The 61,487-nt window shown below is 38.8% G+C and overlaps 5 protein-coding genes across 9 annotated transcripts; 3 read left to right on the top strand and 2 right to left on the bottom strand.

Moving 5' to 3' along the window:
• Window positions 1-15,622: 15,622 nt before the first annotated feature.
• LOC116193885 (ethylene-responsive transcription factor CRF1-like) lies at window positions 15,623-17,629 on the top strand. Its single transcript, XM_031522633.1, has one exon. It carries the CDS (start codon window positions 16,406-16,408, stop codon window positions 17,363-17,365), a length of 960 nt encoding a protein of 319 aa, XP_031378493.1. The 5' UTR covers window positions 15,623-16,405; the 3' UTR covers window positions 17,366-17,629.
• Window positions 17,630-23,531: 5,902 nt separating this feature from the next.
• On the bottom strand, window positions 23,532-24,402 carry LOC116192339 (mavicyanin-like). The gene is made up of 2 exons (XM_031520874.1): window positions 24,128-24,402; window positions 23,532-23,992 (listed from the first exon to the last, which is right to left on the bottom strand). The coding sequence occupies exons 1-2, from the start codon at window positions 24,309-24,311 to the stop codon at window positions 23,613-23,615; spliced, it is 564 nt and encodes a 187-aa protein (XP_031376734.1). The 5' UTR covers window positions 24,312-24,402; the 3' UTR covers window positions 23,532-23,612.
• Window positions 24,403-31,922: 7,520 nt separating this feature from the next.
• LOC116207352 lies at window positions 31,923-39,084 on the top strand. The gene is made up of 12 exons (XM_031540262.1): window positions 31,923-34,061; window positions 34,139-34,481; window positions 34,831-35,294; window positions 35,567-35,914; window positions 35,997-36,172; window positions 36,324-36,476; window positions 36,641-36,890; window positions 37,115-37,737; window positions 37,838-37,997; window positions 38,078-38,167; window positions 38,252-38,535; window positions 38,660-39,084. Exons 1-12 carry the CDS (start codon window positions 32,525-32,527, stop codon window positions 38,873-38,875), a joined length of 4,644 nt encoding a protein of 1,547 aa, XP_031396122.1. The 5' UTR covers window positions 31,923-32,524; the 3' UTR covers window positions 38,876-39,084.
• A 12,091-nt stretch (window positions 39,085-51,175) lies between these two features.
• LOC116196755 (mitogen-activated protein kinase kinase kinase 7-like) lies at window positions 51,176-54,796 on the top strand. Of its 5 annotated transcripts, none has more exons than XM_031526635.1 (5): window positions 51,176-51,472; window positions 51,618-51,723; window positions 51,814-53,873; window positions 54,081-54,194; window positions 54,275-54,796. In XM_031526635.1, the coding sequence occupies exons 3-5, from the start codon at window positions 51,938-51,940 to the stop codon at window positions 54,424-54,426; spliced, it is 2,202 nt and encodes a 733-aa protein (XP_031382495.1). In that variant the 5' UTR covers window positions 51,176-51,472; window positions 51,618-51,723; window positions 51,814-51,937; the 3' UTR covers window positions 54,427-54,796. The 5 variants fall into 5 exon arrangements, with proteins under 5 accessions (XP_031382495.1, XP_031382502.1, XP_031382518.1 ...); XM_031526642.1 differs by having other exon boundaries at window positions 51,618-51,717; XM_031526658.1 differs by having other exon boundaries at window positions 51,176-51,450; window positions 51,543-51,723.
• Window positions 54,797-54,887: 91 nt separating this feature from the next.
• LOC116196746 (protein SPA1-RELATED 2) lies at window positions 54,888-60,637 on the bottom strand. Its single transcript, XM_031526624.1, has 7 exons — window positions 59,156-60,637; window positions 58,394-58,551; window positions 57,081-57,897; window positions 56,746-56,892; window positions 56,340-56,657; window positions 56,182-56,241; window positions 54,888-55,613 (listed from the first exon to the last, which is right to left on the bottom strand). Exons 1-7 carry the CDS (start codon window positions 60,635-60,637, stop codon window positions 55,422-55,424), a joined length of 3,174 nt encoding a protein of 1,057 aa, XP_031382484.1. The 3' UTR covers window positions 54,888-55,421.
• Between the last annotated feature and the right edge of the window lie 850 nt (window positions 60,638-61,487).

Raw genomic sequence — 61,487 nt, forward strand, 5'->3', positions numbered from 1 at the left:
AAGAGGGTTAGTGTCCAATCAATGGCCTTTTTTGGGCTAAAATAAATGAAACATTTTGACCTTAATGATATTGGTTTTGTTCCCCATGCAAAGCTAGTTAGTGGACATAGGAGCTGTACTTAGTGTACGTATACATGTATATAAATAATGTAATATATTATTAGTTACTTAATTATCAGAAAGACATAATTATAATATCTCAGTTTCAATTATGTGCCATATACTACGGGCAGTGTGTTCCCTATCCTTTTATGGCTGGCAAATTGCATTTGGCAGAACATACTGAATTTCTCTTTAATTAACTTATTCAAACAATAAAGATTCTCATAATTTTCAATGGGTAGAAGTACATCAGTATTATTACCAATTATTGAATGTGCAATCGGAAAAAGAAGACAAGCACTTGCGTTGGTTTTTCTCACAATATACATAGATATACGTGTGCCTTCCCGGCCGGGAATATATAACTTCCTGCAAACGTATATTTGAATTGGTTTCTATATATGATATGTGCCTATCCCATAATTATGTACTGCAGTTACTCACTCTCGACTAGAAATCGAGAGATTTTAAGTTCGATGCTCTTTGCGAAATTACCGGTGCCCTTTATTTAACTTTTCATTTCATTATATAATGCCTAAGAGGCTCCTTTTCAGTGACCAATACTTGTTAGTCAAATAATTATTGGCACAATTACTGGAAGTAAGCGTTGAAGCAGCTCTTGCCCATATAAACTTAGTTTCTAATTTCGGTGAGTTGAAGGAACACAGAATCACAAAAGAGTTGGTTGAGACTGTAAGAGTTTACGTATGAGTCCTTGAGATCTCAAGTTTAAATCTTATTAGAAGGTCAAGGGATGTGATTCCCCTAAAAGCACTACGTATGATGTAGCCGCCCTGTTTTTTGGACCAATCTAAAGAGGGATTAGGCTTGAGTTGAGCCCACAAGAACCCGATCGTCGCACATGATACCGAATTTGTCTCATATACCTAGCCTATATATTCAGTTGTCTCTCGATAGATTACAAGCTCAGGAACCCTGATGAAAATTGGATTTCTCTTGTTTTTTAGGTCTAATGACTGAGCAAATATTAAGGAAAAGATATCAATCCAACAAGGTGAAAAGAGAAAAGCAGTCGCCCGACAGTGGAATCGGGCACACGAGTTGGAAAGTAGAAGCAGTCCCCGAAAATCAGCCCAGCCCCCATCTATCTAATTAATTAACTAAACCTAATTTAATTTCTGATAGGCTGATTGAATTTAATTAGTAAGAACCCTAATTTAATATCACAACCCACGCACCATTAAATGTCCTGACACTTAACTAGTCTATACTGAAGACAAGATCAAACCACTCACACTCGGAAAAATATCATACTGCTAATTAAGTTAACAACTACTTAATTAATGTAATATATATACAATGAACCCTTTTTCGTATAGTTCATCGGGTCGCCACACCACATGAAGCACCTCACGAGAAAAAGTGCCCAAACTCAAAAGCACCTCACGAGAAAAAAAAAGTACATATTAATTTAATTTCGTATTTTCACCTTCTATCTTAACAAATACATATCTTAACATACGATTTATGTAAATTGAAAAGTCATGTCATGCCTGAAATTGACCGACATGCATGTATCGGATATGGTTGATGCAACTTTTTTGTAATGAGCGTGATTGGAATGACATGTGTACTGGGATCTTATTCGAGACCATATGGATCCACGATTAATGTGACTTTTATGTATTGGATGACTAGAATGTGTTGTACCTTGTTCGAGACTGCTGGGAGATATGATTAGGACCACACAAAATAATTGCGTAATCATTCCTTAGTCTCAAGCTAATCATGCATTAGTTTAAATAATAGTGTAATCATTTCTTAATTAGTTGCAAGCGTAAACCACATATCATTTGCTGATAATTGCAGAGCATATTGTGGGCCTGACCCCATCAACGACAACGTGATATTGTACCTTTGGGCTGCATGTTCTATGAAATATAATTTCCACTTTCGTCGAGAAAAATAATGCTTTATTAGATTTATTTAGTCGACATGGAATGTTTATTTATAAAAAAAATATCGGGCTTTGAGAAAGGAAATATGATGCAGTGTCACAAGTCGCCGTACGGAATCATGAGATCGAGTTCGATCGTAATCAGTGAGACTTCTGCGTCCATTTATTTAGTTTTGCTTATTAGACCATAGACGTCTTTTATTAAAAAAAAATTATCTGGCTTTGCGGAAAAGTTTAATGCAATGAGTTCTGTCTGTCAAACTATTACTGAAAATTATTATAATTAACTAATAATATTATTAGTTGCTACAACGAGCCCTAACCAAATGCAATATTAATTAAAAAATAATTAAATAAAGATGCAATAAAACTTAACCACAATGTAAGGTGCAATTGACAATTTGATTACTAATAAAAAGATTTTACATGTAGCAAAAAGATTCGACGCTCACTGAAAGTGCGATTAGTTCTAACTTCTAAGAGGAATTAATTTCACCGAAAAAAGAAACGGAATACAACATCTATTTTACGCTCTCTCATCTTGGGGCCAGGGTCAGGGGCTCCTCAGATTGGGGCCTTGGTCAGAGAGATTGAAATTCTACTGGGGAGGAATTGGTGCATCCAGAGCCATCATATGCATCTTGAGGGGATTACTTGTGCCGATTGGATGGCGAAACGAGCATTGAGCCTTCTCCTTGGCTCTCATTTTTACGACCAGCCTCCAGTGGGAATAGAACCACTCCTTATGGGTGATGTTATTGGGATCTCCATGCCCCCGCTATTGCATTCATTAGTTGTTCTTAAATTTGTATTACAGGCTTTGGCCTCCTAGGCTACAAAAATATATATGCCGATGAACAAGAGCTTAATTATAGCGATCCGGCTACCGTGAGTCAAGGCCAACGCCACACGCATTCGCCTGCATTAGATGTGAGTGAGTCCTGTGTTGCACTATACATTCAATGGTAAGGTGGACTTGTGTCACCAGGTGATGTTAGAAATTCCTAGATTTGTTCTGTTCTGGCTTCGACATTAAAGGCTTAATAGAATATCGAGGAGAAAGGGAGAATAGATGGAAATGAAATAATTGCAGAGATGTTAACAACAAAATAGGAAGTGGCGATAGGAAGAAGAAAAGAAAGTGGGTGAAGACTGAGAAACATACCAAACACCATCCGTTGTTCAAACAGGACCATCATGTTCAGCTTCAGTTGCAGCAGTACTTTTTTTTTTTTTGCATTTTCTCTTTTTTGCATGAGATTTCAATCAAACCTAAAATAGTATAGAGATAGCATTATGTCTCCATATATTTGATTTTGAATAGTTTCGATTTAATTACTTTATTAATCAGTTTTCTTGAGTTATAAGGGAAGTTCATAAGCCTAATACGATAAAATAAAAATCGGTTAAGAATATTATCACAACGAGTATCGAACTTGGACCTCTTGGTTAATAGAAAAAAGCATGCATCACTGCTCTACAGTCAAATTTTTTTCCCTTATAAGTCTACCAATTGGTCTTAACACAATTAAAAAATCGTTAATCTAATATCATTGTTGGTTGGTTCATGTGGTTAAATACATGTTTTCTTCAAGTAAGATCTCGGATTCAAGTCTTATGAATAAAGAAAAGTTCATGACTGGATGAGTTTTACTCCTTAATGACTGCTCCTACTCGAATTAGGTGTAACTGGTTTAGGATATAAGATAGTGCATGTTGAAAAGCAAAAAAAAAAAAAAGGAGAAAAAAGTGTTAATCTAATACAGCGTTTTAATGGTACCATTCGGCTTGAAGCTACATTTGCTAAAACTAGTGCAATTACATTACATGTACATGAGGCACTAGTGCCGTAATCGGATGTTGTGCTAAACATGTTCATTGTGGCGCGATTTATAGGCTTCTTTTTCATTGCATCATTACAATGACGAAAGAAGAAGACGTGAAAAGTAATCTTACAACCTAGGTTTATATATTTAGGTGTGCTTCTGTCCTTGGCTCAATGAGTGATCAAACAAATTAAGTTGTTGATCCCATGAAGGCCGCACGATCCGTATCCATCTTCTTCTTGATATAGTTGAGATGCCCGACGTCAATACTCAACGGGTAGATGTCCGTTCTTAGTTCTCGGGCAAAGGCTTGGATGCATTTTGATTCTCTAAAGCACCATCAAATTTATATACATCTATACATGATGCATATGCAAATATATATATATATATATTTTAATTGAAAGCATAAATATATAAACCTGGAAACTGCATGAAGCACGCATCAGAAGAGAGTCCAATGATATAAAATTTTCTGTGAGTTCAAAAATTTTGCTAGTCCTTTGGACTCTGCAAGGCTTTTCCTTTTTCTTATTTTCTTTTCAAAATCATTGGTCAAATCATAAATTAACTGTCAGTAAGATTTAAAAAAAAACGAAAAAAATATGTGCAGTGCAACCCTAAACAAAAAATAAAAAAATTTATTGCAAATAATTTAATTTAATCAGTTCACCCGAAAGAACTAACAAGGGATTAAAAAAAACCAGTCTGGATACCGAGGGCGACGTCACTAGCAAATACGATGGATTCAGTTCTCACTCGGAATTGAAGAAATTATACTCAAAGTGGCTATATTATATCCGATATGAGTTGATTTAAGTGATTCGGTACTTGTTTCTCTTAAATATAATTTTAAATTTGAGTCTTGTGAGTAAAAAAATTCACATTATGAGATATTTAATTCTTTAAGTATGACGACTCAGCTATAACGGAATTGATCAAGACTCATTTAGCTTATGGATACTAGAATAAACACACACAAAAAAAAAGTTTTAGATTTGAATTTTCTGAAATGAAGAAATTTGCAATTGAAAAATTTTTACCCATAAGCTGACTTGATACAAGTTTGAATAAATTGAAATTTATATCCGATTTTAAATATCAGGTTTCTGGTCGATACTGCCCGGCGCAGTTGATGGGATTAATTATAAAAGTTTCTTATCGTCGAGGAGGGCCCACAGGGCTGGGTCACGCCGTCCGCTGCCTCCGTGTCCAAGACAGTACCTCCGTACCATTGCCTATTAATTTCATTTTTGTTTGGGTAGTATTATTAATTTCAATTGTTTTCCTGTATATAATCCTTCTTTTTTTAAAAGTTATATAATCCTTCTTTCAATAAAAATAGGGTAAATTATACCAATGGTCCAAAAATTTTTACAAATGTTTCAATATGGTATAAAAATTTTTTTTGCTACTTGATGGTACAAAATATTTCAAAGTTGTTTCAATATAGTACAAACCGTCATCTCGCCATTGACGCCGTCAAACCAACGCTGATGGTGCACAATCGATTTTTGTGGGACGTTACATGATGGTGTAAAATATTTTGAAATTATAACTTAATAGTACAAAATGTTTTACGCAAGTTACATGATAGTGCAAAATTTACAGTCTTATAAAGGACGGCTTGACGGCGTCAATGACGAGATGACGGTTTGTACTATACTGAAACAACTTTGAAACATTTTGCACTATCAAGTAGCAAAAAAAACTTTTTATACCATATTGAAACATTTGTAAAACTTTTTGGACCACTAATGCAATTTACTCATGAAAATAATATGATCAAACCGAAAAGATAAAAATAATATGGATATACACTTTAGCTGACGTCAAAATGATTCCAAAAAATAAACAACAATACAATTACAAAAAATTGAGTAATGTTGACAACTTTAACTGTAATTAAATATTATCTGAACTGAAGAATTATAGCTTATGTTTGGTTTTAAAGTAAAATAGCAATTCTACTCTACTTAACTTTTTGAAATAAGAAAAGACTAAAATACAGTCATTCCAAGTATTGACAAATATATGAATGTGTAAGAATATATATATCTATTATAGATGTGAAAATAGATGAAAAATTTATTATTAAAAAATTAATTATAAAAATGGTCATGAAAAAGTATGCATAAAAAATTATTATTAAAAGAAAAAAAAAGACAATAGTAATGATATATTATTAAATTTGAAGAAGAATACAGTTGAATTGAGTAGAATAAAATCTTTATTTGAAAATGAATTGCAGCCATACGGATTGGCTTGGTGGTCTTGCACTCCATGATCCTATACTTGATCTTCTTCCTTGTTCAAAAGCACCAATTTCATACATTTTAGAAGATGCGATACCCAAAATATAGCATATAATAATTTTATAATTGATTAAAAGAGAATTCAGATTCAACTTTCTTCTACTAAAATGAAGAAATTGGTATCATAAACATGTACATTTTATCATCATCATCATCAGGTCCTAGACAAATGCCTTGAGCCACAAAACCTAGAGAATGAAGAGGCCTCATTATTCATCAATTGGTTTTGTCACTTACAGAGGACAGGAGCCATTTCTAGTTTATTAATAAGGTAACAAGTACATCCCATCAAAAGACAAGTCAACGACCAGAAAGGCCAGCGCGCATGCCCATGCTTTGGTTAGGGAATCATAATCATTTGATAATAATTAGTCGTTTTCTTAAGAGATCCCATACAACCTTATACCTTATATAAATTACAAACGGAAAATTTTTAATAATTTCCATGTATACCTCCTCTTATCTGGCATTTGATTTCTTTCTATCTAAAAAAAGAATTATGAGTTTCGTACATAAAGAAACAAAAAAATCTAACAAAATAGAATAAATAATCCAACAGTAAGAAACGAATTTAAAATTTCTAGATTACCATATGAGAAATTATGCTACCATAATACATTTATGTAATTCTTTAGGTGACTTACAGGACAAGTGCCCAGAAAAAAAAAAGAACGGAAAACTAAAAGAATGACAAAGATAGAGTATGGAGGCTCCAGCAATACACTTCTGTAATTTTTTAAATATCTGACTATCCTAAGGGAAGAAATATGTGGCTCATCAGGGAGGAATGTTGGGCAAGTTATCCCGTCCATTATATTAATAAAAGAAATCGAGTCATTTTCGTTTAACATTCGGAACAAGTAATTTGATTAAATAATTTACGAATGATCCAAAAAGGTTCTTTAAGAAGCACTTGGCATTGCCCATTGAACGGTCACCCCCTCCCATAAATGGTTCACGAGGGGTCCATAACGAAAAACGCGCGTGCTATACAATATTTAATAAGTGGCCATGCATGTGTACTTACTCATGCAAATCCAAGGTTCTCAATGTTCACTTTCTTTTTTAATTTTGGACCTACTTATGTTGTCATATATTTCCACTTAGATATGCTCAAAGTCGTGGCAGCACGTCGTGATTAGCAACAATTTGACAGTGTCTCTTTTCCTTAAATTATTATTGTTCTTCTTGTCTATAGCTTTTTCTTTTCCGAGCTTCCAATCATTATTTATTAGTTACATAGATTATTAATAGAATTAACGCTCAGCATCACGTGAGCTCCTAAGATGAATTGATATCTATTCTAATGCCACTAAGCCACTTGGAAACATACATATATGGTACATCAGTTGCTTCTCTTATATACATGTTGGTTGGGGATTTTATGGTGGAATGGATAAAAATAGTTGTACCATACAATTAAGTAAATTTCTATAAGTTTAAGCAAAAATCAAGTACATTTTACTACGAAGTTAAGTAAAACTCATCGAAATATGTTTAAGTTACTTCAAAATTTGTATAGTTTACTTTGAACTTTGTGTAATTTACTTCAAATTTTGTGTAACTTACTCTAAACTTTTCATTGAAATATGTTAAGTAATTTTTTATAAATTGAACTAATTTACATTTTTTTTGGATGAAAAGTTCATTTCATTCGTTCTAATTAATAGAGAGGATACATAGGCACCACAATACAAACAAAAGAAACCCCCACCAGAAACAAACATAGACGACACATAAAACATAATACTAAGAAGTCTGTAAATCCATACACCAACAACAGATCTACTAGCATACACACAGTTAAGACTGTGGGCTGCGAATTCCGAGACATATAAATCAGTGAAGGGGAAGCATTAATGCAGACTATAAGAGTGTGTTTGGAAAATGAAAGATGTTCAACTCTGTTTACTACTCAACAATTGAAGGGGAGAATTTTACCTTTCTGTGGGATCCAGCTGCAGCACATGGGCACAGTCAAATCCGATTGAAGCTTATTTCAACAAACACACCCATGCGAGACTACTAGTCAAACACACCCATGGGGACCCACCGCTCTTCAAATGTTGCGGCCAGTTTTGTCTTATAGCAAGTTGAACAGAGCAGAGTTGAACATTTTTCATTTTCCAAACACACCCTACCGCGCTTGCTGTTACTTGAGCCTCCATCCAGCTTGCTGCCGATGCCTTTTTTGGACATGTTGACAAGCAACTAGCCTAGACCGGATTTAGTCAAGCCACAAACAACGAAACCTCACCCCAACAAATCAATAACAGCCCGACCGTGCACCCCTTAGATCCATCCCTTAGCCCCAACTACCCACTGACCTGCACCTAGACCTGAGACTTGCACGAGGAGGACATCGGCTCCACCTCTTCGTGGACTAGCTCTAGCCTCTAGCTCCTCTCCAAACTAGACGATGACAAGGGAGATCAGCCAAGTCTGCTACTTATTGGCCTATTTGAGCTCATCCCACTAAGATCTGGGACATCAAATCAAGCTTTAGGCTAGATCCAAGAGGCTAACCGATGCAACAACTACCAACCTGCCGGGGAAGACGATTTCTGCTCGTGGCAGAATACGAGAGGGAGGAGCACAATCGTAGGGGAGAAAGAGGCCGGAGCAACACCACATGCGCTCGACAAAGAGCGGACGCACAGATGGCAAGGAAACTTTTAGAAAACGAAGTTTCTAGATAGGAAGAGAGAAAGACGGAGAGAGAGTAAAAGTAATATACCCTTTTTCGTTGCTAAAGAGGTTATTGGTTTAGTATAAGGAAATGAAAATGAAGGTTAAAAAAAGCATAGGTAATCCTACTTATGGAAAATCGAATATATGGGATCTCTAGATTCCACATGTTACGGCATAAGGGCGTATACCACTGCATTATACCATTTTATTTTTGGATAGGCCACTACAACCATTTCTTTGAACATATTTACTTTTTTTATGTGGTTACAAAAGATGTTCGTAGATCTACTGAAGGTATTTACTTTGATTATATGGTGAAATCACTGTTAAGTTATTGCACCATAAACATTCCCATACATCTCATATCAATATATTTAATTCAGCAAAAAACCTTATACCAATATGTTTAAACAAGTAATTTTCCGGTCCAAGAGGGTTTACGCATAATAATGCGAAACTAGTTATATTTTACGACTCTTAATTACTCTTAAGGTCCTAAATTTAGTTCTGGCCCGAGACTTCTTGTACTTGCCCCATCGTCCTTGTACCCTTCTAAGTTACATAATCAGCCGTCGTCGAAGAAAACAAAAATGAACTTTTGGTCATTTTTGAAATATAAATTATAATGGATTTAATTCTTATGAATTGAGCTTCTCTTATTATTCTTTCAATTCTTTTCACAATTCCTTTATTACGTCCACAAGTTGCTCTTGTAACTCAAAATTTTTTTTCGAGTGGAAGACGGTCTTTCTTCCATATAGTTGAGAGGACATTGAGGGGACGCCCAATATATGGACAAATGACTTGTTGAAGTCCTGTCTTTGGTTTTGGAGCACCGAAAGGACTCGACGGACGGTCCCAAAACTTTTCACGGGGGGTCACTAAACTGCCATAGCCAAAGGCAATTGCATGGCTTCGCAGCAACCAATCATTAGACAGCTAAAGCCAAATTAATCCAGCTGTAGCTCGGCTTATGTACGTCCGAGCATAACACTATATTCTATGCGTTGAAATGACTTCTCATTAAATTCCACAAAATTTATAAGTAAATTTAAAAGAAAATGCACTTATTTTCATTCAAAACCTAATTTAAATTATCAGATGGGGTGCATTTGGATTTAGAATTAAAGTAACTTTAATTTTGATTGTGGAAAATGATAAATGAATTGAGATTATAAATTTGACTTGAAAAATGTGTGTTTTTGTTGTGTAGTATGTTGAGTTAAAGTTAAAGTTAAAATTTTTAACTTGAGAAATGTGTATTTTTATTATGTAATGTGTTGAGTTAAAGTTAAAGTTAAAATTAAAGTGATTTTGATTGTGAAAACAAAAAGGCCCTAGGTGATTAAACCCAGTCCACTTGTATTCACATATCTTCTTTGTGCATTTTCAATGTGGCAGATCTACACAAGGAAGTTTTTAGTAGAAAATAATATGGAAACTTATATATTTTTGGAATTCGAATTGTATTTATGTACTTGCTGGTGATAAAAGTTGATTCAACCAATGTAAGTTGATCGTTTGTTTTCCTTAAGTAAGGTCTCTGGTTCGAGTCTTGTGAAGGGAGAAAAATCAACGTCGAAAGAGATTTACCCCTTAGTGGGTTGACCTGGCTTGGACTGAATTAGTCGCCCGTTGGGCTTCCGAGTACATTGAAAAAGAAAAGTCGATAAAAATTTTTGGTCGGAAAAGTCGGTTCTATCTCATGGTCATGTAAATGAATTCAAGCTACGGATCAGAGAATCAAACACAGATATGACGATCAACAAGCTGAGAAAAAGTTCCTCTATATATCAGACGCGTAGACATGCATTATCAAGAACAATTAATTAGTATAAGATCATATCTTTGAGACAGTGACTTGTCGATGGAACAGTGCAAGTTGCGGCATCTAAACCTGAATTTTAACATATTATTTTTTGTAGTTTTATATCTAGGCAGACGTATCCATATGTAGCACCATCGGGGCTGCCCTCCAATAAAAAGGTGAAAGGAACGAAATAAGGACTAGATATTTGTCCGATATTATTTTTATTATTATAGCTCCCTTAGCTTATGAGATATTTTATAAGTTATGGTTGAGTATTTTATTTTAGACTTGTATAAGAGATATTTTTGGGTCTGAATATATATCTATACTATATATAAAAGTATGATAAGTTTCTCTAATTTTTAATATTTAAAAAATACCCTTATACCATCATCACTTTTCCCGATACTTTTTCGGCTCGTGACTTTTGATTGCATATTTTCACTATATATATATATATATATATATATATATATATATATATATATATATATATATAAATTGTCTCTTTTTATTCATTAATCATTTTCGAAACTTTATTACTCCGCATTTCTCTCAACCGAATTAGCTATTCATCACATGTGTATTTGTTCTATTATTATTTCATAACAATTTATCGTTTCAAAATTTTGTTATATCATATGTTCATTTTCAACGTCTATTGTCCTAACAGATTCATAAATTTTTTGTCTCATCGCTATGAAGTACATTATCGTTTTTAAAATTTCATATTTTTCCAATTTTTGTCCATATCTTTCGTAAATTTCTACATTTCTTTTCATACCCTTTGTTCTCACACTTTTGGTGTGCTTTGTTAGTATGACTTTTTCTCACACACTTCCAACTCCCTATTCATCGCTCATTCTCAACATTCGTTGCCTTACATGTTCTATCATATATTGCATCGGCCGAGTTAAACTTTATTGATCTCTTCTAAAGTACGACCCTTCTCCATGTATTTCTCCATTTTTTCCTTTTTGCCCCTTGTAAATTAATAAAATTACTATTTTACCATTTAGTCAAATAATATGAATGCTATTAAATATCACATCTTTTCAATAGTATGTCATCTTTTTATTCGTTTAAAAGAAAAATTAATTTTTACACATTCTTTCTCACGACCTTTCGACTTCAAGGCACCCTTGCATAGTTATTCACTATAAAAATTACTGTGCATGTTCTTTCTCACAATTATTCACTCTGACGAATGCATCAAACATAAATAACTTCTCCATTTAACGCTTATAGTTCCTCTCTCCCCTTCCTATTTACTTTTGTCTAATATAAACTATCCAACTTTTTTCCTTTTTCAACCAGTGTGGGACATTCTTTGTCATCTCATATATCCAATTAACTCCAACAGTTTCCTTTAATAATTTTTATTTTTTATTTAATATTTGAATACTTATGGGGTTCACTTGGTGGATTTTCATGTGCCATGTCTACATTGTTAGTGTCACGTTGGAAAAATCCGTTAAAATTGACAGAAAAGTGATGGCATATTGGATGTGATAAGAAACTCATTATTTGTAATTTTTTTCAATTAAAAAATTCATTCTAGAAATAATAAAAACGCTAAATTTTTACGTGGGTCATCAACCCTCATTGAATATTATTAACTATTTTTTATTTTATATATTTATAAATTAAAGTGAGAATATATTTTTGGTCAGAAATGGTCACAAATCCATTCAAAGAAGATACGAGTAATTTACTTATAATTTATATATATATTTATTTAAAAAGTTTTTTTATATATTGTCATTCGAGTATTATATATTTTGACCTTATCAAGAAAGGTTTCACGCAACACACGTGTTAATTCACTAGTGAGTATATGTGTGCATACAAATATATTAAAAGAGGCCAAAAGTAGAAAGAAAACAAAAAAACGGATGTTCATGTAGTGAGAAAAAGTTGAATGGAGGGAGGGAGGGCACAGACGGGACGGTCTTCTCTCTGCGACACGGCGTACGAGGAATGTTTGGACCACCCTACATGTAGCTGTAGCCCATGCAATCCAGCTTTTTTTATTTATTTATTTTCCAACAGTAATAAAAACAAAATGTAATTTTGAATATGCAAAATTAAACAAAAAAGGCAAAGAAAATTAAATTTAAATAAAAAGGGGAAATCGGCAAAGGTGGGCTGGCCCGGGGAGGAGGAATGGATTTAACAGTGTTGTTACATAGCCCGAGGAAAAGAAAGGTGTATCTGCATAGCTAGGAATTGGGAAAGTCACAGCTTGAAGATCTGGTTTGGTGCAATATTTTGTGATGATCGAGAGAGAGTTGCAGTTTCCTAATTTAGGCAGGAAAAGTGGTACATATGTCATGCAAAGTGCTGAGGGACATAAATGTGCTTGTCAGCCTCTCCTTGGTTGTTTTGTAGAACATATGAGCCTAAATTTAGTAAAAACATTTACTGACCCCATGCCCCAAATCTGTTAATAGGATCCAATTCGATAAAGCCCTTGTCTTGTTAGGTCATTATAGGATGCGAAATTGCCATTTTCTTATAAGGACTTCAAGTCAGCCTAGTTAGGAAGGCGACTGTGACTTATGATGATTTCAAGACCTTAATACTCATTTTGGAAGGAAAGTTCCGAGTTGCAATTTCTTGGCCGTCAGAAACGATCTGAGAAAAAATATCTGAACATATAATTCAGTTTGGTGTTCTGAATCTGAAAGGTCCATTGAACCTAGTCTCTCTAGGAAGAAATTTCCACCTGCAAGTCTTTCACCATGATAAGGCGCCCTGCCCTGAATCTGTGGATGAACCGATACAATCTACACCCTGACATCAAATATATTTATCACCCATAATCAACAATTCCTTGTGATCGTATAACATTATCATATCGATGTTGATAAAAGCTGATTCAATTTGCAACCTAGAAAGGAATATATTATTTATCACTAAGAATTAACATATAGTAGTCATCAAATGACATTTTGATATTATTACTTGCATGTTAGCGGGTTTTTCATTGTTTTTGGGAAACTCTAGCTAGTGATGCTCTTAATATGACGATTATGGAGTAATTGCATGTATAAGAATCTACACCCATATAATTATATATTCTGATTAAAAGGCTAGTCTAGTCAGTGAACGTAAGCTAGTTTAGGCAGTTGAACGCATATTTCTTTAAAAAAAATCGTATTCCGATTTTATAAATGAAAATATTAAAAAATTCACGATCAATAGAGGTTTACTTCTTAATGTGTCGACCTGACCTGAATCATGATTAATTGGGATCATTAAACTTATAAATATTAGATGATCTACATCGGAAAGGGAAAAAAAAAAGAGACTAATCTAGTATTTGGAGTCCACAATGATTTTCTTTTTTGTTTTTTTTTTGGCCTGTCCACAAAGATAATTAGCAAAGCAGTAATGGTGATCAATGAATCAAAAATTTCCTTGTTGGTTTGCATGCCACCGCCACGAACGTTTACGGCCGGCAGTAAAACTTCAGAAATTAACCGCGGATTATTGGAGGAATTAGAAGATTGACACGTGGCACTCATTCTGTGATAGGAGATAAAAATGACTTTTTTTTTCAAAAAATTTCCGGTCAAACCAAAAAAAAAAAACTGAACCAATTCATTTTTATTTTTTAAATTTTGCGGCTCGAAAATCACGTGACCTGACTCACCGGTTCCAAGGAGAGTCCTCTTTGCCGAGTCAGCAGCTGCCAGCGCCGTCCCTTTACTACTGGGATGTCACTTTAAGTTCCCTGTCCCTACTTTGCCACGTGTCAACGCCCCCTCATGCCCATATTATGCGGCGCCTTGAGAAACATCAGGCACTGAATTCGCCGAAATTCCCATTTCGACCCCCAAACTTCATCGGAGATGCAGATATACCCCCGCGCTGACCAAACGAGTGAGTATGAATCAACTATGTAATGACGAATTGCCCGTTCTTACAGAAACTGTGGTCGAAATCGGTCATAAGTTATCTCTCAATTGTGCTGGATTGATTCTCGAGTAGGCGGATATCGATTATGCTCGATCAGTAATACAATTCTGTTCATTCAATAATAATAAAATAAAAAAGAATGTATAAATCCCATCTGTTTCGATGCGTGAAACTGAACGAACAAATTGAGCTCCAGCACTGTTCACGCACCAGACGATTGTGTCGCCCCGAGGATGCTGAAGGGAAGGGGTTTTTTGGAGCCGTGGTCCAGCAGATGTAATGGAAGGATGTGGAGTCACTTTTTGTTCTTTTATCCTTCCCCTCACTACGAATTCGATAGATGTATTGGAAACAAATTGCTTTCGACTTCAATCGATGCCTGGGGAAGTTCTTCTGGCAATTCACTGTACTGGTTCACAGGATGTCATGGCTCTTTTTCGAACATCTTGGGGAGCTCATCAAAGCTTGCTTTTCTCTGATAGCCATGTTGCATGAGGGAAGGCTCCATTAGTTTCGGAAAGCAGTTTGTTAATTTGCTGCAAAGTCCTGATAAATATAATCCTCAAAGGGATTAACTTAGAAGAACTTACTGAGTTGGATTTGCTCTGCGCCAAAGCCGAAAAACTCTCCCCTTCCTAACTTTCCATTTTTCTCTACATATTGAGAGGATTTATGCATAAAAAAAAATAGCCTACGCGCTCGATGATGATGAATCGTTCTTTTGTTCCAACGAAACCAATTCGCTGCACTTTAGCTTTGCGTTATTCTTTTAGATATAAAAGCAAAATATACCCTCGTGATTTACTTTTACATGATTGCTTCAAAAGCCGGTTTAGTTTCTATATATGAATGATTTCATACTTCGGATCTCCCATAAGGCAACCACAAAATTAAAGATTTCATCAAATTGAAATAACGTGCTTCATGTGAGAATACAGAAGAGTAATGCAAAAAAGTTAAAAAAAAAAATGGCGGTCGAAGTCGAACCGGGTTGGGCCGTTTGGCCAGCCTATAAAGCAGGGACCATGGCCACGCTCGTCTCCCCTCTCCACCTGCAACTGTTTCATCTTCTCCCCCTCACCTCTCTGTGCCCTCTCCCCCCACTCTTTCCCCGGAAACAGAAAGTAGCTCCGGCGAGCTCCGATCTGGTTGACCCGGCCACTGACTCAGTGAGTGGGTACAGCAACAGAGGTCTTCATCTTTCCTTTCCCCATTTCTTTTTCCGGCAAAAGCTACCGTTTCTCGGGCCTTTGCTTTACCCTTTTCCTTTCCCTTTATCGCCTTTCAGAAGGGAAAAGAAGGACAGACCTCATCCCACCTCTCTGCCTTTTCTTCTTCTTCTTTATCTTCTCCGGCCATCTCTGTTCTGGTTCTTCCTTCCTTCACCCTCTGCTGCCTTTTCGTACACTCCCTTCACGCTCGGCTCATTGCGGCTCTGTTTCTCCCAACACAGCACAACAAACCCACCCCCCCCCCGCTCCTCCTCTGCTTTTCCCCTTTTTCTTTCTCTGCTCGAAATCACCTCTCCCTTTCAAGAACTTTATCCCGACTCACTTTGGTGGTTGATTTCATCCCTCAGCTTGAAGTTTCTCCGCAACTTGACCACCGGACCTTCCTTTTTCTTTTCAACCCACCCCCACCATCTTTAATTATTCCCCCTCGTGTACTGTCCAGTAACAGAAGAATCTCGTTTCCTCCCTTTTCTTCCCCCCTTTTGGCCCTCTATTTCAACCCCACCTTGTTCTGGCCTTCAAGCGGTAATGGTGAGGGCTTAATCTGGTCGGAGAAGGAAATCCAAGTCGAAAGCATTAATTCCGCCATGGAAACGAGATCTTTACCTTCAGGAGTTAAGTTCTCCGAGCACCGTACCCACAGTAAAATGACTGTACTCGGGTCCTCCGAGGACACGAACACAAGTTACCGACCCGAAATCAGGCCCCGGGTAGTGCGGGTGTCCTTCACGGACCCCGACGCCACCGACTCCTCCAGCGACGAGGAGGCGGACACCACCCCACGCCGGAGGCTGAAGAAATACGTCCACGAGATCGCCATCGAGCCCTGCTCGAGCAAGCCTGCCATGGCTCGGCCGCCGAGGAAGAGGGCCAACGGTAAATCGAACATCTCGGCGAGCAGGCTGGAGATGAAGGCTGCCCCTGGGCGGAAGTTCCGCGGCGTGAGGCAGCGTCCTTGGGGGAAATGGGCAGCGGAGATCAGGGACCCGTTGAGACGCGTGCGGCTGTGGCTGGGCACTTACGAAACGGCGGAGGAGGCCGCCTTGGTGTACGACCATGCCGCCATCCAGCTACGGGGGCCCGATGCGCTCACCAACTTTACCAGTCCACCGCAGAAGGCCGCCGAAAAGGGCCCCGTCAGCTCTCCCACATCCGTCCTGCGGCCTCTCTCACCGGAGCCGACCGAGTCTCAGTCCCACAGTACGAACGACACTCCCAAGGAGGCCCGCGAAAGCTCCTGCTCTTCGGAGAACAATATCTCCAATTACTCCTGCTCGTCGGAGAACTTCTCGGACTACTCCTCCCTCGACAGCCTGGTGCCGCCGGCCGACATCTTCGATTTCCATTTTGAGGACTCCTTCCCTAGCCTGTTCGAGGACTCCGGCTTCGGGGAGAGCTTCCTCGGAGACAACCTCGGCGACCTGTTCATGAACCCGGCCGAGGATTTCGGGTTCGGTTTTGGGCTCGGATCATCGGGGTGGAACATGGACGATCATTTCCCGGACATCGGGGATATATTCGGGTCGGACCCGCTCCTAGCAGTATAATAATGCGTGTCAGTAAAGGCCGGTTTCTCTTCGGCCGGAAAATTTTGTAGCTACGGCGGCAATGTTACCGTCCCGTCTAATTATTTTTTGTCTTCACTTATTTATTTATTTATTTATTGCTGATAAATATTGTAAACCGTGAGAGTAATGAATCATCTCCGTCACGGTAACGGCGACGGACGAGTCCGTTTGAGCAAATTGTTCGTCTTAGTAACGCACGTGCTTGAGCACGTGAGAGTATAATATTTTGACTTTTTGAGACCCTTTTTGACTGATCTGTTAAATATAGTGGCAGCGCCAAAACCGAAAACATGCAACGGTAAGTGCAGGGGGCATTCTTGGGTTTTGAGTCATTTCTCGAGTTCGGGATCGGGATAGCCAGCAGGCAAACTCAAACCGATCGACGATGTCGATGGAAACAATCGAGTAAGCTTGACCCATGTGGTAGGATATCCAAGATGTTCTGGTTGACCTATCTCCGGGACAAAATCGAGATCACCCAGAAAGAGAAGGTTTCGATCCTCCATAACACGTATATAGAGAGCATCTGGTCGGGGTCCACCAGAGATTTCTATTTTGTCAGGTGAATGAGAATAGTAATGTGTCTAGTGAAGCAGGGGACAATTATGTTAATATTAGGAGGGGCCAAACTGACGCGAAGGGGCCCTTTTGAGGTGGATGCTCCAACGTCCAATTTTTTCCACATTGATGTATTCTCGAAAGCTTCCCTGGACCCTTAATGCACTTTTCTCCAGCTGGATGTGCCCCCGATTGGTCGCGATATGCGCACGTACATGTACTTCCAAATTTGATACACACAACATAGGATCTGAATCCGCAGTTGGGATCAAGACAACGTGAAAGTTCATACACATGTGACCTGGCCTGTGAGTTCACGTAGAGCCGCCATATCTGTGTTCGGGTTTTTTGAAGTAATGACTAACACCACTAACCATTCATATTCGTATTCGTATTCGTATTCGTATGATAAAGTTCAAGTTCTTAGACTAGTGTCCAAATCTTTAAAAAAAAATGAAAGGGGTCCCGTCAGCCTTACTCATTAAATCCTTTGTCAAATTCTATGCTAAGGTTACAAACAATAAAAAAAAATAAAAACTTTTAATATAATCTTTTTTTATAAGTGTTGATTCCATCGTTTCACCAAAATCAATATTTACGACTGGCATGTCCAACACTCATTCACAGGCCAAATAAAATGGATAGGAAACAAAATCCCTCATTGAGCACGCAGTCGCTCCGTTTGATTTCGCAGTTAAAATCACAAAAATTTTAACTTTAACTTTAACTCAACACACTATACAATAAAAATACACATTTTTCAAGTCAAAAATTTTAACTTTAACTTTAACTCAACACACTACATAATCATTTGTCTTTTTCCACAATCAAAATCAAAGTTACTTTAACTCTGAAACCAAACGCACCATAAAAAATCGTAGCCAAAACAGACTTAGGGATTTTATATTGAGTATTCGGTAAAACCTCAAACTGAGTCTAACACCTTTTTTACCACCTGCAAGACAGAAAGATATTCATTTTTAAAAACTGTGGAATTTCTCTCTAACCAGATAATGAAAATTATGGAGTTTCAGTGTGATTATTTTTTACCAAGCATGCAATTATAAATTAAATTTTCATATAAGTAAATTCGTTCTCATAACGTGTATTATAGAATCACAGACTGCATATATACTGTAAGCCCACTAGTAAGAATAAGACGATGAATCTGAAAATATCAGTGCGGGATAGGATATACGTGCTCGGTATATATCAGAAAAAATCTACGGCTCGTAATGCAATGAATTTGATTTGGATGATCCCAGACGAGTGGTCCATATATTAGCTGGAGGAATCATATGCGTCCAGATTTTGGGCACATTATTGCTTGGTCTGTGCTTCCTGCAGCACCAGAATGTTTCCTTTCTTCTGCTCTTTATACAGTGTATTTATTTACGTCCATAAGTATGTATATATACGTACATACATATATAGCTCACCTTGTATACGTTGAATCGATTTTGGCACATGCGTGACTCCATGCAAAAAAGAAAATCCACGCAGCGTAGCTTCTCCAGGTCCATGAGTTCATTCACTCTAGCAAGTTTTGAACGATTTTCCAAAGTTCCTAGGCAGAAATATCGAATTAATAGAAGTAACTTTTTACTAATTTAGGACTTTCAGAATTAGGTATTCTTCGAGAAAGTAATATAGACTACAGCACCAAGACTATCCCAACGAGTCATATGGATTGTTGAAACCTAGCTATAATAATTCGCTTTCGATGTTCTACAAAAAGTAAACTCGGGAGTAACTTGCCTGGACCTTGTGCATAATAAAGTCGAGAAGAGATATGCTCTCCGCAGCAGCATCCATAATTCATAGGCCGATCCTTTTGTAATCAGACCGACAGGATTTATGAACTTCTCCAAGGACATCCTGAAACTCCGATGGCCGGCCTTATTATTGGTCAGTCCACTCCTGTGACCGGCTACAACGCGCAGACCTATAGTAAATACTCGACAGACATTTTACATATGTTCGAAATAATTAAATGACCGTCAACTAGCTCGATCATCACTGACACGTCCCTGTCCGAGGTGATCTTTCCTTGCTGGTGGCATGATAACTTAACTTGTGTGTTGGGCATGTTTGGGGCTGCTGCTGCTTTAATTTCACCAGGCTTTATCGCACCGTGAAAGGTTGAAATTGAATAATAGGACGTAGGCCCCCCTTACCATTTGTAGTTTCTTTAGTATACGGCCTGGCTGGCTATAACTGCGATGCGATTTTGTCTTACTCCATCAGATGAGATCTACCCCAGAATTGATCTACCATGTACTCAGCGAGAAGGGAACACGTTCCCGATCTCTCAGAGAAAATATTTCTTGTCTAAACTTGGAGAAGGTATCGGGTGTTACGTATATACCACGTGACCATGCGTGTAATTGTTCTTACTTCTTCGTATAGTAAACTTAAAAGAGTTCTCTACGGTCCTTTTTTAGGCTAGTATTATATTCTTGTGGGTTCAGATAAGATCGAGATATATACATGGAAGTTGTTCGTATCATGACCCAGAGATACATACATGGTATGATAGGCACTCAACACACTTTTGAATTCATATATCGAACTACCAGATATAGTGAACTTGGTGCGACGAGCACATCTATGAAAATTTGTTTACATACATAGTCTTAGATGTATCACTGGTATTATAACAATGCACTGCGATCGTAGATGAAAAGTCACATCTGATTATTAGCCAATATAAATTTCATGGCAAAATATTGATCAGATAATTTTTTAGGGAAAAGTACCAAAACGGCCATTCCGTTTGAATATTTTCCTCTTTAAGGCCATAACATTTATGCGTTTGTGAATAAGGCCATTAGGCTATATAAATTTCTTAAAAAGGCATTCTCTTGTTCTTTTTTTAGAGTTTATTTGAATTTCAGAAATTTCTTCTTCTTAATAAGGAGAGTTTAATTCTTTAGTGGACTGATCCGTCCAGAACTAGACTAGTCGACATCCGTTGGGTTTCCTAATACAAGGATATGCACCGGAAAAAATAAGAAGAAAATGGCTTATTTAGAAAATTTACGTAACGTAATGGCCTAATTCAGAAAAAGATAAACGTTATAACAGGAAAAAAAGAACAAACCCAGTGGCCCATTTTAATTCTTTTCCGTAATTTCTACATAAAAGCAAAGAGCCAACAGCATATATCTATGTACAATAATCTCGTGTTGTGATGGGGTCCTACATTAATCCCTTGGCCTCAAGGATTGACCGACGGGGGATTAAGCGGGACAATTGCCCCCTAAAATCACGACGTTATAAGAAAATTAACATATGATTTCTCAAATTTTGATGAAATTCTTTATTATTTGTCCCATAAATCGGAAAGAATATCTTCGTATTCGCACTTTAAGGACCTCGCCTAAATACCTTCCTATTCTCACCTTTAACGACCTCGCCTCTGCTTAGTGTGGACCATGTGCGTCCATCCCTGCTCGGTCTCCACATGGTTGTGTGTGGCTATTATTTGCAAGCTATCACAATTCGCTATCTGTTTTTGATACCTTCCCAAGAAATGGACTAATTTTTTTTTTTCGGTGTGTATCATGGTATTTAGAAGCCCAATGGGTTTTGACTAATCCAGTCGGAAGATCGAGCATTAAAGGTTATTCGCCTTCCCAACAAGTGCGCTTCTCGGAGTTCGAACTTATGTTTTCCTCCTTACAGAGGTGAGCTGCTTACCACTCAACCAACACTTTTTTTTGGTCGAAATGGACTAGTTACCTCATTGAATCAACTGTTCTTTATCTACATCCCCACAATGGTCTGGAGTAACTAGAGACTATTATACAAAATCAGAGAAGATATCAAAATATCGGGAAATTATCCGGTAACTCGAAGCAGCAACGTACAGCTCTTTATTTCTACATATACTTGCTATTTCAAGTTTTTGTGATGTACGTCTTCGTATTATAATATGATCCAACAGTTACAAAAGGCCGGGATAATATGATCCAACAGTTACAGAAGGCCGAAATAGGTCTTAAAGGAAGCGGGGATGCTACCGGCCTTCCTTTGACTCTACTTGTCTATTTTGGGTCGCTCTTTGTCCGCGGTCCCCAGTCCGCACAACTAAGATTTGGTTTGTCCCCATTTAAACCAACTAGGACCCCGAAGAAATTATTGTCTGCACTCGTATTGCCACTCTGGATCGATATCCCTTGCTAAGCATTAAAGTAAAGTGGGATTCGTCAATCTTTTGAATGTATGCATTTATTCTGAATTATAATTTACTCGATCGGGTATCATTACTTATACTTGATTAAGCATGGATAATGACCGAAAACTTTGTACATACAGCACAAAACAACATGTAACAGAACATGTTCCTCGTTAATCTCATGCAGCATCAGTTGGAACGACACCGTATCTCCTGGTTCGGAAACTAGTGTGCAACTAGACTTAGCCGCACCTGCCCGTGGTCCCCCACCCTCCCCACTGCAAGATCCAGCTCACCAACTGTCGCTGTTGCGAATCCACGGCCCAGATTCGGTCCCACTCGTCTGATCATCTGCGATCAGGACCCTCCGTTGTGGATGTGTGCGAAATTTTCTCCTTGCACTGCAGCTGATGGGGAGGTTAGAATATTCACTTGTCGCCGTCCGCAGCGGCTCCTGGCCCACACCGCATCCTGGGCTCCGTGCTTATGGGCCCAATGGGCCTACTCTTGTCGGGACCGACTCTCGGCATTTTATAAATGACATCAAACAACACGATGGAAGATTTTCACCTCATGCCATAAGGGCTCCTATGCAGGGCAGATTTTAAAATTTATTTCTCCCCGGCTAAAAGTTTATTGTTCATGAGATGGGGGCCAACACAACTCAACGGATATGATGTTCCAGCAGATGTGGTATTAGTAGTTGAAAAATAACATTCTATCAACTCTTTTACAGATAGATTCATATTTGATTCACTACGCCTTTTATATTGTGTTTGGTTTTAAAGTTGAGTTAAGTTGAGTTTTGATTTTAATTGGTTTGTAATAATTGTGTTGTTAAATTATGAGAAAAAGTGTGAAAAAGTAATGAATAGTTGAGAGAATTTAGTATTAAAAATTGAATTAAATTGTTAAAAAAGGAAAAAGTAATAATTGTGTTGTTGAATTGAAAATAAGTGGAGTAAAGTTAAAAGTAGAGTTAAAATTGGTTTGCTTGAATTGAATTTGGTGTTAACGGATCTTAATAATGGGGCGAATAGTATAAATGGAAGATCCATGTCAGTTTTAAACCAAATAGTACTGTTGATACCAATACATAGGTTCGATTTTGTCCATGATTTCTCCGCCGACATGTTGCATAGTTTGTGAAGTGAGCCGACGAATTCTGTCATAATGGGTAAGAAATTCTAGCAAGGAGAAAAATAGGTCTTGTTGATGACCCAACCATTAAGCCCATGTAGCGCTGTTTTGGGCCTAATTGAGCCAATCTTTTGGGCCTATTATGGATCATATCATTCACGTGATTCTTTATATATATATATATATATTGTCGGTGGGAGATTTTTGTTTAATCTCGAAATGTTATAACTAACGAAGAAAGGAATTTTAAAGAGATGCACATCGAGATTAGCGTATAAAATTATTGTCAATTGATTTCATGACTGTGGTACATGTGACGCCCGCGCAACGCGACACGACCCATCCAAGTTACATCAACAATGAAACAAAGGAGGCCACAATTCCGGAGACTACGGCGGTAGCTCCAATCGTGGCTGCGGCGGCGGCGGAAGGGCTCGGGGCAGGAGCGTTGACAGGGGATGATGTGGCAAGGAGGTGGCGGGCAGGCTTAGATGGGTGGGGGTGGCCGGATGTGGAGCCCTTGCCGTCACAGACTATGATGTGGAGCCTCTGGCCGTAGTCGCAGTGCTTGCCGAAGGAGGAGATGTAGAAGTAGTCTCCGGGGCGGGTGATGTTAATGATGGTTGGGCCCAAGTAGTAGGTCTCAATGGGGCAGTTCTGGGTGCAATGGTCGTATTCCTCCTTTTTCACGACCAGGAGGTTGTTGGACCCCGGGCTATACGGGAAAACTGTGCAAGGAAACACGAAAAAATTGTCGAATGATCAGCATCGACCAGTTGCTACATACGTAATTGCCGAGCGGCATCTGACTTTTGTAATGAAAGAATAACACATCGATGGTCAATAGCAGCTGTATGTCTTACTGAGTTTGTCTCCAACGGTAACCTTCTTCCTCGAGGCCCATTTCTCGTAGAAATCGCTCGTCTCAGGGACCTGCCAGCCGTAGGAGCCCCCAACCACATGAGTGATTGCACGGGCGGAGCCCATCATCATTGCCAGGGTGCATCCCAACAACAAAAGACCAGCAAGGCTAGATGTTCTCGCCATTGTATTCGATCAACTGTCGTGAATTCCCCTTCCTTAACCCGGGAGATACTCTTTGTAGATGATCTTATGGGTGAGTGGATTATTAATACTAAATTGCTTCTTAATGATTTGGAGAAGAAGAGAGTCATCCTTTTCAACTATTAGCCTTTTCGGGCGGCTCATAACGGACTGTTTATTTATGGAATGAAATGGTTGGTGTCCAGAGACAATCCAATGCTTTTTGAGTCTTCCCCACCTATATATGGAATGGAATTTGCACTTGTTCTGAAATAGGTAAATTTTGTTACGTGGAGTTTTTTGTTTCATGTAACAACCGTGAAAAGAAAGATTATTTTACCAAAGTGGCTTGATTCGAGCGGTTCGGCGCTTGTTCTACTTAAGCAAAGTCTCGGATTCAAGTTCTTGTGAATGCAGAAAATTCACGCTGGGAGAACTTTACCCCTTAATGGGCCAATTCGACTCGACTGGATTAGTCGGGACGCAATTGGTCTTCCGAATACCAAGATTCATGCCGAACAAAAAAAAAAAAGATCATTTGCTCAAAAGCAGCTTTCAAACTAACCATCTTATTGCCCCCAGTTCACCCAAAAACTAACCATATTATGTAACCGGAAAAAAAAAATTACCCAAAAAGACTAAGCATATAAAGTTCACAAAAGAAAATCATATAAACAATATTGATTGGTTCAATCGATTCGGTACTTACTACTGATCTTAAATGAGATTTTATGATCGAATCTTGTGAATAAAGAAAATTCATATTAAGAGAGTTTTACTTCTTAATTGACTAATGAACCATGACTAATCTAGTTCGAATTAGCTCGGTGGACTAAGAAATAAAGGTTTCACAATCAATGACTTTATCGATTTACAAGACTGTAACCTAAGACCCTACTTAAGGCAAATAAGTATTGAACCGCTTGAACCATATTAATTTAGTATACATCTATATCTATATTTATTATATATATTTATTATATATAGTCATAATAGATAGGATAGTTTCACGGTGCAATTTCCCACCCTTTTGGTGCTATTTCCCACCCTTTTCCCGCGGGTGGGAAATTGCACCCACCTCGCCCTAATATAGCGGATAGGGACCTGTAATCGCTGTTGTATAAATATATCAATATTTTTATCTATTTTTCCATCTTGAGGTGAGAGGTTGTTCAATGTTTACATATGTTAAGATGCTGGAATCGATGGGATCATCATGTTTTTTTTTGGGTGAAAATGGATCTTCATTATTATTTATATGGTGGTACGGGAGACATATAAATCTAACAAAGCATATGGAAGGAGGAAGAGGAGAAAGCATACATGCTCCAAGATGGAATCGAAATCTGAACTTCGTGGTGATGAAATGAAATAAAATGCCATATATACTGTACCTCATTCCTAAATTATAACAGGGTTTAATGACATATCTTCAATGACCAGTAGCACATATGTGTTAAGCTTCAAGTTTGTTGGAGAGGAGCACACGCTCAAACGCCATCTTCTTGGGGTTTTTCGATTATTTAAAATATTTCAGTTTTTCAAAAAAGTATTTAATTATATATTGTTGATCGAGGTGCCTCGCATTCGACCTTGGAGACTTGGAGATTCGTGAGTCTTGGGAGGCTCAACGAATGACAAAGAAATCGATGAAGATGATGGGGAGGGATTAGAGGAGCTGAACAGTAGTTTAAGTAATCCTCTGCCCATGGCCATGCGGTAGTACCGTCATTGCTTGAAGAAAAATTTATGGTTTTGTGTTAGAGTCACGACATCACAGCACATGTTGCAGCATCGTCTGAGAGCTCAGCTAAAATCTGGGCGAGCTCAACTCGCGACCCTACTTGGTTTTCTTTATTTTTTTCCCACTCAAATTGACTAGGGTTCACCTTCTTTGACCCAGTTTAGGACCCCTTTATATCTCTTTGGCTTTCTCTTGTAAACAAAACGATAAAAAGACCACATTTATGCATCTTTGAGAGAGAGAAGAGGAAGAGAGGGTCAGGGTTCCTACAATTTGGAATTTTTGGGTTCTTTGAGTGATCAAAAGTGTGTACACTTGTAATCTCCTGATCTTCTTGCGGAATTCTCCGTGCTCTAGCGCCGTGGATGTTTCTTGCTTCGGGTTTTACCACGTAAATCTCGGTCTCTTGATTCTCCTCCATCTCTAATTTACTTTGTTGCTTTGAGTTATTGTTTGGCTTGCTCGTGCTTGAGATTCTCGATTATGGGTTGTTTCCGCATTATTGTCGCTACAATTGCTATCAGAGCTTAGGTTTAAAGTCAAGAGGTTTGATGGGTCGAATGATTTTAGGTTCTAGAGGATTAAGATGAGAGCTTTGCTCATTCAATACAGGCTTGATGGAGAGCTTGATGGAAAATTACCGGCTAGTGTGAAGGATGACGAGAATAGTATGTACATGGGAAAAGCCCTAAGTGGGATTCAATCGAGTTTGTCGAACAAGGTGCTTTGGGAGGTGTGTGACATGAAGTTGGCTCCGGAGTTGTGGAAGAAACTTGAATCATTGTATTTGAAGAAGTCATTGCCAAATAGACTATATTTGAAGTAGCGGTTGTATAGATTCCGGATGACTTCGGGCACCGTGGACTTGTTCAACCAAATTGTTGAAGTTGAGGTTGACAATGAAGACCAAGCTCTACTTTTGTTATGCTCGCTACTGGAGTGGTATGAGAATCTTGTTGATACGATGTTATGCAGTAGGATGAAGCTTGCTCTCGAAGATGTGAAGTCGTCGTTACTCTCTAAGAAGTTCATGAGGAAAGTGGTCGAGACTCAATCGGGCGATAGTGATGGTCTCTTTGTACAGGGTCGGGGGAATGAAAGGAATCCTCAAGGCCAAAGGAAGTCGAAGAGCAAGTCAAGAGGGAAAAAGTGATGTGTTGGAATTGCAAGGAGCAAGGGCACCTTGACCGAAGATGAATGGGAAAGGTAAGAGTGTTGGTCCTTAAGCCATCGTCGGAGCAGTCGAGAGGGATTCGAATGAATGGGAGCTTATTCTTACTGCAACTGAAGTCACTAAAGCCTATGAGGATGTGAGTTGTGATATGCTCGCTACCATATTAGATAGCTTGGAGACTAGATGGATCTTGGACTCGGGATGCTCCTACCATATGTATCCCAACCGAGAGCTCTTCACCTCGTATGAGAAGATTGGAGGTGGTAAGGTTCTCATGGGTAACAACGCCTGTAGGGTGATTGATATTGGTACGGTACGGGTGAAGATGTTTGATGGGATGACTAGAACATTGTCTAATGTCGGGTATGTCCCGAGTTGAAGAAGAATCCGATTAGTTTGGATACTCTTGATAGCCTCGGATATGAGTACAAGGGGAAATATGGAGTGTTGAAGGTGTCGAGAGGCGCCCTTGTGGTCATGAAGGGTGCAAAGCACAATGGCTTATATATATTGTGGGGAAGCACCATTACGGGAACTTCAACCGTGAGTTCAGCGGATCAAGATGCAATCACCATAAAGCTTTTGCACGTGAGGCTCGGGCATATAAGTGAGAGGGGTTTGACTAAGTTGAGCAAGAGAGGATTACTTTGCAGTCATAAGATAAGGAAGCTGGATCTCTGTGAGTATTGTATTCTCAGGAAACAACACAAGGTGAAAATTCAGCATCATAGTTCATCGAACCAAGGGCATTCTAGACTATGTTCACTTAGATCTGTGGGGTCCTTCTCAGGTACCGTCCAAGAGCGGGTGCATGTATGTGCTAATCTTTATTGATGACTATTCAAGGAAGGTTTGGGTATACTTTATTAAGCATGAGAGTGATTTATTCTTGAAATTTAAGTGTTGGAAGGATCTTGTTAAGAAGCAAACTAGGAAATCAGTCAAGCTGTTGAGAATTGATAATGACTTGGAGTTTTGTAGTGATGAATTTAATAGGTTTTGTAGTGAGCAAGGGATCGCGAAATACTGAACAGTTTCGAGAACGCCACAACAAAACGGTATGGCCGAGCGGGTGAACAGGACAATCATTGAGAGAGCCCGAAGTATGCTCTTATGTGCAGGTCTCGGGAAGGAGTTTTAGGCAGAAGCTTGGAATACAACTGCCTACCTGATTAATAGGTTTTTGTCGCCCGCCATAGAGTGCATAACCTCAAATGAAAAGTGGACAGGGTCGACTGCCAATTACGCTGACTTGAAGGTTTTTGAGTGTCTAGCTTATGCTCATGTCGGAGAGGGGAAGCTAGACCCGAGAGCCAAAAAGTGCATCTTCCTAGGCTATGCAAATGGGGTGAAAGGGTACAAGTTATGGTATCCAGATGGTTCGAAATTTGATTGCATAAGCATTTTTTTGCTTATGATTATGGTTAACATAAGGGATGATGTAACACCATGTAAATCCTTAAAATGTTGAAGATTAAATTCAACTTGTTGTGATTGAAATTTTCTTTATAATTTTCATACAAAATCTTGACAGTATTAGATTTTTCGAGACTTACATTGAGCTCTCTTCTTTTATAAAATTAAATTATCATTAGTCTTATATATGTAATAATATATTATTATTGATTGTATCTATAACTTTTTGTAACACATATTTTATATAAAATTAGAAAAGAAAAAGATCACGTTATATCCAGTGCAATGCATGGACTCCACGACTAGTATATAAAAAGCAAGAACATTGTAGGACCAATCAAATGGCCTCAGTAAACTCTATTGTTGAATGAAATAGTATCGGTTTTTCGAATTACTTTAATATTTATAATAATTTTTTAATACAAGTTTTTTAAAAAAATTAATAAGTATTTTATTATAAGATGTGAGTAAAATGAAAAATAGATACCGTTAGTTACAAAATATTTAATAAATCACACATTTTTAAAATTTTAAATTTATATAGTATATTGAATATTAAAGATTAACGTATTGAAATTTTATGAATTTTTTAATATTGATTACTAAATAGAGTTTTCTCAGTTTTTAATATTTCTAATTTTTGTAATAATTTTTAACAAAAATGGATTCTTTTAATTTTTAAAACATACTATATGATAAGCTCTGAATAAAACGCCAGTTATATACATCAAATATAATATATTTTTATTGATTATAAGTTATGACCTATAACAGTTTAAAACACGCATATGATATATAATAAATTGACAAATAAGAAAAACAATGCATCACATTCCAGGCCGTGTAATGCATGGGCTCCATGACTAGTATATTTGAAAGTATAAACATGATGTGTCCGGTCTGATGGCCTCAAGACGTCTGATTAATGAATGAAATTTTCTTGGATTTTGAGATTTTTATTTTAAAAAATTTAATGAATTACAAATTGTGAGATTGGTTATTCATTTTTCAATTAAATATACTATATTTGCTTTTCAAAAAAAGTAAATTAGATCATATTTTCTCATAGATAGTAAAATACCTAAGATCATATTTCCTTTTTAAAAAATAAATTAGATCATTTCTTGCTACTGATAAGCATCATATTTGCTTCTCAAAAAGCAAATTAGATCATCTATTTTATAAATATGAAAATATTTGCTTTTTCAAAAGCAAATTAAATAATTTTTTAAAGAAATTATATATGATACGTTATAATTAAGAAGTGTCACTCATATATTGCGATTGATTCAGCTCTTGAAAATAATAACCACTACAAGCTCTCAAAACATACTCTATTAGAAGTGAAGGTGAGTTCAATTGTTTTTCCCTCTTCTTTTCACTTCTGGCTCTAGATCTCAAATATAAAAATTGAAACCTACCATTTCAATTGTTTTCATCTTTTTTCACTAATTCGTGAGTTCTCTGTGGAAATTAATCTCTTTGTATTCCAGTTGCTATTGGGTGTCAATAGTTGATCACTGATGGTTATTACAGATAAGTTGCCTAAGTTATAATCTAACTATTAATTAGTAGTTTCCCTAATCTTATATTGCCTTCACGCATAGTTTCATGTTCTATCCCGTGCAATGCAATAACTCCATGACTAGTTAGTTTAAGTTTTTGGATTAGACGTCCAATTACTTGTAAGAGAGCTTAAATTCTTGTAAACCTAGTGAGGTATCTGTTTAAAATTTTTATTGGACATGGGCCCAATCACTCATAGGTTTGGTGTATAGCTCAACCACCTGTAGACCCAGTAAAATTTAAAGATGATATTAAAGTTGGGCTTGGGCCCCATGCTAGTGCGTTGCTTATGTTTTCTTCATGTCTGCATAGGTCCAGTCCAGCAGCCCATCTCACGCTCACGCTTGAGGGCAAATACTAAGGGTCACTCATTTGAAATATAAGAAGAAACTAGATGAAGGCCCGCGCGTTGCGCGGACAATTATTGAAAACTTTAAAGATAGACATCTTAAAATCAAAACGTATTCGTATTGTTAAATAATGTAAAATTTGATATATATATATATATATAATTATTGAGTTTTGTGTAAAATTAGATATTGATAAAAAATAATCAAAAACCGTAGAAATTAATTTAGTGTCGTTGTTATGACTACTCAAGTAGAACTTTATAAAAACAAATAAATTAATTAAAACATCGAATGCAAAGTTGATGCAAGAAAGATCTCAATTGAATTTTAAAATAAGAATAAAAAAGAAATATTGAAGGATTTTAATTACTAAAGCAACAAATCAAAACTTATTCTACAAGTAAATCAAAATTTGTATTAAAAAATTTATTCTACAAATCAAAATTCAGCCAATGAATAAGAATAAATAAATAAAACTACTGAACTTGAAATTCATGAAGAAAAGATTTCCATTAAATTATCAAATAAAAATAAAAACAAATAACCAAAGTATATAAATTAGAAAAATCTTATAGTTACTGAAGCGACACCTATAATAGAGATTTTGTCCAAACAATCAATACTGAAAAATAAATTTTGAGTTTGCATAAAAAATGCATTCAACAAATCAAAGTCCAACCAAGTAAAAAGAAAAATTTGGAGAAGCTTATTTAAACAATAAATATCGAGGCAATTAGTTTGAAATTTGCATTGAAAAATTCATTTTACAAATCAAAACTCAATCAACGAATAACAATAAATAAATAAAGCTACCAAACTTGAAGTTTACTGGGAAATAATTTTCATTAAATTATGAAATAAGAATAAAAAAATATTCAAGGGATAGAAAATCAGAAAAATGGCTTACCGTTACTAAAGCAACACTCATAATAGATTTGGAATAGAAATCTTGCCGAAACAATCAAATATCAAAACAATCTATTTCACATTTGCATATCAATTGCTCTGTTTGTTTTTTTTTTCCCCGTGGGGGTAAATTACAAGCCAAAGCCCTAATTCAGTTAAAATTTTTTGATTGGATATAAATTCAACGACCTGAAATGTCAGGAGAAATTTTAATAAATTTTATTCTAGGCCAACTGGAACTTTTAGCCATAGTAGGAGAAATGTTACGAGTGACCTAACCTTCTAAGGATACGCGCATCGGAGGAACGCTGTTTTCCTAGACCAAACCCCGCACGTACTTGATATAATTCTTGATAATTTTCCATCTTTCTTTTGCAGGGTCCATATAATGTGCATGTTATGTCATATTCATTGTGATAATGGTAGCAGTCGTCTACTGCCTAAAGTCTTTCTTCATAAATCCCCTCTCTCCTTCTCACCCTTTCCTCCTTGCCAACGACCTTTTTCAGTTATCACAGGTAAGTAACCTTTCTCTCTCTCTCTCTCTCTCTCTCTCTGATTCCTGAGTTTTCTCCTCTTCACTTGTGACAGGGAAAATGAATTGAGCTTTTGTTAGATGCGTTATTGAGAAGTCAGAGATGTTAGGGGGTGGAGGCAGCAACCTTCTTTAGATAGAAACAGGGCAAAGATTTAGCTGGAAGAATCTTGTGACCCATGATATGCATCTCTTTGTCGGTCTGCAAATATAGATCACTTATCTAGGGACCTTGGTCGCGGTAAATAACAATTTGCATGTCTTGCGTGGTAGTCATTTTCTCTCATTATTTCCTTGCATGGCTCACGATGATGTGAATTTCTCCCTGATAAGCTCTTGTCCAGTTTAGTCTGTCAAAGCGTGTTGTAGCATACAGTGATTAGATTGTAGTCATATCGTCCCCGTTTCAGGAACTGAATCTTTGTCATATTTAAAATTGTGATTATAGTACATAAATGCAAAATTCTGTTCACCTTTAGCTTAACTACAATCTCTTGAGGTTCATAGGTTAACTGAGGGAGAATCATGACTAGGAAGAAAGACAAATTTTGGGAGTACGCAGAGCGTTTGGATGGCCGATTCCAGTGCAATTTCTGTAAACGAGACTTTGCTGGGGGTGTCCCTAGAGTTAAGTCCCATTTATCTGGAATCAGGGGGCGTGACATAGACATATGCAAAAAGGTCCCTAGAGATGTCCAGTTGGCTGCTGCTGCAACAATAAAAGGTGTCAATAAGAGACCCAAAACCGAAGCTTTCTCCAGTAATTCTGATGAAACCTCTTCAGAGATATATGAGAAAAATGAGGGCAGCATGCTGGATAATTTGCTGGCAAAGTTCTTTCTATTGAATAATATCAATTATGGCGTCGTTGAATCACCCTCCTTTGTTGATTTTGTGAATGCTCTGGCAACATTTGGTACTTCTTATAATTTGCCGAGTTATTCGACACTTAGAACTATACTAGTTCCTAATTTGCTCGGGGAAGTCAAAGAAAATATAAGGAGTGTGAAGGAATCGTGGGGGGAAACCGGTTGTACCCTCATCTCCGATGTTTGGTGCGATGAGAAAGAAAATAAATCCTTCGTCAATATCATGGCCAACTCGTGGAGAGGGGCGATGCTACTAAATACCTTTGAAGTCCCTGTGAACAAGTTAACTAGTGACTTCATGGAGGTGATTGTGTGTTTTTCAATCCAAACTATAGGGGCTAACAATGTTGTCCAATACATTGATTGTTCTCAAAGTCTGGGAGGTATTACTGGCACTTTGCTTGCTAATAACTACCCTCACATATACGTGACTCGATGCGTTGCTGCCGAGATCCAGTCACTCTTTGAGGAAGTTTACAATGAAGTCGAGTGGCTTCGGGTGGCATTTGATAATGCTAAATGTATTGCAACTCATATATACAAGCATGACAACCTTTTGTCACTAATGAGGAAGTACACCGACAATAGGGAGTTGACGTGTCCTCTGAAGGGAGAGTTTTCCTCAAACTACAATATGCTGTCGTCTATCATGGAGGTGAAAAGTCAGCTACTTCAACTGGTGCAATCAACTGAGTGGCTTTCATTTGGTTATGATACGCAAGATTTTGGAAGAGAAATAGCTGAGACAATTCGTAGTTCAGAGTTTTGGAATCAAGGGCAAGAGATAGCAATGGCTCTGGAATCGTTGTGCCTAGTTTTCAATTTGGTTGATAGGTATCGTTCCACTTTTGGGTACTTGTATGTTGCGATGGAGATGGCAACAGAAAAAATAAGAAGAATTTATGATGTCAATCCATCGAAGTACCAGAGGTTGTGGCAGATTTTCAACTCAAGGATGGCCAAGATTGTTCATCCAATACATGCAGCTGCGGCTTTTTTGAATCCTGCATATATGTCTAGTGAGATGTTTAAAGATAAGGCTAAGGTAATAGACGTCATGAACTTTGTCGTAAAGAACTTGGTAACGTACAAAGACAAAGAAGCTTTCGTGGAACAAATGATGCAGTATGACAGTAGAGAACAGGAAGTATTCTCAGACATAGCGAAGATAATGTTCAAAACATCTCATCCATGTAAGTTTCTCGAATATTTTGTATTTTTCACAGCAATGTTCTCTTCTAGTTGTTTTTTAATTTTGCCTTGCCGGTAGGTCAATGGTGGACTTACTGCGGTGATAAGTTTCCCATATTAAGGAAGTACGCTATCCGAATCCTAAGTCAACCTTGCAGCAGTTCTCCCTGTAAACAGAGTCTGAGTTCATTCAAGAGTGCCCAAATTAAGCAGCAACAGAAACTTGCACTTGAAGCACCATTTGATCATTTGTCTTTAAGGATGAATATGATCTTGGCCGACAAATTGAAGGCAAGGGATATATCCGATAAGCCAGTTGATCTTACAGAATTGGGCAAGCTGAATATAATAAGTCGGATTTTCTTTGATGATTTGTTAAATGAAGCAGGGATTCCTCATTTAGATATACAGCCAAGTGACAGGTACGCGTACCAAATTATTTACATTCAAATGTAAAAGTTAGTAATTACATAGGGGAGTGTTTTTAGCTAGGTAAAAACTGGAACAGCTTGCATAATAAACGACTTGATTCAGAGGGGGAAAAAAAATTCTCCCTTGTAATTGAAAAAAATATATATAGTTTAGTAACTTAATTGATTCATTACATTTTGTTTTTATTTGATTTGTCTATACTTTAGAGTCACTTCGCCTAAAATGGAAATTTACACTTTCTCTTATTTGTTTATCTATCCTGTAGTAGTTGCATAAGAATTTTCATGTATTCCGTCCAAAATAACCTTTCACGTTTCTTCTGTCAAACATTTTTGCTAGTGAGCAATATCCAAGTCAGAAATACTTACAGCTGCAATTTATAACAAGGATTTCGCCTTTCCAAGTTACTGGTCAGGAAGTTAAAGGCGAACATGGATTTCCAATCCATGTTTTCCTGGTAGACCCTGTGACCTATGATGTCGTGCAAGACGATAGATTATCAACACTAGAATTGATAGTTATGGCGCTTCAAGGAGACTTTAATGAGGAAGCTAGAAATGACTGGACCAGGGAGGACTTTGAAGAAAATGAGATAACTATGCATGTCCCACTAATGACTGGTGACCTGCAAGTGAACCTCAAGAATGGGATGGGAACATTAGGAAATTTTACATTTATTTACGACTCTAGCATTGCGAGAAGTGGAAAGTCCAGGCTCGGAGTCAAAATTGTTTGGCGGGATGCTGAAGGGGTTCATATACGGGAGGGCATATCCAATGCATTTGTTGTAGAGGGTGTTGAGGGTAAGTTGCCTTGATCTTATATTATCATGGTAGAACTTCCCAGAATTCTTAGTCGTAAGCAAAAATTACATCCAACAACCGTTCCTATCTGGTTTAGTTCAAAAATAAGATTTCATTAATTATCTTTAACTTAGGTATATATAGAGCCACAGAATTATCACCATTCTAAACTTAACACAGGGCCCTCAAGTTGCATAATTATTTATGAGTTTGATAATTAGAATAAGATCTGCCAACTTGCTCTGAGATAGATTTTGTTTATGCAATGACAGTCACAAGGAAGCATGATGCTGCTGTCAAGCAGACAAGACTTCCAGAAGATCCGCCGCCAGCAAGTGACGTCGACGCACTGGCAAGACTATGGAGTCCTCTGCAGAATAGTGCTGAGGGAGAGACAACGGAATTCTACGATCAGTTTTTTGAATCTATGTGGAATGTTGGCGTCGAGTACAAGCATAAGCAAAAGTACATTGTCAAATCAAGGCGGGCAGCAGTAAGATGGCTCAAGCTGAAAGCCGTTTTCCAGTGGGCCATTCTGAGGAGAATTGTCATGAGGAAAAGAGCTCAGAGAATGGTTGTATGGACCCAAGTGCGGAAGCGATTGGAAGAATGGAGTAAAGGTGTATTCATCTCTCCGATGGTTACAAAGCATCTGTAAATCACCAAAATATACATCTAATTGGATAATGAAATGATGTACAGGTGTGAATTGGAGTGCAGAAGAACACAAACTTTTTCTACTTGGTCTGCAGGATTTGGGCAAAGATGACTGGACAGGTATCTCTGAGAATTATGTCAAATCTAAGACACCTATTCAAGTGGCAAGGCATGCTAAAAAGTACTTCCAGGACACATCAAGATCTGGGATCAACGATGAGGTCTGTCCACCTGTATATAGTGCGATGTGCTTATGCATGTTCTTATGCTGGTTTATGCTCAATAGACCTACACTATGGCTTTAGGTATGTTTTTATGATTCTTTGTCGCTCGAATAATTTGTGCATCTTTCTCTCCTTCATCTTCCAAAAGCAAGAAGTTCTAGAAATGTCGGAGCATCCTCGGCAAGAAGAGTACGAACTGCATAAGCCTGCTGATTCAAGTATCTCGCAACCGGGTTACTCATTGACTCTCTTCCCATCATTATTGTCTGCACATGGAGAAGAGCCTGCCGATGATGAGATTGTAAGCCTACAACAGTACACAAAGCTCAGACAACTTCAACAGATTTATGGGCTGTTTAACTTTCCCTTTCCATCGCCAAGGATGTGTTTGTCTTTCTTTTTTTTCTTTTTTTTTCTAGCTGATCAGATGATAGCCCTAACACAAACTTGTATATTTTTATCCAGATAGCTGCCGACATGATGGTCCCTAAGCAATCTGAACCAATGAAATCAAACTCAAATAGAGAGTCTGCTCCTCCAAATCCAGATAGCTCTCATTCCATTAACCCATTGACGCTGTTCCCATCTCTATTGACTGAACATGGTGATGAAACTTCCGAGGAGGATTTTGTTATGGTTCCCGATACTGACATAAAGTTTCCAATGATCTCAGTCGATATTGATGAATTAAATGACCCATCAAACCTCATTTCAGGTGAGTCTATATGCCACACCCCCCTCTTGCTCATTGAAATTTAGTTTTAGTGTAATGGAGTACTTCTGATTCGATATGGGCTTGTGCAAGCTTTATATGACCTCTAGCATTTACATAATTGCCATTTCAACTGCTCTTTGAGGTATGATTGGATTGGAAAAAGCAAGAACACCTTGTCCATTTGCGAAGCTTGTATTAAGTGGTTCTTGCTACTTGTATTACAGAGAAGCAGATGCATCACCCGACCGCCACTGAGGCACATCTTCCCAAAAATTCACCTCCATCAAGTATGATGGATAGGGAAATACCTGATGACGTCACGAGACAAAGCAAGTACGGAAATGAACATCATAAAATAGTACAGGGAAATGAACACCAGCCCAGTAACAAACCGAGGCAGACAGCATTACTGTGGCACAAGCTGAGATCTCCTTTGAGTTGGCTCAGCATGTTTAAACCGATTGCAAGCAGGCGAGTGAAGCAAAAGGCTGTGTCTCAATCAGGAGCAGATGGAGAGGAAGGGGATTCAATCTTTGCTAATGTATCTGTGCTAACAGAAGACTCAGCCTCTTCCTTGGAAGCGAATTCTTCCTTCAAGAAAGACCTGTCAAGTCCTCTTGAGGCCATAACAAGCTCAGTTCAGACACCCCACAGTCCAAAATTCTCAACAATGTCTCCGAGCCAAAGTCTCTCCAGATTGACATCGATGCAACTAAGCTTTAATCAGGCCATTAAAGCCACTCAGAATTTCTCGCGCTCAATGAAAATTGGGAAAGGAAAACTCAGGTTGGTCTACAAAGGACAGCTCGAGGACGGGCAAGTGGTTGCCATAAAAAGAGTGAAGAGGGTGAGTGTCACTCCCATCAATATCCTAGATGGTTCTTGCCGCCATAAATCTTTTGAAAAATTTTGTTGATTAAAATGTGCATGAAACTTCCAGGACCATTTTCAAGGTTCAAATAGATGAATTCAGCAGAAATGTTGAGCTCCTCGTGAAAATTGACCATCAAAATCTGGTGAAGCTGCTTGGGTTTATCGATAAAGGAGTTGAGTGTCTCATTGTTACAGAATACGTGCCAAATGGTACTCTCAGGGCACATTTGGATGGTAAGACTTCTAGAGTTTTTCTCTTCTTTAACTTTTGTGAATCTTAATTTTATTGAAAAGAGACAAATTTTTCCATGTAGGTGGACACAGTAGAATTCTCGATTTTAATCAGAGGCTCGGAATTGCTATTGATGTTGCTCATGGATTGACCTATCTACACATGTACTCCGGTGAAGAACTGGCCTTACCCTTAAATGCGATTATGTAAATTGTTCAAAACTTTAGATGTTTAGTCTCTGTTAATCTGCTAACAGAAAAGCAAATCACCCATCAAGATGTGAAATCATCCAACGTTCTTCTGACGGACAGCATGAGGGCCAAGGTGGCTGATTTCGGACTCGCAGGGCCCGAGCACAGTCACGTAAATTCGGTTGTGAAAGGGACGGTTGGTTACTTAGATCCGGAATATATGAAGAGCCACCAACTCACTGCCAAGAGTGACGTGTACTCCTTCGGGGTTTTGCTGCTTGAGAATCTCACCGGCCGTCGCCCTGTGGAACTGGAGAGACGCATAGATGAGCGTGTCACACTTAGATGGGTATATATGTTATTTGCCGTGCATCACAATCAGTTTGGGTGAATAGACTAATTTAGACAAGCAAATTCTCGACCTTAGCCAAGAAACTAACCATTCGTCCATTTGTTTCTACCATATGTTGCAGGTCTTCAAGAAACTTGAGGAAGGAAAGGTACTTGACCTTGTGGACCCTAAAATGGAAGCAGCAGTTGATGGGCAGATACTCATGAGATTCTTCGAGCTGGCAATTCAGTGTGTAGCACCCGTGCAGGCTGATCGGCCAGACATGAAATTAGTGGGAGAGCAGCTGTGGGGGATAAGAGCAGATCACAAGAGATCAAGGAGAGGTTACCAAGTATAGAACCTGGATCGATGAATGTAGAATTCGATAGGCGTCCTTGGATTTCTGAGTAGATGAGAATTACCATCTTATGATTCCTTGTACATAACACAATGCGTGCTGTATATTTCAACTCATAGATTGAGAGAAATGCTTATCCGTAGATTGAGAGAAATGCTTATCTATAGATTGAGAGAATTGCTTATCCATAGAAACATTGCTTGACGAGATCGAAACAACAGGTTCTTTTTCTGTTTGATGTACCCTTTTTTTTTTCCAGTAAGTTCTGTTTGATGTACTTCATCAGCCGTTCTGTTTGTGACTGTAATATTACTAAATGAGAGACTGATGTTTTCTTGCTATGTTTTGTTCGCAACAAGACATTGCTCAATTTGGTATGTTTCTTTTCCAGAAAAGTAAGAAATTGGACTATCAGTAGCACAAGTGACAGGACGATTTTAAAGGGATTATTCTGCCGAAAAAGTTCTTAATTAAGGGATCAATGTGCAAGAACAAACTGAACCCTTTAACCTTGATGTTATTGCCAGAAGACAAAGCAGCCCAATTGATGGGTCTGAAATTGCAAAGTCCCTCAATGCAAGACGATGGCAAGGTAAGCCCTTTATTATAAGTGTTGGTCCAAAACGAGCTAATTTACAAAATATCTCCAAGGTTACAAGAGGTACAAGCCTACTGAATAAAAAATAAGTTAACCGTAAAATGGATCAAACAAATAATACTCGCAGAAAGGAAAAAATGGCGGGCTTGACAACCTGTATATCACAGGATCCCCGTAGGACTGCTATATGGGGCGGCCATATCCCACCATTTTCCCGGAGCACTGATCTTTCCCTCAACTGAAAAGGCTCAGTTTTATTAACGTACATTTCTCATTTGCTTCAGCAAGTATGCAAGCGTAAACAGTTCTGCAGATTCGAAGTTAAGTACTCAACTTTTAGTACCGTTTGTCTGCCTTTCCTCATGGAAATGCCTCAAATTATGACAAACGTACCTTAGAACAACTTCAATATGCGGGGGAACTGGAACCTCAATCGCTTCTTCCGGCTTCTTAATTATTAGGGAAGGGTGCAAGCTTAATATGTGCTCCGGCATGAAATCATGCCTTGTCAACGTAGGATCTTATATATGATTACTGCAATAAGGATTGGACAACGTAGAATACATTTTATATGTATTATAAAGCAAGAAAATCATAATTGAGAATATACTCTTGGCATAAAATGAAAGAGAATTATAAGTAATTATCGTACATTTGTAACCACGTGGTTGTTTCCATGCATGGAATGTAACACACTTAGATGGGTATATGTTATTTCTCGCACCATCACATTTATTTGGGAGAAAGACGGCATTCAGCTGAGAAAATTCTCGGACTTACCTAAGAGTTAAACCTGATAATTCATCCATTGGTTATACTATGTTCCAGGTGTTCCAGACGGTCATCGAAGGAAGCGGTAGATGAAGAAATACTCATGAGATTATTTGAGCTGGCGATTCGGTGTACGGCACCGGCACCATCTGATTGGCCTGACTTGAAATCATTGGGACAGCAGCTATGGAAGATAAGAAAAGGCCATCTCTGCAGGAGATTGAGGAGAGGATATGAAGTATATATGGATCCTGGAACCACGAATTCAGATTTCAATTATGGTTCCCGGAGTTTACCATCTTTCTATTCCTTGTACATGGTGTGGGGCTGTAATTTCTAACTCACTGTCATATGAAATGATTCATAGGTTGAGACAATGTTCGTCCTTTAGTCGATGACTAGTGCTGGCCTTTCTGTTTCACACCAGTGCTGCACTGCACCTACCAGTAAAAGTAACTTTTTACTTTATGGTTTTCGATTGAGGTCTCTCTGCACGAGAGACCGCTGCTTTCTCAGCAGCAAGACGCTGTTGGGATCAAATTTGCTATGAGAACAGTCCTGTATTAGCTTTTCCCGAAAGGGAACCGGACCTCGCTAATTTACTCATTTATCCTGGTTGCTTGGAGAAACAATGTCCCAGCCACTCTAAGGTCGAGTAGCGACCGCCTCTTCTCTAGTCTTCCGAAACCAAGACGGATGGTCCTTCAGTATCTTGATCAGCTGCTACATATTACATCTAGTCTTAAGTTTGAAGGAATGGTATCTAAATCCATCAACCAGGAAGCCTTCAATCTTGCGGGACCTGCCAGTCTGTTGAAATCACTACCCAGAGGATGTTCCTTAATGCTCCAAAGCATACTCAAGCACCAAATAGGGACGCTTCGATTTATCAGCTTCCTTACAAATCCATTTATTCGATTCCGATTGTTTCTCGAGATCACACTCTGCACTGTCTCTATCTCCTCCCTTCCCTCCTCCAGTCCAGTCCTTCCTGCGCGGTGCCTGGCATGCTTTCGCCTGATGCGGATGAGTCGTCAGTTTTCAGCGGTAAAATATTCTTTCCTTTTATACTATACTATCCCTATCTCTACCTTGAGTTCTCAGATAGTTCTCCGGATCATATCAATATTATATATTTCCTCGGTTCTCAGTTTCTGATAGAAACAAAACAGGGCAAAAGATTTAGAGGTTGGTCGCTGCATTCTGTTCTTGATCGTGACCTTACAATCTCTGCACTACTGTCCTTTTTTTGTTTCATATAATCTCTTGGCCCAGCCGGTGTGGTTTGGTAGCGGCAATTCCATTTGGTGGTTGTGTGACTGCATGCATGCAGTGATTTAGGTTGTACAGAATTGAATCCGATGATGACCATAATATATATTGTGTTCTCATCCTCTTTAGCTTTGACAGTACGATACTTGGCTTTCAGGATGGCGCAAGATATCATGACTAAGAGGGAGGACATATTTTCACAATATGCAGAGCTTGTGAATGGACGATTCAAGTGCAATTTCTGTCGACGAGATTTCTTCGTTGGTGTCTGTAGAGTGAAGTCCTACAGGAAACCCAAGACCGAAGCTGATGAAACCTCTTCAGAAGAGATATGCAGCGGGACGAATAATTGCAGCAGCATTATGCTGGATAACTTGCTCGCCAAGTTCATTCTGCTGAACAATGTTGACTGCAGGATTGTCAAATCACCATCCTTCCTCACTCTTGTGGATGTTGTGGCTGCATCTGGTGCCGCTTGTACCTTGCCAAGTTATTCGGCACTTAATAACGTGCTGATTCCTGAGTTGCTTGGGGAAGCCAAAGCACATATGCAGTGTGTGAAGGAATCGTGGGGAGAAACTGGTTATACCCTTATCTCCGACATCTGGTGTGATGAGAAAGAGAGGAGGTCCTTCGTCAATATCATGGTAGACTCGGGGGATCAGGAATTGCTACCTAACACATTTGAGATTCCGGAGAGCAAATTGACCAGCGATTCCTTGGAGGTAATTCCACGCTTTTCCATCCAAACTATAGGGGCCAACAACGTCGTCCAGTATATTATTGACGGTGCTCAAAGTGTAGAACCGACTTAGTCTTTGCTCGCTAACAACTATCCTCACATATCCATGACTTGATGCGTCAATGCTAAGATCCAATCTCTTTTTGAGGAAGTTAACCATGAAATCGAGTGGGTTCGGGTGGCATTTGATAAGGCCAGATGCCTCTTAACACGTATTTACGGGCATTTCAACTTTTTGTCGTTGATGAGGAAGTACACCAACAACAGGGAGCTTTTACGGCCTCAAATGAGGGATTCTCTCAAACTATGATATGCTCTTGTCAATCACTGAGGTCAGAAGTGAATTGCTTCAACTCGTGCAGTCCCTCGAGTGGCTTTCATCTGGTTACCATGGGCAAGGCCTAGGAAAAGAGGTAACTGAGATAATTCAGAGTTCAGAGTTTTGGGATCATGGGCAGAGATAGTCACCATTAGGAATCGTGCCGCCTAGTTCTCTATTTAGTAGACGTACAGATATGGTTCCCCTTCCGGTTACTTGTATGCGGCGATGGAAATGGCGACACAAAGTTTGAGAAGGATTTACGATGTCGATCCAACCAAGTGCCAGAGGCTGTGGGATATTTTCAATTCGAACAGGATTGTCCACCCGGTACATGCTGCTGCAGCTTTTTCTAAATCCTGCATATATATGCAGTGACATGTTCAGGCATAATAGTGATGTAGCCGATGTCATGGACTTTGTGTTGACACGCTTGGTAGATGACCAAGATCCAATACATTTCGTGCAACAGATGTTAAAGTGTCATAGTACAGAACCAATTATGCTCTCAGGTGCAGCGAAGAAAATGTTGGCGACATCTCACCCATGTAAGTATCTCGTACTCTTCTTCCCTCAGCAGCGGCAATCCAGGCTTTTTCAACTTCATCTCGCCTGTTGGCAAATGGATGGGTTTATCGTTATGCTTCTTCTCCCTTGCTTCTTGCATGCAGGTAAATGGTGGGCTTGTTGGTCATGATCGCTTCCTGTATTGAGGAAGTATGCCCTCCGAATCTTGAGACAACTTGCGAGAGGAGTATGAGTGCATTCAAGAGTGCCCGTATTAAGCAGCAGCAAAGATTGGCGGTACCATAATCATCCTTCCTTAAGGATTATTGAATTTCAATTAGGCTCATACGAATTTGGATCTATTTCCACTTAAAAGTTCAAGTTGATAAGTGGTGGTTCCTAAGCCCGTATGAGCCCATTGAAAATTCAATATGGTATCAGAGCCTAAGTTAGGCGTATGCAAGCTCACGTGCGTGTGCGCAGCCATATCACGCTAGGCCCAATATGTCCGAGTGCAGCTAATAGTGCGCCTTGTTTAAAGTCTCCCAAGGGATGTTCATGGGGAGGGTTTGGAACATCTAGTGTTTAAGCATCAAGCGCTCCACTTGAACATCACGAGTTCAAACCTCACTGAGGATGTAGAGCTTGCCACTATGTGGGTGTATTATGGGATAGCGGTGGCCGGCCCATAATACTTGATCTAGTGGGCCTTGGACTTAATTCACTAGTGTGTTGGTGAGGCTGCGCTGACCAAGTTGGACTAAAGTCTCAACAAGCTATGGCGAAAGGAACATTCCGTGGCGGTTAGGTTCCCTTAGTTGGGGTAGCCACAGCGGGCTAATAACCCGACCTAACAGTTTTATTCAGCGAAAAAAAAAAGATGTTGGAATCAATGGGATCATCATTTTTTTTTTTGGTGAAAATGGATCATCATTATTATTTATTTGGCGCTATGGGAGACATATAAATCTAACAAAGCATATGGTAGGAGGAAGATGAGAAAGCATACATGTTCCAAGATGGAATCAAAATCTGAACTTCACGGTGATGATCCATCTTGAGGTGAGAGGTTGTTCAATGTTTATATATGTTAAGATGCTGGAATCAATGGGATCATCATTTTTTTTGGGTTAAAATGGATCATCATTATTATTTATTTGGCGGTATGGGAGACATATAAATCTAACAAAGCATATGGTAGGAGGAAGATGAGAAAGCATACATGTTCCAAGATGGAATCAAAATCTGAACTTCGTGGTGATGAAACAAAATAAAATGACATATATGCTATACCTCATTCCTAATTTATAACGGGGTTTTAACGACATATTTTAATATTCTGCTTTCGGGAAATATATGTATGATGCAATCACCAATAATGATGGTATGGTGCACTAAAGTAAAAATTTAATCAACGGATTCTCAAAAGTTATATAACTTACTAATAATATAAGTACAAATATTTTAAAATCCTGTAATTTATTGGAAATGTAAGTAATTTATTAAAACATTAAATTATTCCAACTAATTTCTCAAAACAGATGTAACTTATTCGATATGCATGTAATTTATTTTAGGGGAAAGTACAAAAATTCTCTTTGTGGTTTGAGTTTGGAATAGATTGGACCATGTGATTTTTTTATGAACAACTAACACTCTGTGATTTACTTCGTGAGACATAATAGACCTCACTGTTGTTACTTTTGGTCCTCAAACTTTTCTTTTTGCCATTATTATCTTCAAACTTTTAACTTTTTTGTAATTTGGTCCTAAAATTCTGGAGGGAAAAAAAAGGGAAGAGGCTTAGGTTGCCAGTCACCGATCGGCGACCCCGACCCCATCATCGAGGTCGCCGACACCCACAGAGGATGCCGAAGACCTCGAGAGTAAGTCCGAGATTGCTGATTTGGTGGCCCCAGCCCTCGAATCGACTAGGATCTCAAACTCGAGAACTCAGTCGATTTAGGGGTGGGGACCGTGCAACCCCAACCCCACCTCCATGGTCGTCGACATCCTCTATGGGTACATGCGACCTCAATGGTGGGTTGGGGTCTTCGACCGGCGGCCCCAGGCCCTTCCCTTTTTTTTTTCCCTGAATTTTAAGACCAAATTGAAAAAAAGTTGAAAGTTTGAGGGTACTAATGGCAAAAAAAAAGTTTGAGGACCAAAAGTGATGAAAAAACTAACGGTGAGATCCATTACGTCTCATGAAATAAATCACAGGGTATTAGTTGTTTCTCAAAAAATCACAGAGTCCAATTTGTTCCAAATTCAAAGCACAATGAGGTTTTTGTATTTTTCCCTTTATTTTATCTTATCCCAAGCTCAAACCACAACTCATACTTGAGAGCTCAAGTATTCACCCGATCTCGGATTCAAAATTCATTGGAGCTACTGAAGCGCCTTTGGCTTGATTACCCGCTCCGTGCCTCACCGGGGTTCAGGAGCTCCTGGAATTAGTCGGGCGAAACCTGGACACCCCAGGTTAGCAAAAAAGAAAAAAATTACTACATATATAATTTACTTGCATATGCGTTGTGCAATTACTTTTAAAAGTAATTGCATTACCTCCCCTCTGTATTCGATTTTGAGTGTGGGATTGTAAACGTAATACAACGTTCAAAGTAAATTTCGCCGTATGTAAGGCTAAGCCATTCCGATAGGATTATAAGAACATACGTGTTTTTCTCTGCTTTCCACTTATCTACAATAGGGTACCCACAACGATAGAAGTTGATGATTGTCATAGGACGAAATTCCAACCAAAAAAGGAAAAAAGAAAAAAGATTATGTGCTAATTCATTGACATGCATAAATGAAAATTTTAACTAATTAATATTCAAAGCAGCCATCATAGACTCACCACATGCATTTGATATTGGAGGACCAATGCGTCTCCGTCTCCGGAAGCATATTTTATTGGATGGACTACCCCTCAATATCAAGGTTAACACCATCATCAACGTAATTGTTCGCAATTAACATAGAACGAGCCCCTCAATTATTTTTTCTGCTATCAGTAATTAAACCTTCAGTCCATCTCAGCAGAAATTTTATTATATTAGTAAGACTCTCAAATCGACTTCCTAATAGATCCGTCTTCTCATATTGACGTGGTTTTTTTTTTGTCGTGCACTACTGCTATATAGAAACACAACGGATTCTACAGGTTTGATCCAAGTCAACCCACTAAGGGTGTGTTTAGTCGATTGGATATAAGGGTAGATAGAATTTGTCAAATTCTTAGGAGGTAATACGATTAGAATAGGATATTTGGGAGAAATATTGAACAGGATTATCTATTAAAATTAAAATACTCATGTAATTCAGGATATTATTTAGAAGGAAAACGACTAAATTTTCAAAAGTTGCTATTGGCCCATTGCAATGTGAGATATCGGATGAGGGCTGCTGGGGCTAGACGCCACCTCCTTTTGTTCGACGATTGTCATGGGATTACTTTTTCTTGTTTTCATAAAAAAAATAAATTAAGATATTAAAAAAAGAAAAATAGGGGCAAATTTGACATATTTACTTCATATATCTATATATATCCCACTCGTACATCTTGTTAATTATATTGCAACACGTGTTTTGAGTATCAAAATCTCTTAGGATTTAAATCCGATTGTATTCCGATCAAATATTTCATCCCGCCCTAGCAACCAAGCATTTTCTGAGAGGTTTAACCTCTTCCAATCATAGAATTTTCTATTCATAAGACTCGAGTCCTTGACTTAATTTACTTAAATATGTGTTAAACCACCTTGAAACAATCCATGTTGGCATATTGATGTATTAATTCAAAAACATGCTTTCTGGTTCAATTGATGCCATGTGAGGTTTTTAGCTCATCGTTATAACCGTCACTTGATTAACAATCTAAACAGTTAAAAATTATCATACTTAAAAGGGGTAAATTACAAAAAAAAATCCAAATTTTATAAAAAGTCTTAGTTTTGTCCTAAATTTTGTTTTGTAACAAAAAAAACCATAAGTTTTCTAAAATATCTCAAAAATGACATTCGTTATAACTTCCGTCAATTTTTGCTACTGATGGTGGGTCCCTTTAACAGTCCATGTAGGTCACACGCAGGCAAAAATTGACGGAAGTTATAACGGATGTCACTTTTGAGATATTTTAAAAAACTTATAGTTTTTCTGTTACAAAACAAAATTTATGACAAAATTAAGATATTTTACAAAACTTGAGTTTTTTTTGATAATTTACCCTACTTAAAAGCATCCGCTTTGGCTTATATTCACAGGATGGTATTGGTAGGTCTTATATCAATTATTTTAATGAAAAAAATTCTAAGTGCAAAATGATTCTGGAAAATATTTTTAAGAATTGGTCGTTTTTATAGGTCGGACCATTGAAGGTGCAAGAAATCATGGTCGTTGACATTAAAATCGTGAGGGAAGACTCCTCCCACATTGTTGCTTGCAGTCGCTTTGTCCTCAAGCCGGTGTGTGGTGGGTCCCGTGGGACCCATGATGATCAACATCCACCGTCTTGCACGCAGTTGCCGTCGACTGCGTCTTTGTCACCGGCTACCCTCCGACGTGCCGCCCACTCTTCGTCGACGATCGCCGTCAACTTGGCGCGTTTCTTCGTTACGGATTGAACCGGCCACAAAAACATAACATACTTTTGTATATAATTGTCTTCGGCGTCCATGTATATATTATCCCATCAAGAAAACAACTTATTATTTTTATCTTAAAAAATACATGCAATACTCAATATATAATTGGATATTAACGTATAATATTAATAAATAAACTGATCAATTTTTTAGATGAAGCGGTGTCCAAGCTAACATATAAGTATTTTTTTTATAAGTAGCTAACAAATAAGTAGCTCGACTAGATCACTTCTTTGAACAAGTCAAAGACAAGTCGTCTATATTTGGCCCCAGGCGTTAGAGGATTAGCCCTGGAGTCCGACGGACTATTTCTAAGGGGATTCAAGTCTTGGTGATATGACTTTTTTGGGGTGACTGTCCATTGATTCGATTTCCGAACGACATAGGCAAATACCTTTGGTTTTAAGTGGTCTGACACTTTTTTCTTCTTAAGTAATCAGGTCTCGGTTTGAGTCTCATGAATAGAGAAAATCTACGATTATGAGAGTTTTGTTTCTTAATGGGTCGACGCAACTTGAATTTAGATTAGTCGAAACCCATTAGATTTTTGAATATGACATGGTGCTCAATGAAAAGAAAAAAAAAAACGGACAGCTTAATGTTGCAATCCAATTTACAATCAATAGAATCCACTTGAAATCACGGGATCCCTCACCCTGTGTACAATACTAAAACAAGACATGCGCTACGTCTGACATCAAACAAAATCTTAATTTGAAAATAATACCCAGGCATAGCATACGAGATATTGTAGATTATTTTTCGTACTATCCATTATATTTTTAAGATAGTGATTTCTTATCTAATGCTCTATATATATATATATCAACTTTGTCAAAAATTATAGCTTTTGAATGATTATAGTAAAACTATATTTAAGAAAAACAGTGGTATATTATCTTGTCGAGGAAAATAAGAAAGAATGTGAGGATACGTTAGGAGAGGGAGAGAGCATTGTATAGAAGAGTTAAAAATTGGTAGTTATAAAAAGCATTTAAAATTATATAATTACTCTAAAACTTCCAACCATTTACTAATTGTTGATTTAACTTTCTATTTCTTAATTGGTACTTTTGGAAAAGAAAAGTCAGGTAAATTTTTTTTTTCTCCAGTGAGTTATATAGATGTTATATAATGGTCTAGATTAGTCATCAATTTTCTTTAAGAGCATATACAATAACCCTTCCAATAACTTTGGCTGATTCTTGGTTGGTTCCAATGCCATCTTTTAAGTTCATATGGTGTGGGATGTCATGTCTTATCCTGTAGAAACTGGAAAGAAGTTCAGAGAATCTGAAATGATCATAGGATTCATAGCCAAGAAATGCACATTATAAAGTAATGTAAACTTAACTACTCAAAAACTTATTATATTACAAATTCCGAATACTTGCCGTTAATGAGTTCATCCTATCAAAATTTATTGATCATCTTATAAGAGAAATAATTCGAGAATTGAACCTCATCGGGTTGCTTTGGTAATAAGAATAATCTACCTAGCTGACCAAATCACAGTTACGAATATATATTATATGGTTCAATAATATGGAATTACTGTATACTTTATGTGACGGAAAGATTCAATAGATAAAGTATGAAGGCATCCATAGATAGAATGATTTCTTTGGGCTTGGAGCTCGGAATCTTTGTCATGCGAACCAATCAGTGCAATAATTGGCAAACCCTAATTTAAATTTTCTTTTCGGTGACAACCCTAATTTAATTTAATCATTAATAAAGGAGAATCGATTTATTCGCCAACTCGCCTTATGTATTTGTTTAAGTGAAATTTTGATTTGTAACCCTGAAGTTTACCGTTTGGTACAATCGCACCCCAAAGTTTAATCTCTGTCCTTATGCATCTCGGATTGCGTTTTTTTCCCAGTTGCTCAACCACGAACATAAATATTTTTTAAAGATAACAAGAAATGTCAGTGTGACCCAATTACTATTTTTTAAGGGGGAAAAACATAATTTTGAACGTACAATTTCATATTTTTCTTCTTTAGAATGTTTTTAGATCTTTAAGAATTCTCCATGTTTATAAAATACTCCGAGCAACATATTATTGGGATCAAAGGTAAAAAGGGTTCATAGGTTAGTGACGCGAGAGATTGCAGTGCGGAGCGGGCCAACAATCCAAACTCCGAGGCACAAAATGAGACGTTTTAAATGTTAGGGTCGGGTTGCAAAATAAGCCAGAGACTGAAGTTGAGGGTGCAAAATGTAATGTGCTTACCTTCATCCAACCCAAAAATCAGGGTGCTTTTTCTTTTCTTGATGTCGGAACATAAGAGAACATAAATTTTAGGCCACTTTCATATCCTTAATTAAGGGGTAATTATTGTTAGTGTTCGCGCATGATGTTCTTCGACAAAGATAGGCATTAAATCCACCTCAATAATCATGATATTCTTCACCAAATTTTCAAAAATATAAAACAACAAAATGTTAATTATTTTGTCTCTCAAATTAGTTGTTTAAAAAAAAAGAGAGAGAGAAATTGTTGTTATCGATTTGCCAATATACAAGTCAAGCGGGAACTTCTGTTGTCATACTTAAATGATTCTCCCTTCCCATTTTTTATGTTCGAGCAACTTTACGTAATTCCAGGTGTTTGCTTGAAGAGCAATGCGGCCTTTGCATCAGGCAAGTAAACCACGCCGAGAAGTTGATTATAGAATTTTTTACCGACCGATTCGAACAAGTAAATCTTAGATCTTTCATGTATTTGGTTTATGAGAGGTTATGGTAAACCTCCTAGTACTAGTCTCGACTTCTCATTTAAGAACTCATGAATTCATTACCACTAAATAACAAAATCATTAAACTTAAATCATGTGAGAGAAAACTAAAATACGATATATCAGCAGCATTATTTACTCAAATGCCAAATGAATCACTGAAATTTCAAACCCTTTGTGCTCAATACCTATGTGTAATCAAAGTACATGGCGTCCACGATTAGCAGTACTTGTGAGCTAATAGCAGATTCATGATTACTAAATATAGTATCCCACGAATCATCTGTAATTGAAGGTTGACAGCACAGTCAACTCCAAATTCAGTCAAAGATAATCAGTCAAGAAAATCACCAAAATTCTATTGCCCGTTAAAAGGAGGGCCGGGGCTATGTAAAATCCGCCTGTCAGTTGTCAATCAAAATTAATGAAAAACAATTAAATAATAAATTCAAAAATACAAAAAGAAAAAGAGAAAAAGAAGTATTATCAGTCAACAACATCTCCGTCATCACCGGTGTAACGCCGTCACAAGCCCCGAAGTGGCTTCACTGTTGTTGGCTCGCTAAAACGACGGCACTCGTGTCTCTGCCGTGCAAGTGACGGAGACGTGGGAAGGCAGTTAACGGAAAAGGGGCAGACAAAACACGCGGGAACAATGAGCATAAATAAACGTATACTCTCCAACGAAGGCGGACACTTTCAACGGCCCATTTTCTCTCTCTTCTCTCTCCCTCTCTCCCTCTCCCTCTCCCAATTCGATTCAGCTCCGCATTTCGATTCTACTGAGAAATCGGCGACAAGGGTTCGATCGCAGTCATCGAAATATTCAATTTTCCGTGTCAAAAATTCCTCCTTTTTCCCGAAAAACCAGTCGTCACGCGGAAATCAATTTTTCACTGAAAAAACGGAAGTCTCTGTTGTTCTTTTGTGTCGTCTTCAAGCTCTCAGCACCTCCATTTTTGGGAGCTTTCAGGTGGTTTTTTGATGCCCTCAAGGTGGGGTTTGTAATATTCAAGAGACCTCGTCGATTGTTGCTTCTGACATGTTTCTATTTCTGTTTGGTAGCAATTGTTCTGTCCCGTGTCTTCTGTTTGGTACCCAACAATGGGGATTGCTGATGGGTTTTCCTCTGATCGTCAGATTCCGTGGAGTCTGCCGGTTTCTAGGTTGGGGTTCGTTAAGGTTCTTGCCTCTTGGAGTCTCATAGGCAGCGGTCCGAGAAGTAGAATCTCCGCAGCAGGCACAAGTTCGGATTCATGTTCTTCAAAAAGTATTACGAATTGTTTGTCTTTTCATCTTCTGGGGTTGATTGTTTGCAACATTCATGAATTTGCAGGTGATTTGAATCTTCGGTATCATTGATATCGACGATATCGAGAACGTGAAAACATATTTTTGAAGGATTCTGTTTCGAAAGGTTTGAGGTTGTTCAGATTAATCGCCTCCTCCCGAGGCCGGAAATGGAGCAATTCCGGCAGGTCGGGGAGGTCCTAGGAAGCGTGAAGGCCCTGATGGTTCTCCAAGACGAGATCCCAATCAACAAGAGGCAGTGCTGCCTCCTCCTTGAGATCGTCTCCTTAGCCTTCACATTGATCTCAACTTCTATAAAGCACAACCTGAGGCTCGAGGAGAAGAACACGACCAAGTGGAAGGCCCTTGATCAGCCCCTGAGGGAGCTCCACAGGGTGTTCCGAGAGGCCGAGGTTTATATCAGGCACTGTATGGACTCGAGGGATTGGTGGGCCAAGGTTATTAGCCTCCACCAGAACAAGGACTGCGTCGAGTTTCATGTCCATAACTTGCTCTGTAATTTTCCAGCTGTTGTGGAGGCCATTGAAACTGCAGGTGAGATCTCGGGCCTTGATCCCGATGAGATGCAAAAAAGAGGGGTCTTGTTGAGGAAGAAGTATGATCGAGAGTTAAACGACCCCAAGGTTTTTGCTTTGAGATTCGGGGAGCAATATTTGGTGACCAAAGAGCTGTGCAAGCGATTTGAGAGCGCTTGGAGGGAGGATAGGTGGCTCCTCAGTGAGGCTATTAAGGAGAGGAGGAAGGAGGAATCAAAGAACGAGAATCGGCTTGGAGATTTTATGCTCAAGAAACTCAACGGATCTCCCTCGGGAACTAATGACGCTATGCTTTCTTCGAGCTCGGTGCTTATTGGATCGAGGGACTATCAGGTGAGGCGACGGCTGGGAGGCGGGTCCCAGTTCAAGGAGATCCAGTGGCTAGGGGAGAGCTTCCTGATGCGGCACTTGATCGCAGAGATCGAGCCTCTGAAACCTGAGATTCGAACTTTGCTTTCCCTTTCCCACCCTAATATACTCCAATACCTGTGTGGGTTCTGTGATGATGAGAGAAAGGAATGCTTCTTGGTCATGGAGCTGGTGAGCAAGGACCTCTGGACCCACATCAAGGAGAGTTCGAGCCCGAGGAGGCGGAGTCCACCATCGATCCCTCTGATAGTTGATATCATGCTCCAGATCGCAAGAGGAATGGAATATCTCCACTCAAATGGAATCTTCCACGGGGACCTCAACCCAAAGAATGTTCTCCTCAAGTCGAGGAGCTCTCTGGAAGGCTATTTCCATGTAAAGGTCTCGGGTTTTGGGCTATCCTCCGTGAAGGACAAGAATACTTGCAGCTCGCCGAGTCACGACACGACCAACTTGATAAATCCTTTCATTTGGTATGCTCCAGAAGTTCTGGCAGAAGAAGAAAAGCAAGGAAGCATAAGTTCATCATCAAGTAAGACCAAGTACTCCGAGAAAGCCGATGTGTACAGCTTCTCAATGATCTGTTTCGAGCTTTTGACGGGGAAAGTACCCTTCGAGGATGGGCACCTTCAGGGGGACACGATGGCCCGAAACATCATAGCAGGGGAGCGGCCTCTCTTCCCCTTTGCATCACCAAAATTCTTGGTCAACTTGACCAAGAAGTGTTGGGCAACCGACCCTGCCTCCCGCCCAAGCTTCTCGTCAATCTGTCGTATCTTGAGGTATATCAAAAAGTTTTTGGTGATGAACCCGGAGTGTGATCAGCAGCCTGAGCTCATGATCCCTTCTGCCGACTTCTGTGACATTGAGAACGGGTTTCAGAAGAAGTTCCTAGCAGCAGCAGATACTGGGAATCTCAGTGCAACGCTGGTTTCACAAATTCCATTCCAGATGTTCTCTTACAGGATTTCTGAGATAGAGAGGACTCAGAGAAGGAGTCCTATCGTGAGCGAGTCCACAAGTGATGCGGGCTCATTTTGCAGGGAGGAGAACCTCTCTGTGATTGAAGATCATCAATTACCGCTAGTGAGTGACACGAGGTCCATTTGTTCTGATTTTGTCGACAAGAGATCATTATCGTCTAAGAGAGCTTCAATCTTGGTACCGAAGAAGAATCTGAGTAAGTTCTCACACTTTCCTTTATTTGATTCTTCCATTGGTATGAAGAAAGCAACCATATACTCTTGCTTCCCACCTGTATCCTGTCATGCCCTTTGCTCTGATCTCATCAGATCACCTAAAGATTCCTTTTCAACTGTCTGTCATAGCCTCAAGTATACTTGGGAAAAGGATCGATCTGATTAACTGGTATCTTTCCATTCTGTAGGGGAAGATCGCCGTCCAAGAGAAGTTAGGTCAGTCTGCTCCGAGATCCCGGAGAGAAGAGCTGTTCCTACAAGGAAACTTGCTACAGTTAAGACCAGAAAAGTATTTGCTTCAGGTCAGTTTTTGTTGGTGATATATATGGATATATGCGCGCGCGTCTGTATAATGTTGCTGAACTAAGATTTCCTATATCAGCACCAGCAAAAGCGCCAGATAAGAGGACATCAAGATTGAATCCAACTCCAACTATAAGAAAGAGCAGCAGCAACTTGACAGTGATGTTAAGCCAAGAAGAGAAGAACCAAAAAAAGACACGGGACCATGTCTCCGACTCCGAGGTACAGTAGAAGCTTAAGCATTTGGAGGACTCCCACTTCAGCTTCTTTCTGGTCATTCATAGATCTTTCTGCTAATGAGAAAAGAACAAAAAGGCAAAACCGAAAACAAGAAGGAGAAAAGGGAAAGAAATCCCGGAAGTCGGGTCTCTTTGTTTTTTCTTTTTAGAAATCGTCGAAGAACAGGTCTTGATTCTCATTAGGTCATTGTAGAATGATTACATCGTTATGGGATAGCTTTGATGTTCGAGTTTTGTGAAGGGCTATAAATGTTTTGTATGTACCAGAAGTCATTAGTTTTATGTGTACGAGAGTTTTGGGTGTTTCGGCTCTATCCTTTCAACCTTAGTAACAGAACTGTAGAATTTGTAATGCATTTTCAGCACACAATGCTTCTGCAATTTCAATCCTTCATCGAAATAAAAGCAAACTCCCATAAAGTTCAATCTCTATTTCAGAGTTGCATTGCAACGTAAGCCTCAGAACACTTTTGATTTCATTTCTATAAGCCTCGAAACATTCTGGTCTCAAGGGAAACAAAGATATTTTCTGTACATAAATCAAGCTTCAGAAGATTTACAACAGCTAATTCTTCCTTATACCTCATGCTCAAAATCTAATTACATTCTGACCGCAAATTGTTGCTAGTAATTGAAAATACGGAAAAAGCCCCCAGTTATTGGTGATTCTGCATTGGAAACCAGCAATGATCTCGAATTCCTGAATCGGGTCTGCCGCCTAAACCTTCTATCATAGAATGGTAGGTATGCGTTAGAGACAGCCTCAGCCTCTCCATCATCTCACCCTTCTCTTGTGGATCCTGCATATGTCTACAGCAATTCCAAGGCCAGGTAAAAAATTTCTCGTGCCTGTCCACCTGGTTCTCAGACAAGAGTCAGTTCTCTCTCGAGTGAAGAAAGGCATAATAGCCTGTCGTATGCCAAGGCTTTGGCAAAAGGAAGGGCCTCCTTGCTCGAATTTGAGATTTCAAAGCCCAAACTGAACACTCATACCATCTGTAATACTTTTATACACCCGCTTGAATTGGCAGCAATGAGCATGTCTGATTTCCCTTTCCAGCATACACTCGAAACAAACTGCCCATTATCGTCATCTGTTTCTTTTCCTGAGATTGGATCGATAGAGCCAAACTTGTGGGAAGTGACTGGCATTGGAAGGGACCTGTAGTACGCAAAAACCTGAGGAGAAAACATTTAAAATGAATCACATGTCAGATATTTCCACAGGAAAGAATCGATGCATATTTCTATGGGATAATTTCTACAAATGAAATGATCCAGTATATTCATTGCGGTTTGGAGCAGTCTTTTCAAACTGGTCTGGTCTTTGATTGATTATGAATTAGACTTAAGGACAGAGCAACCAGTTGAAACTCATGGCTACATTCACAAACTCAGAAACAAAAGATTCGAAAGACAGATACCTATCAAGTTCCCTTCCTTCTCTCAAGTTTTCAATCTTCAAGCAAATTGTAATTGCAAATTATTTTTGGATGCTGCAAAATTTGGCATCTATATCTGGTGACTTCCAAATTAGATAATCATCTAGATGCATCTGAATATTTGTACAACCTGCTAAACCCAACCAACTCCACCCCCCCACCACCCCAACGGCCCAAATCACCACAAAAAGAAAAAAAAAAAAAAAAAGAAGAAGAAGAAGAAACCACCCCAACTCTCTATCGGTACAAATTGCCCAATTGCTTACTTAGGTGAACACAGACAGAGAATGAGTATGAGCACTTGCCTCATTCTTTTCTGAACCGCATGAGATGTAGCCATCAGCAACAGACAAACCTACAAAATTCTGAAAAGGCAACAAGCTTGTTGCGTCAAAAACTGTTAAATTATGGTAGCAAATTTGAAAATTTTCTTACTTCCAAGCATAAGAAAAATGATACCTACCTTCTCATTGGTGTGCCCAGTGAGAGTCAAGCTGCAAGCATTTGTAGAAAGACCACTAGGGCTCGTCTTGTTGAGATCCCATAGCTTCAAAGAGTTGTCAGTGGAAGCAGTTAAGATGGTTCCAGAGTCGAGGAATTTCACATAGCTAACAGCCTTCTGGTGTCCTGTCAATACACACCAGGGGCTTCTAACATTACGAAGGTCATAGCAATAGCTTTTGTAGTCCGCGGATCCAAAGGCCAGCAAATGAGGCGAGTGAGCAGAGAACTGGACGCAGCAAACGTTTGCTATATTCCGTATTGTACCCAAGCAGTTTCTCTGCAAATTTAAATATTACATAAGCTTTAGCCTCATCAAGCAATCATACGACTGCAGCAGGAAAGGAAATTCAACCAAGAAGACATGCCTCGCTAATGTTCCAAAGTTTAACTGAACAATCATCACTTCCACTGGCAAACTTTGTTGGACACACAGGGGAGAAGTCAATGGACCATGCCCGCTTTTCATGCTCGCTGTATTCGGAGAAGCATTGGCCAGTGCTTGCATCCCATAACTAGTAAGTATTACACAAACAAAAAAGGGGGAGTAAATACAAATATATAGAGAAACCAGCAATGAGAAACAATACAGAAAGCAAAAAACATATAACATAACCAGAATAGGATCGCCCTCAAGGCACAATAACATAAATCATTAAACTGATTCAAAGTTATGCTTTTCCACCAAAAAAAATTTACACACCTTAACTGCTCCATCGTAATCAGTTGAAGCAAGATAGTTGCGAATGTAGTTATTCCAGCAAACACAGCTCAGCTTCGATCTGTTCGACATCTCAATCGCCGGATAATGAATGTCAACAGACTCATTCAATAGTCCGTGGAACTCAAATACCTTTATCTTCTTGGACACTCCAGCAGCAGCAAAGTAGTCCTCATCCCGAGAAAAACTTAGGGAGCAAATCACGTTAGCGGAGTTGTTGAACTCCCCATTTCTCAGTACGCCACGTACTTCAAACTTACTGCATCGGGCATACTTGCAAAGACCATCAAAGAAGGCTCCCACTCGATCGGACGTATTTTGCGACTCCTCATCCCTCTGCTGGGGCTGGTGCCAGTTCTCACGATTTCTCAAAAGATCAATATCTGTGCGCTTTGAAGCATCTATCTCAGGAAGACGGATCCTAGACCTCATTGAGTAGTAAGCAGTTTCAAGCAGCTTAATATTGCCCGACCATCTAGAGTCCTTCATACCAGAAGCTGGAGAGAGCCAAGGGATAACATCCAAGTTTGCGAAGTTTTTAACTGAAGAGTCTGTTTGCACATAAGGCTGCACAGATGGCTTTGCTGCAGGATGCCTTCTCCCAATCTCTGCAATATCCGCTTCAAGGCAATTTATGTTCTCAACTAACTTCGAGGCTTCTTTTTGCTTGTTCTCTTTCAAACTGATAAGAAAATGCAACAGTAGCTCTGATTCCGCATCGTCTTGTTCAATGGATGACGTCAATTCTTCAGAGTTGACATCCTTCAGTCCACTAAGTACTTCAGATTCTAGGATCTTCCTGTATCGCCCCCAAAACACCACTGATGGTAAGGACAGGGATAGTATTGTTCTACGTACTTGCATTAATTTCAAAAAAGCAAGCTGGACACTGGGCTGCTGTTTGGTCCAGCTGGAAACAAGACGGTGAGATGAAAGAATGAAATAACATAATTGCAAAGTTATGGAAAGAGATTCAATTTTGGACAAAATTGAATCAATGGGCTGGTGGGGTCCTCATGGCCCCGGAGGGAATAAACTCCCTGCAATTAAAAGCAAAAGAAAGCATAACTTATCCCTGTAGCTGATGTAACTCTCCCTTAAGTATCAAGATTACCAAAAGGATCATTTACCCAACTCCTAACTATTTTTGGATGCCCACACAAAAATACTTTTCTTGAGAAAGATCACAGCAAATAAGGTAACACTTAGAAAGGAGGCATAAAAATCCTGTGCTCCTATTTGTCATCCAATGCTGAATTAACTAAAATGCAATGAACCAAAGAATTTAACCACACCTTGAAGATGGCCGGGAAGCAGGATCTGGGTGAAGTAACCATAAGCAAAATCCTGCTTCTTTTTGATTTTCCGATAGGAAACTCGGAGGAAGAATCCTATGGCGCAGATCCATCATCGCTGCATTTCGAGCACTTTCGCAATTGAAGCGGCCAAGTAGCTGAAAAGGAAACAATTAAAAAAGAATCCATAACTGTTTATCAAATCTTTGGAATGACTAGCAATACCAAGAGAGAAAAGAACTTAGAAGTGTGATCAGATGAAGCTGTAATGAAGGTAAAAAAAGGACAACTCAATACACAAACATTAGCATAACAGCTCTTTGAACAACTCCATAACAGATTTCTAATTCTGTCACTTCATAAAATGCTGAGAATCATACAGTGCAACTATAAATGAAAACAATTCAGCCAAAAAAAACAGAAGAAAGAAAGAAGAGGGAGATTTAGAGTAGCTTTATCTGGAAAAAATAAATAAAATTATTACTGGTTAAGGGACATAAGACATGGATTTCCCGTAAGCGTAGACTAAATTATCCATATCTACTATTGAGGAAAGCTATCAATAAGAAGACAACTTATGAAATACTTCTGGCATTGAATCTTCTGGAAACGTGATAACACCTCACTAATTAAGAATCATACTTCAAACAGTCATGATCATTTTTGCTAGTAATTATGCTCAATCATAATAGCTAGCAAAGCACTGATTTTTAATCACCATGCAGATGCGACTGGAAAAAGCAAATGCATTATAAGCCGCACCTCGAAAAAGAGAACACCTAGACAGTAGATATTTGAGGAAATACTGCTTCCACCATTGGTGAGTTCCTCAGGGCTCTGGTACCATTTGTCTTCCAACTGACTACTAGTAATAGTTGAGTGCTGCTCAAGGGAATTGGGTTTATAGCGATTGTTGCACCTTCGAGAGTCATATTCTTTATTGAGCTCACCATAATCATTGCATGACCGTCCAGAGACATTAGTGTCTTCAATACTTGCATTTCCGGCATCTGAATGAGGTCTTGAAGAGAACTGAGGCCACTGGTTATGGATCATATCCTCATTAAACTTCTGCTTCTTCATACTTAAATTAAGAGGGTGAAACAGGCCATATTCTGATGGTCTTTTTGTTACAACCAATGCACTTGAGTTGGATCCATTTCTAACTTTGACACTTTCCAACAATTCTCTCTGCTCTGATGGTCCGACATACTTGACCTGATTTGATGGCAGCAGTTTAAAAGAAGATGGACGTAATTCATGCAAAGCAACTCCATGGGAATGAGAATAGTCTACCAGATCCACAATCTGCCTAAATATATTCAGTCTCTCCACATTATTCACTTCTCTGTTCCCATTGTCAAGCCACACTCTCAAACTGACCCCATCATTATCAGGACGGCTAGCTCTGGTCCCAATGACTTCATGTACTGCAGGAATAAGAGTCTTGCCAGCTAAACTCGGAGGGGCATCAGAAGCAATTTTTGTGTTGGTGCCTATCTTTACATTATTCTGATTTCTGGACTCAACATGCTGATTATCAACGGCTTGGTCCCTGCATATGATTCCCTTGCCCTTTAACGTACTCTTTATGAAATATTCTGAGAATCCTGACTTCGATAGAATCTTTGTCCTGCAGGCCCCACGAACTAATGCATTGCCCATCGTCCCTTTGTTTTCAGAACTAGACAATGGCAGCACAGCTTCATTTTGTTCATCCCTGAATTGTTTTTGAGGTAAAATTTCAGAAACAGACGCACATGCATCTCCCCACGAACTGTTCCTCTCAAGGTTTTCCTCATGATTACAGGGACAGCCACGTGAACTCTCAAGTGCAGATCTACCAGCTGCATGATAAAGTTGCTGCCACTGGTTCAACCTAGTGTGCATCCTATCACTACTTTTTGAGGGACCAACCACAGCCCTATTCATATTATCATAGTTCCTCACTGTTAACTCTTCAACCATGCCACTAACATCCATGTTGCCAGGGCTAGCATAAGGGCGGTCTAACCCATCAATGGAGCTTATACTCAAGTTCGCATCCTTACCCTCTAAGATATCTCCAAGCACGTGATGAGATGAGCTCTCATGATATTCCACCTCCGTGGGTATAACCCCTTCCCGTGTTTCCAACTGAATGCCACCTTCACTCTTCCAAGAATACTCACTCTCTTTGTTTTGCAGATGCACACTTTCCGTCCCATCTAAATGGATCACCTCTTCGTCCACTCCCCCGTCCATGATTGTCCAACCAGAGACTTCATTCACCTTACCAACTGATCATCACATTGTTATCGGATCATTCTGTCGAAGCCAAGGAGGAAATGTTTCGAGTATCCTCTTACAGTTTCCTGCAAAATCACCGATACCGACATCATGAAAAATGCAAGACCTTACAGAAAGGACAACACTAATAGCTCTCCGATAGGACAGAGAAAAATTGAACAACTTAGAATGAATTGACTAAGATACCGATATCAACAGAGACTTGCATATATGCATCATCCCGAAAACTCTACAAACCAACTAGAAGTTCAGCTTCTAAAAACCAAAGAATCATCAATAAGCAGCAACCGAAAAAATGCCCCAATTGGGATTCGCAGAAAATGCAAGTAAAAAGGAGAAATTGGCAATTGAAAACCCGCCCAATTCACGAAATCATCGCCATTCCTGCATTCCCGCGTTGCCCACACCCCACAAACGGTAAATTCAGCCGAGCAAACACACTAAATGCAGGACCACCAGCTGCAAAAGCAAATTAATCGCACGACGTACCGCCTCCGGGTACCCAACAGCGAATTGCTCCACCACCAGAGCTCAACCGACAAAGCAACACCGACAAGGCGGGCAAGAACTGCCAATCTTGACCCTTTGATTGGGGAATTTGAAACCCTAGACCCCCTCGAAGAAGAAGAAGAAGAACGCTGAAACGGCAGTAGAAAGGGATAAGAGGGAACACTTGCCTGAACTGGAAAAAAGGAAAATATCTTCTTCACGCTCTCCATCGGATTTTCGAATTTTGCGAGAGAATTTCGGATTCAATCCTAACCTCCTTTTCTAATTAAATTTTCCAATTTCTTCTTTCTTTCTT

Source organism: Punica granatum, chromosome 1 (genome assembly GCF_007655135.1).
Source record: "Punica granatum isolate Tunisia-2019 chromosome 1, ASM765513v2, whole genome shotgun sequence".
NCBI lineage: Eukaryota > Viridiplantae > Streptophyta > Magnoliopsida > Myrtales > Lythraceae > Punica > Punica granatum.

Bases quoted from the DNA above. Each gene is read 5' to 3' on its own strand.
- LOC116207352 (XM_031540262.1), top strand. From the start codon at position 32,525: ATGACTAGGAAGAAAGACAAATTTTGGGAGTACGCAGAGCGTTTGGAT. The intron at 34,062-34,138 runs GTAAGTTTCTCG...CCTTGCCGGTAG, and splicing joins GTTCAAAACATCTCATCCAT to GTCAATGGTGGACTTACTGC. The intron at 37,998-38,077 runs GTAAGACTTCTA...TTTTCCATGTAG, and splicing joins TCTCAGGGCACATTTGGATG to GTGGACACAGTAGAATTCTC.
- LOC116193885 (XM_031522633.1), top strand. From the start codon at position 16,406: ATGGAAACGAGATCTTTACCTTCAGGAGTTAAGTTCTCCGAGCACCGT.
- LOC116196746 (XM_031526624.1), bottom strand. From the start codon at position 60,637: ATGGACGGGGGAGTGGACGAAGAGGTGATCCATTTAGATGGGACGGAA. The intron at 56,658-56,745 runs GCATGTCTTCTT...TTAAATTTGCAG, and splicing joins AACTTTGGAACATTAGCGAG to AGAAACTGCTTGGGTACAAT. The intron at 55,614-56,181 runs GCAAGTGCTCAT...TTTTCTCCTCAG, and splicing joins GCGGTTCAGAAAAGAATGAG to GTTTTTGCGTACTACAGGTC.
- LOC116196755 (XM_031526650.1), top strand. From the start codon at position 51,938: ATGGAGCAATTCCGGCAGGTCGGGGAGGTCCTAGGAAGCGTGAAGGCC. The intron at 53,874-54,080 runs GTAAGTTCTCAC...TCCATTCTGTAG, and splicing joins GGTACCGAAGAAGAATCTGA to GGGAAGATCGCCGTCCAAGA. The intron at 54,195-54,274 runs GTCAGTTTTTGT...TTCCTATATCAG, and splicing joins CAGAAAAGTATTTGCTTCAG to CACCAGCAAAAGCGCCAGAT.
- LOC116192339 (XM_031520874.1), bottom strand. From the start codon at position 24,311: ATGGCGAGAACATCTAGCCTTGCTGGTCTTTTGTTGTTGGGATGCACC. The intron at 23,993-24,127 runs GTAAGACATACA...TTCCTTGCACAG, and splicing joins TACCGTTGGAGACAAACTCA to TTTTCCCGTATAGCCCGGGG.